A 72,089-nucleotide genomic window follows, 5' to 3' on the forward strand; every position below is an offset into this window, starting at 1 on the left:
AGTGTTTCGCACGGTGGCCACTGCAGGTGTTGTTGCTGAGGCTTTGACAGTTGAATCAGCTGGGGCGCCACCAGCTGGAGAGTTAAAGAGCTGTCATTCGACTGCTACAGTGGTGGCGCTGCAAAATGCATCTTCAATTACAACGGTTTTTCCAGACATCGATTCAGTGAAGATGATTAAAGAGATTTGGCTTAAAGATAACCCTGATCTTCAGTCTCCTGGCATTGCTGGGGGGACTTTGAGAGGGATTTTTATACAAAGTCAAACTGCTAGAAAAGATACTAAATTAAGGGAAGGGACAGAAGATCCCGTGGTCTCTAAGGAACAGCAAGACCCCATTATGCCTGAATCTACTTCTGTTGAAATGTCTGTTAAGGATCTTGAAGATAAGATATATTCTGTATCGAGTCACTTAGCTAATTTTGTGAACCTGTTTATTTCCAAGATTAATGCGATGGCGGAAGTCATTAATGGAACTTTTAAGCTTGAAACCATTGAAAGATTTGAAATGTGTGATCAAGGTTTAGTCGATGCACAGGATCAACTGCAAGATGAAAATAGAATAATTGAAACATTGCAGATCCAAAATAAAAATTTAGCAAAAAAGGTTGATTATTTGGAGAATCAATCTAGACGGAACAATGTGAAAATTGTTGGTTTGCCAGAAGGCATAGAAGGACCAGATCCAAGAAAATTTTTTACTGAATAGATTCCACAAGTGTTAGGACAGGATAAATTCCCTGAAGGTTTAATACTGGAACGTGCTTATAGAGTTTTAAGAAGAAAATCTTTTTCAGGACAGAATCCAAGATCTGTTTTGATCCGTTGTTTAAACTATTGTGACAGAGAGACAATTTTACGTACGGCTATTAGAAATGCCCAGCAAAATAGATCTCCTTTGATGGTTCAGAATAATCCTGTTTTATTCTATCAAGATTTGAGTCAAGAAATTATGTTTCAACGACGCGAATTTAATTCTGTGAAAGAACAGTTGTGGAAAAAAAGACATAAGGGAACATTCAGGTATTCTGCAGTACTGAAGATTTTTTAGGATGGAAATTAGCCAAAGTTCTTTGACAATCCTAAAGAGGTTATGGACTTTGCTCAGTCTCTACCGATCATGCAGTTTCAGGAACGATGTAGTCCTTCAAGGTCTCCAAAGAGAGTAGAGATGTAAGGTGGGATCCAGTTTTTTAAAAGAAATGGAAGCAATGGTGACCGAAGTGGTAACGTTGATTTAAAAAAAATAAATCTTTTATCTTTTTTTTGAGAAGCGTTTAAATAGTTTAAATAATGATGATAGTTTAATGAAATGGGAGTTGGGAGAGGGAACTGGGTGGCCACTAGTTTCCAGAGTTCATCAGCTACCTGCGAGTTATCTCACACCCAATATTTTGGGGGAGTTACCGCTTTGGGCGGTGTCATGATAATGAATATGTATGAGATGTACCGGAAGTCACGTGGTATGAGAGAGAGAGGTAAGAGCACAAGCAAGAGAACAAAGGAAACCGGAGAATAAAAAGACACTAAGAAGTTTACCTGACAAAACTTGTGTTTAATGTTTTATTAATTTCACATTTCGGGCCACAAATGTGACATTGGCGATGAGGATGAAAGAAGCTTGAAGAAAATTAAAGACTAAACAAGATTACAGAGGATTGCAGACAACTTCAAGGTGATAAGAATTTTCTCTGTGACTCAGTACTTTTGGGGCTGGAATATTTCCTCATGGCTGGGGCAGACGGTGACTTTCTAACACATAGTGGAATTGCTCATTTTGACCCAACGGGTGATGCAAGTACTGTAAGTGTGAAGTGGAAGGCATGGCTGGAAGAATTTGAATCCTACGCTGACAGTCGTGGCCTATTTCTACATACCGGTACAGTTGAACAAAAAGCACAGAGAAGGGCGTTACTTCTTTTGACTGCTGGACCTGCAGTTCGGGAAACATTTAAGACACTTTTGAATACCGGAAGAAAGGATGAGTACCAGAAAGCGGTAGATGCATTAAATGCACACTATGTAGTGACACCGAATGCTACATTTCAACGCCATTTGTTTCGGAGAACGAGACAAGAAGATGGCCAGACAATTGCTCAGTATGTGACGAGACTACGCCAGCTAGCTGTTGGATGCAATTACATGCCAGCTGATTTGGACAACCAATTACTGGATCAAGTCGTACAGCACTGCAGATCAGATAAACTCAGAAGACGTCTACTGGAAAGAGGGAGTGAGTTGGAACTCACCGATGCTTTAACCATTGCTGCTGCATTAGAGGCTGTTGAAGGGCAATTTCATACCATGACCCTGAAAGACAACTCAAGCCAGCAAATTAAGAGGCTCTCACATCGCCATAATCAGCCAAGATATACATCGACACAGGACGTGGAGTGTTATCAATGTGGAAACCGAGGTCACTTTGCAAAAGACCCATATTGCCCGGCCAAAGGCAAAGTTTGCAGAAAGTGTGGAGGTAAGGACCACTTTGCAAAGAAGTGCAAAAGCAAGTCCAATGCAGACCAGAAGAGGAAGAGTACAACTTCCAAAGGCAAAGCCTGGGGGAAAGGAAAGTATCCCGGAAAGAAAGATACTATTCGCCAGATAGACGGTGACGATGATGATACCCAGGAGGAACAGAGTTGTTACCAATTTACGTTGAATGAAGGACATCATGAGAAGGTCCCAGTGATCATTGGTGGAGTGACAGTTCAGGTCATCGTAGACTCAGGCAGTGACAGTAATGTGATTGATCGACATTTATGGGAGAAGTTGAAAAGGAAAAAGATCATCTGTACCTCAAAGAAGTGTTCCAAGAAACTGTATCCATACACAGCAACCAAGCCATTGCAGACCATTGGATGTTTTACTGCAACTGTTGAAGCTGGAGATAAGTACACCGAAGCAGAGTTTATGGTCATAGAAGAGAGGAGAGAACCATTGCTGAGTAGAAGCACAGCGCAAGACTTGGCAATACTTCATATTGGAGCTTGTGTCAATTCAATTCAGTCATACGAGGATATGAAGCAAGAATTCCCCGCAGTCTTCCAAGGAGTAGGAAAGCTGAAAGGTCGACAATTGAAGCTAGCGGTAGACGAAATGGTCAAACCCAAGGCACAACCAATGTGCCGAACTCTGTTTGGACTTCGTGGGAAAGTCGAAGCCAAAATTAAAGAATTGATTGAGCAAGACATTATTGAACCGGTGGAACATTCGACACAATGGGTCAGCCCAGTAGTGATTGTGCCCAAACCAAAGGGTGACATAAGACTATGTGTTGACATGAGAATGGCCAATGAAGCTATAATTAGAGAACGACACCCTATACCAACAGTGGAGGAAATACTTCAAGAACTAACTACCAGTAAGGTATTCTCAAAAATTGATCTGAAATGGGGCTATCATCAATTAGAGCTGGATCCAGGTTCCCGAGATGTAACGACATTTGTGACTCACTGTGGATTGTATCGTTACAAGAGACTATCATTTGGAATTAATGCAGCTTCGGAGATCTACCAGTATGAAATCCATCGAGTGATTCAAGGCATTCCTGGAGTTGCCAACATTTCTGACGACATCATAGTCCATGCACCAACGAAGGAAGAGCATGACAAACAGTTGAGGCGTGTACTATCTTGACTACAGGAGGCAGGCCTTACCGTGAATGGAAACAAGTGCCAGTTCGGTGTGTCAGAAATGGACTTCATGGGACACAGACTTACACGGGAAGGACTAAACCCTGCAGAGGCCAAGGTGAAAGCTATTGCAGAGGCACGTGCACCTCAGAACGCAACAGAGGTGAGGAGTTTCCTAGGATTGGTCAATTTTTGTGCAAAGTTCATTCCTAATCTCGCTACAGTGGCAGAACCGCTAAGGAAACTAACCAGGAAAGGTGTACCATTTCATGTTGGATCTGAGCAGAAGAAAGCATTCAAAGCGCTGAAGCAAAGCCTGACAGATGCAAAAACTCTTGGATATTACGATCCGGCGGCATCAACCAAAGTCATAGCGGATGCCAGCCCAGTTGGTTTAGGAGCCGTGTTGGTCCAGATGCATGATGGAGGACCAAGAATCATTGCCTATGCCAGCAGATCGTTATCAGATGTGGAGAGAAGATACTCTCAGACAGAGAAAGAAGCACTCGGACTTGTATGGGCCTGTGAGAGGTTCCATGCATATTTATACGGCATTGAATTTGAACTCATCACAGATCATAAGCCATTAGAGGTGATCTATGCACCTAGATCCAAACCATGTGCCAGAATAGAAAGATGGGTACTCAGACTACAACCCTACAAATATAAAGTAATCCACATTGCAGGGAAAACAAACATTGCAGATCTGCTGTCCAGATTGGTGAAAGTTGGTGGTCCACAATCCAAGTCAGAATTGGGAACTGAAACAGAGAGCTTTGTACGCTTCGTAGCTATTCAGTCGACACTGAATGCTGTGACTACGAAGGAGGTCGAGAGAGAATCTGAACGTGATCCAGAACTCATGGAAGTAAGAGAATGCATACAGAGTGGACAATGGGACAAGTGTACTCACAAGGCTTACATTCCCATTAGAGACAAACTTTGTTGCATCGGACAGTGTGTATTGAGAGGTTGCAGATTGGTGATTCCACAAAGATTGAGACCGAAGATCGTATCCTTAGCGCATGAAGGACACCTAGGTATTGTTGGTACCAAGCAAAACCTCAGGACCAAGGTATGGTGGCCAAGTTGTGAAAAAGATGCAGAGAAATTTGTTAAAACGTGTCACGGATGTCAAATCACAAGTAGGAGTAATCCGCCAGAACTGATCCGGAGTACGCAACTTCCAACAGGACCATGGATCGATGTAGCTGTTGATTTTCTTGGACCTTTACCGATGGGTGAATCAATTATGGTAGTGATAGATTACTACAGCAGATACTATGAGTACGTGGTGTTGAAGTCCACAACCACTGAAAAAACAATACAAGCATTAGCAGAGATATTCGCAAGATATGGATTACCTGTTACATTATACTCTGACAATGGTCCACAATTCATTTCAGAGACATTTACGGAGTACATGAGGACCACAGGTATCCACCATCATAAAGTAACTCCGAAATGGCCGCAAGCTAACGGAGAAGTAGAGAGACAAAATCAGTCCATTGAAAAACGATTGAGGATTACACACGCAGAAGGACAAAATTGGCGAGAAGCATTGTTATCTTATGTGGCTGTCTATCGAGCAATGCCTCATGCAACCACTGGAAAAAGTCCTGCAGAAGCATTTTTTGGGAGAAAAATCTGCACCAAAATGCCAGAAATAAAGGAAATCCGTGACGACCAGGAGATGAGGGACCACGATGCTGAAAAGAAAGGTGCAGCAAAGCTGTACACAGATTCGAAACGTGGAGCCAAGTACTCAGACATCATGCCAGGAGATAATGTTCTAGTGAGGCATGAAACTGGTGGTAAGCTAGATACACCTTATTACCATCAACCCTATACTGTCGTATCCAGAAGTGGCAGTATGGTGACAGTCAAGTCTCTGACTGGAGTCCTGTATAAGAGAAATGTATCAGGTTTTAAAAAGGTACCAGTCCAGAGATACATCGAGCGAAGAGGTTGAAAGGCCAATACGAGATGCTGAAACTGAGAGACCTGATGATGTTCCAGAGGCAGTTACCAGCACTCCTGATGAAGTGACTAGAGCGCCAGAAACACCCGAAGCCGTGGCGAGCAGTATTGCCGACGCCGAGAGTGAACAACCGAGAAGCGACGACAATATCGCAGGCAGGCCGAAACGAAACCGGAAAGTGCCCAAACGATACGAAGACTTTGTGCCATAGTTTTAATAAGAACTTTGGGACATTATTTAATCTTATATCATAAAGTGCATGTATGAGTGCTGTAGGAAGTAAATTTTATGTAGTTGAGTTATAGTATTACCATTAGTTACGATGTTTGTATGTTTCCGAGGGATATTGATAAGTGAAGGTAAAGTTTATTTCTGATTAAAGGAGGGATGTCATGATAATGAATATGTATGAGATGTACCGGAAGTCACGTGGTATGAGAGAGAGAGATAAGAGCACAAGCAAGAGAACAAAGGAAACCGGAGAATAAAAAGACACTAAGAAGTTTACCTGATAAAACTTGTGTTTAATGTTTTATTAATTTCACATTTCGGGCCACAAATGTGACAGGCGGTTTAAACAGGAGGAGGTAGTTGTGACCTCCAACCTGTTTTTTTTTTCTTTTTAATTTTTGGGTTAAGAAGTGAAGGTTTTTTATTATTATTATTTTTTAAATAAATAATTTTTTTTTAAACTCTTTTTGTTTTCTGATTGTAATTGAGAGGGAATTAGGAGGTTTTTTTCTCTCCTTTTTTTTCTCTTTTTTTGGGGTTTTTTTTCTCTTTTTTCTTTCTTTTTTAAGAGGATGATGTCACAGAAGATAATAAGTCAAAAATGATGAAGAGGAAGATGAGGGGAAAGGTGATAAGAAGAAAAAGAAGAAAATTAAGTACAAATACATTGAGGGAGAAGAGTTTAATAAAATTAAGTTAATTTCGATAGAGAATTTTGAAGATGTTATAAATGAAGAATATGGAGAATTTTATAAGAGTTTGAACTTTTTCTTTTATTTTCTTTTTTTATATAAGGGGAGGGGAAGGGAATAAAAAGTTTATCTGATTGTTTTTCTAAGGGATGTTTTTGTTCTCTCGATGAATTATAAAGGAAACTTGGTATTAATGGAAATTCTGTATTTATGTATTATTAATTATGATTTTTTGAATAACAGATATGTGGTTGATATATGATTTTAATATTTGAACTTAGTTTTAAAGTGGATTTCATTTGTTAAATACATGTATTATGTTTGATTTAAATATATGTTTAAGGGTATTAGTTTAGTTTTGATTTTTTTTGTTGTTAGTAATTTTTTTGTTGTTAAGTTTTATCCTTTTTTTGTAAGTGGGGTTTTTTCTATTTTATTTACAATATTGTTAATTAATTCTTCACTCTTTATTTTTGGGGGGGGAGGGTTGGACTAATTTTAAATTAGATGATTAATGTTGTGTTATAATTATTGGGGGGGTTAATTTGTGTAGTTTAATGATGTAGTATTCTAATTTTTATTATCTTATTTTTTATTATTTCTTTAAATGTAATTTTTATTTTATTCATGTCATAAAATTTTAAATAAAGTTTAAAAAAATGTTTTAAGAAAATACAGAATATAGGGGTCATTAATATAACAAATAATACATTGAATATAAAATCATAAAAAAACGTTCATAAGGTCCAAGAAAATAAAAAAAAGGAGAGTCCCTTTTCTCGCAGTGTCCCCTCCCCAGATTTGAAAGAAAAGGGGACAGGCAGTTTTAATCATACCTAATTGACTCGTTATGTGCATGGTTTCATAACCTCAAAGGAAATGGGCCAATGACAACTATTCTCAAGCAAAATATTTCAGTATCAATTGGGTCTAGAGCAGTGGTTCTCAACTTTCCTTTCCCATTCACATTCCACTTTAAGCTTATGGCATAGGGATTACTTAAAGTGGTATGTGAGTGGAAAGAAAAAAAGTTGAGAACCACTGATCTACATGGAACGCTGCCATCAGAGAGCAGCAGCAATCATCAAGGATCCACACCACTCAGGACATGTTCTGTTCTCACTTCTGCCATCAGGAAAGAGGAGTCAGTTCCACAAGACTCATACCAGCAGATTCAGGAACAGCTGCACCCCCCCCCCTCCACCATCAGATTCCTCAACAACCAACTCAATCAGAGATGCATTGAAGGACTCTTCATTTGTATTTTTTTTATTTCTGAATATTTATTTTCTTCAGTAATTGCACAGTTTGTTTACCTTGTCTCAAGTACAGTTTACACTACCAATAAGTAAAAGTCTGCCTGGCCTGCAGGAACAAGAAAAATCTCAGGGTTGATCGTGATGTCATGTGTGTACGCTGGTAAGTAAATTTGAAATTTCAGCATGAACTTTACAATGTCGTAAACAAGATTGCACAGACACCTCCAACTATCAGCAATATGAAACTGAATGAATACTCGGTACTTTAGCAATGCTCAAAGGATAAATTGGCACCAACATCTGCAAGTTCTCTCCTTTGCAAAACTGATATAAGATCTTTTATGTTGACATCACCATTGGGCATGAGCATATTTTGGTTGATATTTTTTCTGAAAGACTGTATTTCCAATAGTACAACATTCCCTCTATACTATACAGGGCTATTACATTAGTTATTTCATTCATTGTGACATTACAGCCAATCTCTGCATGTGCTCTCTCCGTCCACCATCTTTCTTACCTCAAAGCAAGAGTGCTACGTCTGAACCACAGCTCATCCCTTGCGTGAAGATTTAATGCAAGGTCAATGTTTCAAACAGAGATGACTCCAATTTAATAGTCATCTTTGAAACACTCTTTGGGAGTGGAGGAAGATATATTTTTATTTTCATCATTCCCTGCTTTCCTGTTATAAATCTTTTTTTAAAATTTCTGCCTCACGATTGTCTTCTCTCTCTCGCTTGTACACTTATGCACTACTACATATATAAGTTGATTTAACCAAATTTGTGCTGCCTCCAAAATATTTGTTTTCTGGAAGTGAGTGCACAAAACATGATGCATTGGGTGAGGGGCAGGGGCATTTAATGGAGATGTTCAGGGCAAGGTGAAGTGTGGTAAAGTGTCTGGAATGGGCTGGCAGAGGTAGTGGTGGAAGCAGACAGGATATTCACAATTACTAGATAGTTACATAAATGCAGGAAATAAAGGGCTATGTATCATGTGTAAGCTGCAGAGATCATTGGGACCATGTTTGATGCAAATACATGGGCCAAAGGGCCTGCTCCTGTCTGTCCTGTTCAATATTCTCTGTAAGCAAACTAGACAGCTCAAATGCATTACAAATGTGTGGTTGATTTAAAATTCTGTTACCAATCCAACTGATCTAAAAATAAATGTCTGAATACCATTACACGTCACAAATTTGAGCATTGTTAAGAGCTGATGTAAGCTTTCATGAGGTACAATATTTTACAAAAATGTAATATCAAAACCCTGCAAATCCTGGGAAGTCTGAGGCAAAGCAGAAACTGCAGAAATGGAGTTAATTTTTCAAATTGATGAATTTGTTTGTAATTTGCTGAAGCATTAAAATTAAATTTTATCCTTTTCTCTCTTTCAAGATGTTGTCTGAACAATTAGCTATTTTCTGCGCTGCTTTGATGACTGTGCTGCAATGTACATTTATCCCAAAATATCTACTTTATTTTAAGTTTATTTGAATTCAATATTTTGTTGGTTTCTTTTTTCCCTAATGTTTCATTATAGCATTTTGTATCTCTGGAAACAGATGTGAAAAAGAATATACTCATTGACATGACATTTCTCATATGGTGACCACTTATGCAACAGAAATTTAAAATTTGAAAGGTGTTAAGACTCATTGAAGAGATTACAGTTCTGTAATTAAATTATTCAAAAATTAAATTTAGAGATACAACACGGTAATGCCTCTTTGTTATTGTGTGCTTAATAGCGAGTCGAGTAGGTGGGTGAGGTAAACCAAATAAAAGACTTTACTGAACACAACCAAACATGATAAACAGGGTCGAGAGAGAGAGCCCACAACGTGGACTCTGCTCCCTGCTAGTTCTCGATTCAACTATCACGCCCTTGTGGTGCTCATGCATGCAGGGTGCGTTGTTGCAAGTATGGTGGCTGGAATATGATTGCAGCGGGTGCAGAGAAGCTGATGGCAGTGGCTGTCTACATCCCCTTTCTTGAGCCCCCCCACATGACACATGACATAGGTTTCACAAGTACAACAATATATACATTCAACCCAGTTCAGTCCCGGTAGTTTGGTTTGGCTTACAGACACGCCCAACGCACATTTTGTAATAGCCCTCTGCTAATGTGGAGGCTTGATTGTCTCCACTGTCTATTGTCTCAGAAGCATTGTCCATCGCCTCTCTTGTGGTTACCAGGGGCCTCATGTCGAGGCTGGACTCATGTTCTAAATGTCTGGGTTGGTTTGAGATGGGGGTGGCTCTCTTTCTGGGAGCATGTGTTGTTTGTTCCTCCTGTATATTTTCCCCCTTGAATGAACCAGGTATGACCTGGGTTCCTGGCAGCTCATTTCCACTATACCTGGATGGCCATAACTTTGAGGAATCTGAATCCTTACAGTTTGCCCTTCGGCCAATGGGATGAGCGGCTGGCTAGTTTTGTTGTAACTTTTCTTTTGAGTCAGCCTTCTGTTTTTCAGCTAAGCCTTGACATATTTTGGATCCTTTTGTTGGGGTTGCAGAAGTTTCCTTGCCATTGGTAGGGTAGTCCTGGTCTGTCATCTGTACTGCAACCTCCTCTACCGTGCGCATGGGGTGATGTGGTCTTTTTAGGGCTGCATTGAGTCTCACAGATTTATACAAATTTGGATTTCCTGTTCATCTTTTTTCTTAGCAGGCACCATGGAGGACACCCATTTGGTTGGTTCTGAGACTGGAGTGATGATGCTCAAGCCCTGCATTCTGTCCAGCTTGGCCTTGACTTTATCCTTCATTGCTACTAGAATACGGTGCACCTGATGGACTATGAGTATTAACTCCAGGTCACGTTGCATGGAATATGTCTTCGGCAGGTACCCCAGCTCATCTTTGAAAATTTCAATGTACACAGAAAAGATTTTCTGTGAGAAATTATCCTTGGCTTATCTGATGGACCTCTGTCCATCAGCTGAATGAGACAAGCCCCATGTCCATGCACATACTGAGGCCTACCAGAAGCATAACATCCTCACGGAACACGGAGAAGGTTAACACATGGAGCCATCCTTGTATGAAACACTGCAATTGTGCCACTGGTCTGGATTCTGGTGCCTCAGTAAGCCACTAGGCTTGTAGCCTTGCTGTATGGTTTTACATGTTCTGTCTTTTTCAGCCGGTTGAATGTCCCCAATGACATGACATTGCATTTGGCCCCAGTGTCAACTTACATCTCAGCCATCTTGCCATTGACTTCCATGGATATGAACTGATCCAGGTTTCTGCTTGGTTACCTTCCATCCTTGTGGTGAGCCTGTCAACATAGTACTCATTGTTGGTCACTCCCTCTCTGCTCTGGTTCCAAATGGTCAATGGACCTCCTGGGTCTGCTGCCTGGATCTGCAGCATCTGCTGAAGTAGTTCCAATTGTCACAGTTCCTGCACTGTTGGCTGAACATTGGACACATCTCCCATCTCCTCCACAGTAATTGCATTCTGTCCTGGGTGTGGGGTGGTCTGGCTGGCTTGGTTAGCTCTTCCTTCTAACCTCCAACCACTGTCTGCTCGCCAGTCCCGCCTGTATCGGGTTGATGCGTGTGACCTGCTGTTGTGGAGAGGCCAACCTTTTACTGTTTTTCTCGGTTGTTTCACACACCCAGCACGTTGCGATGGCCTTTGCTAGTGTCAGCTGAATATCATCATCACAAATGCCATAGACCATTCTCTTCTTAATTAGTTCCTCGCAGAGTGTGCCAAAACTGCAGGTTTTTGCCCTGATTTTTATATCGCTGATGTATGAGTGTATCGACTCGCCAGGCTTTTGGTTTTTCATGTTGAATTTGTGCCTTTCCATTGTCACATTTCTCTGAGGTTTCCACATTTCGCTGAATTTACACTTTAAACATTCAAGGTCCTCTCTTGACACAGGCAGGCTGGTAATGATGTTCTCGTCACGCCCTTCATCTGCATACATAAATAACCTCTCCCTTTCAATGGCTTCCAGGCTCACCAAATTTAACAGAATGTACACCCTGGTATGGGCAGGCTTGTCGCTGCTACTATAAGCATGTCGTATTCCTGTTCGAAGATACACCAGTTTTCTGTCACATTTCCATCAAACACGAGTGGGTCGGGCCGCCTGAATCTGTCCACCATTATGGCGACTGTACAAAATGTGGTTGTGATTACTCACTGCAATCAATTTGTGATTGGAAGACTTCAAGCTTGGGGCACTCTTGATCCCACTCCTGTCTCCATGGTCGTTTTTGTAGCATAACAACGAGTCAAGTCGATGGGTGAGGTAAACCAAATAAAAGACTTTACTGAACACAACCAAACATGTTAAACAGGGAGGGAAAGAGAGCCCACAACTAATGTGGTCTCGAAGTGCTTGTGCATGCGGGGTGTGCTGTTGTGAGTACAGTGGCTGCCATGTGATTGCAGTGGCAGGAGCTGTGTACACTGCGCTTTCGACCCATGAGCCCTCACCAACGTATTACTCCCACATGACAAATCAAATTACTAACGCATAGGTCTGAGGGAATGTGAGAGGAGATCGGAGCGCCTGGATGAATCCCATGCAATCACAGGGAGAACGTACAAACTCCATGCAGACAGTAGAGGGCTTGAACCCAGATGGATGGCACTATTATAACATTGTGTTAACCGCTACACTAACCATGGTGCCCTCATTGTGCCGGTAAAATTATATTATTCAATGTTTATTAATGCTTATATCGTGTGATATTATTAAGTAATGTTTTTTATCATTGCAGAATCCAGGCATTTTCACTTCACAAGTAATTTGGGTAGATTTCAAGCTTAATTTTTTTTTGACCAAGATGAATAATTTATTTTTTCAAATTCTTATTTAAGCAATATTGATATCATTATTGACAATGCCAAGTGTGGCCCGTTGCGAAGTCCAACCTCAGTCAGCAAGTTGTAGGTTCAAGTTCCTCACTGGAAACAGGAGGAGCAGTAAAGATTTGATGATGTTTTTGTGAGAAGAGATGTCTATCATGTGAAAGGGTAAACCAAAATCTGTCTGCTCCCCTTTGTTGATTTAAAAGATTCAAAACATTCACAGAGGAATTAGCCAATTGTTTCAGAGAATAGTCTCCATTGATCTCCATCAGTAAAATAGATTTGCTTGAAAGTTTCATGTGATGTCATCAGATTTTAGTGAAAAAAATCAAATGTAATTGAATATCAGAATTCATGTAACTGACCCCAAACTGGTTTGGCTGTCTCTTCCGGAGTGGTGAAGTCCACTGAGGAATGTTTGAGAGCCAATTTAGCCTTGGGCCTCCTGACCGAAACATCAAAACATTAATTGTCTGGATGTGAACCAACGGCTCAATCTCCACTTCCAGGTACTGGCTCAATTCCTTGAAACATTCTCAACAACACCATTTGATCTCTATGAGCACTTATTCTGCTCAACATAGGTTGCTGAGTTTCCTTCATGACAATTGTGAATTCACAAAATCATATTTTGTCACCATAAAAAATTAGGAGACCTTGGGAAAAGCACAATGTGAATGCTTTATTTTTTAATAATCTCAGCTCAGGAATAGAAATAATTTGTACTCCTACACAATTCATGGTATTTAATCCTTTAATGTGCTATCTTCTTCAATTAAAATTGTAACTGACATACATACTGTTGTATTGGATGATCCGCAAAACCTAAAAATTTCACCTTAAAAATCAGGATCGTTCTACACAAAGGGTCGAAAATTTTCACCTTGATGATGATGTTGCTATACCACCGCCATCTTCCCACCGGCTCTGACATAATCTTACGCATGCCCCGCTAGTTATTTGTGAAGTCTCGCGCTTCTCCTTCTCACTAATGTCAGCCCTATGAAGGCTTTAAACAGCTTGTTACAATGGGTTTTTTTTAAATATTAATGTTTCAACAAAAATTTGTGAATAAAATGTTGTGATTTCCTTTCAATAGCATCCACTGATCAATGGTAAGTGCCAGATTTGGGGTTTCTTTTACAAAGGGAATTGCTCAAAGCCACCATTTCAGGTGGAAATTCCAGGGTCATCCTCTACAGTCGTCCCATACAATGGAATAGGCAGCATATTTATTGAATGTTTTTCATTGAACATGACATTTTAATGTCTCTGAAAGAGAAATGACTCCTGCCTAAACATTTTGGATTTTCTTGTGGACTTTGCCACTCCAGAAAGTCCGGAAAATGAAGTTTAAATATTTCATAAATACTTTAAAGAATGGTTTGATATCACCTATGGACTCCAGCTCTTCAGTAGATTTTTCTTTTATCTCTATCTCGCATGGTGTTATGAATGGTACAAAATGGCTTGACACCACTAACTAATAAGTCTCAATGTTACCTGGAGAAATCTTACAACACCTGCTGATATAATTGTATATTAGTCATCTCACCTAATAATCCTTCTCTTGGAATTCAAATTATGTGTTGCATTCTGATACAAAATTGTCACAGCCTGATGAGGAGAGAGATTTAGAAAGGACAACTTTTTCACTCAAAGGGAGGTCTATATCTGGAACAAGCTGACAAAGGAAATTGTTGGTCGTTTCCAAGACAACCAGGTCTTCGTGCAGCATAAAATTTGGACCCTGCTATGATAAGTCCCATAGATCCCATGTTATCAACTCTCTCCAATATGTAATAATTGCCTGAGCTCTCCATTGGCCTTCCTCAGCTGCTCCCAGCCCTTCAATTGGATGAGTGACATGCCTGGTTCTTTGGCAATGCAGCATTCACACAAAGCCTCTAATGGAAGCTTTAAGCTTCACTTCTGGCCATTGGACAGATTGGGAACTATGGGTTCCCTATCCAACATCTACCCTTCCTATTGACCTTACTCGATGACCCAAGCCCTTTCTGGGCTAACAACCATCAGGACTCTCTCTCTCTCTCTCTCTCTCTCTCTCTCTCTCTCTCTCTCTCTCTCTCTCTCTCTCTTAGCCTGCACAATTTTGACTCATGCCTTTTGGGACCTTGGGCTTTGCAAGCCTCAAGGTTACAATGGAATTTGCCTGAACTGGCCATCAGTGTGGCAAGGCCATAATCATCTGGAATTTTTGTTGGGGTGTATTTAAATACTTCCGTCTAAATCAAGCACAAGTCAATGAGACTGGGCAGAATAATAGTTCAGTGAAACACAAAAGCCTGCAGATGCTGTGATTGTAGTCAAAACACAGAAATACTGTAGGATCTCAGCTGGTCTTACAACATCCATAGGAAGTAAAGATATAAGAGGGATTTGTCTACCCTGAAGAAGGGCACAGGCCCAAAATAGCAATAATATATCTTTACCTCCTATGGATGCTGTGACACTGCCTGAGATCCTCCAGCATTTCTGTAGTTTGAGCCCAGACTAGATGGGCTGAAAGGTCTGCTTTTGTGCTGTAGTGTGTTATGTTCTAAATAGATCCTCATTATTTAATTTTAATATGAGAAAGCCCTGGACATTCAATGAATTATTTTGGGGGCACTCTCATGGAGCTTGCAGAATCAATATAGAGCTTTTATGTAAGTGGTTTGTGCTCAGAAATGAAGGTCGATTTTGTGTTCAGCATTACTCTCTGCTGATCTTAGTTACAAAAATCCCTTCCAGTCATAAATTGTAGAAACTGGATAATTGTTCACTATAAGATCCAGAACCAGGAACACAAGAGGGGAGGGAGAAGTGATAGCATATCCAAGTAACTGTGGGCTGCCTATTGGATTTTGGGGGCCAGAGATCTCTCGAAACAGCTACAAAGCATCCTGAGGGGAAGGATGAAAGAGATTGTGATACAATGTTCCTTTTGAATCTCTGCATTTAAGAAATGAAATGCTTGCTGTTGTTGTTGTGAGCGCTGCTGTGCGACTATTTCAAACACTAAGCCCACAGACTGTACAACAGGCTTCAATTAGCTTAAACTTGTACACACCAGGTCTCAGTACACTCCTAGCTCCACGGGTCTGACTATTCCCAAAGGGGGCCGGCTCGAATCTTTATACAGTCCGGTGATTAACAGCAGGCAGGTGAGTCTGGGCTCCCAGGTTGCCTACCTGAAGGTACAGTGGTTGCCCCCTGCAGTAGGCTGGTAGGAGTGTGGCCAGTGTAGTGGTTGTATCACTACAGAGGTGATGAAGAGCAAGTTCACAATACTAACTTTTTAGATAAAGAGATAGATGTCTAACAAAAGGTTGGGTGTTTAGAAGAATGAGAAATGATAGTTTGATACATATATATTGGGGGGAGGGGTTAACAGAGTGGATGTTGATAGGATCTTTTACTACAATCGTAGCAGAATTTCATGCTTTATCCATTAAGAGGAGTTGGATGTACTTTGGAAGTTTCTTACCAAATGCATACATAAAAAGTACAGATGCCCCTAAATTAATTTGCTGATAAATTGCTAATTTTACTGTAAATGAGTTGTATAGAATCAGTTTTAAAGAGGTGCTTCTGGTTGGATTCCTGAATGGTTTGCTCAACACATACAGGTACACAATCCTTTGTCTGGAACCCTTGGGGGACAGTGTGGTCCAAATTTTGGATTTTTCCAGATTTTGAAAAGCCAGATTTAAGCCCACCTGAATTGTGCTGCCGTATCCATCCCCACCCCTTTCAGTTGCGCTGCCATCTTCCACCACCCCCTCACTCACCTGACTTGTGCTGCTGGTCTCCTCCCTCACCTGCCTGACTCACACTGCCGGTCTCTCCCCCTCGCCTGCCCGACTTGTGCTGCCGTCTCTCTCCCCATTTGCCGGATTTTGGAGCTTTCTGGAATTTAGATGTCCAGGTAACGGATTGTGTACCTCAACCATAAACCAGAATGGCCCTGTGGAAGTGGCAATGAATTGACAGAATTTACACAAATCATCATACAAGATTCAACCAGTGAGCATAGAAGTAATAAAGATATGGTCTTAATGCAGGCAAAAGGGATTCGTACTGGTCTGCAAAAAAAGGTCAGCATGGTGTAGCGGGCTGAAGAACCTGTTTGCCTGCTGTAAATCTCCATAACACTAAACATAGAAACATAGAAAATAGGTGCAAGAGTCGGCTATTTGGCCCTTCAAGCCTACATTGCCATTCATTACGATCAGGGCTGATCATCTACTCTGTACCCAGTACCTGCCTTCTCCCTATACCCACTGATCCCCTTAGCCACAAGGGCCAAATCTAACTCCCTCTTAAATATAGATAAGGAACCGGCTTCAACTACTTCCTGTGGCAAAGAATTCCACAGATTCACCACTCTCTGAGAGAATTTTTTTTCTCATCCCAGTCCTAAAAGACTTCCCCTTATATCCTTAAACTGTGACCCCTGGTTCTGGTTTTTCCTAACAACAGGAACAACCTTCCTGCATCTAACCTGTCCAATCTCTTAAGAATTTTATACATTTCTGTAAGATCACCCCTCAATGTTATAAATCCCAGCGAGTATAAGCCTAGTCAATCTTCTTCATATGTAAATCCTGTCATCCTTGCTATCAATCTAGTGAACATTTTTTGCAAAGATGTCTTTCCTTAGATAAGGAGACCAGAACTGTACACAATACTCCAGGTGTGGTCTCACCAGGGCCTTGTACAGCTGCAGTAGAACCTCCCTGCTCCTGTACTCGAATCCTCTTGCTATGAATATTAGTTGTCAATTTTAAATTAATAAAATTGTTAGTCTTATTTAAAGTCTCTTTCATAGCCAGATAGAATACATAGTAAAGTAACACCAAGTTTGCTCATAAATTTGCACAAGAATCATCTTCAGAAAATTATTAATCTAACAGTTGTGTCAAACTCCTTCTGGACAATCTGCAAGAAATGGATATTCTGACATGAGTCATTCTGCTTACTAGAAATGTCAATCTTTTTCATAACTATAATGCAAATGTCAGCCTTCCAGTAATATTTCTATTAAATATTATCAATTTAGACTGGCACATCATTAAACCTTGTTAACCAGGGTTCAAAATGTTTAAAAACATTATTAAAAATTGTCTGGAATATTTCCATTCTTTCCAGTTAAATTCAATGCTGATTTCACTGAATTATCTGTTTAAATTACTTATCATAATGACTTAATAGCAGATATTTAAATCCACATAACTACTGTGGTATTTTATATTTACTTAACTCCTTTTAAAACAAAATTCTTTTTCCAAGGAGGACCTTTACTAATGTGCATGTTCGGAAAAATTAAATTGAAATATTCTCTTTTCTATGAAATAACTTTGATTGTGTTTTTAATTTTTAAAAATTTAGGCATACAGTACAATAATAGAGCCTTCTGGCCCAAGAGCCCTTGCCACCCAAATTTCCCAATTAATCTGTGTAGTGCACTACCAATAACCACCAAGACCAAGCTGAGGGAACGATAGACTTTAATATACAGAAGAACCTTGCTGGCCCAGATCTAGGTATAGGAATGGAGGAAAGGGTGAGGTGACTCAACCTTTATGGCCCAAGACCACAGGGGAGGAGTCATAGGGTATGAGTCATCAGTGGGCAGGCCAGCTCCATGTACACAGTAGCCAACAATAACTATATGCAATGGAGGAAACTTATCACCACAATCTGCAACCTCTACATTTTTTTGAAGGGTGGGAGGAAATGGGAGCACCCAGAGGAAGCCCATGCAGACATGGGGAGAGCATATAAACTGCTTACAGACAGGCCTGTATTCGAGCCCATGTAGCTGGTGGAATAACATTGTGTTAAATTTTAAATTCAGGCATACTGTAGAAGAATGATTTATATCTCACTTATATTTTAATGCTTTTGACTTATATCTCAATGCTAAAGATTTTGCTTTTAACACAAGATGGCTGACAAACCTATAGTGTGACATAAGATGGCTGAAAACAGTTAGACATCTACAAAATGACCTTGCAAGCATTTTTTTGAGAATAGTCACTAATTATACAGACTCTGCAAGGACAGATACAACAAAAAGCAAAGATAAAGTTAGCATAACATCATTCTATTTTATGAAAATTAAACACCACAAAGCCAGGTGCCAGGGCTGGGAAACAATTTTTTTAATATATAGAATGATATAACATTAAGAGTGAGGGTCGTTCTGCCTCTTACTCATTTGAAATTATATAAATATAGAAGCAACCATCTCTTCTTTGGCTTGGCTTCGCGGACGAAGATTTATGGAGGGGGTAAAAAGTCCACGTCAGCTGCAGGCTCGTTTGTGGCTGACAAGTCCGATGCGGGACAGGCAGACATGATTGCAGCGGTTGCAAGGGAAAATTGGTTGGTTGGGGTTGGGTGTTGGGTTTTTCCTCCTTTGCCTTTTGTCAGTGAGGTGGGCTCTGCAGTCTTCTTCAAAGGAGGTTGCTGCCCGCCAAACTGTGAGGCGCCAAGATGCACGGTTTGAGGCGTTATCAGCCCACTGGCGGTGGTCAATGTGGCAGGCACCAAGAGATTTCTTTAGGCAGTCCTTGTACCTTTTCTTTGGTGCACCTCTGTCACGGTGGCCAGTGGAGAGCTCGCCATATAACACGATCTTGGGAAGGCGATGGTCCTCCATTCTGGAGACGTGACCCATCCAGCGCAGCTGGATCTTCAGCAGCGTGGACTCGATGCTGTCGACCTCTGCCATCTCGAGTACTTCGACGTTAGGGGTGTAAGCGCTCCAATGGATGTTGAGGATGGAGCGGAGACAACGCTGGTGGAAGCGTTTTAGGAGCCGTAGGTGATGCCGGTAGAGGACCCATGATTCGGAGCCGAACAGGAGTGTGGGTATGACAACGGCTCTGTATACGCTTATCTTTGTGAGGTTTTTCAGTTGGTTGTTTTTCCAGACTCTTTTGTGTAGTCTTCCAAAGGCGCTATTTGCCTTGGCGAGTCTGTTGTCTATCTCATTGTCGATCCTTGCATCTGATGAAATGGTGCAGCCGAGATAGGTAAACTGGTTGACCGTTTTGAGTTTTGTGTGCCCGATGGAGATGTGGGGGGGCTGGTAGTCATGGTGGGGAGCTGGCTGATGGAGGACCTCAGTTTTCTTCAGGCTGACTTCCAGGCCAAACATTTTGGCAGTTTCCGCAAAGCAGGACGTCAAGCGCTGAAGAGCTGGCTCTGAATGGGCAACTAAAGCGGCATCATCTGCAAAGAGTAGTTCACGGACAAGTTTCTCTTGTGTCTTGGTGTGAGCTTGCAGGCGCCTCAGATTGAAGAGACTGCCATCCGTGCGGTACCGGATGTAAACAGCGTCTTCATTGTTGGGGTCTTTCATGACTTGGTTCAGCATCATGCTGAAGAAGATTGAAAAGAGGGTTGGTGCGAGAACACAGCCTTGCTTCACGCCATTGTTAATGGAGAAGGGTTCAGAGAGCTCATTGCTGTATCTGACCCAACCTTGTTGGTTTTCGTGCAGTTGGATAATCATGTTGAGGAACTTTGGGGGACATCCGATGCGCTCTAGTATTTGCCAAAGCCCTTTCCTGCTCACGGTGTCGAAGGCTTTGGTGAGGTCAACAAAGGTGATGTAGAGTCCTTTGTTTTGTTCTCTGCACTTTTCTTGGAGCTGTCTGAGGGCAAAGACCATGTCAGTGGTTCCTCTGTTTGCGCGAAAGCCGCACTGTGATTCTGGGAGAATATTCTTGGCGACACTAGGTATTATTCTATTTAGTAGAATCCTAGCGAAGATTTTGCCTGCAATGGAGAGCAACGTGATTCCCCTGTAGTTTGAGCAGTCTGATTTCTCGCCTTTGTTTTTGTACAGGGTGATGATGGTGGCATCACGAAGATCCTGAGGCAGTTTACCTTGGTCCCAAAAAAGCTTGAAAAACTCATGCAGTTTGGCATGCAGAGTTTTGCCGCCAGCCTTCCAGACTTCTGGGGGGATTCCATCCATACCTGCTGCTTTGCCACTTTTCAGTTGTTCGATTGCCTTATATGTCTCATCCAGGGTGGGAACCTCATCCAGCTCTAGCCTTAGGGGCTGTTGAGGGAGCTGGAGCAGGGCGGAATCTTGGACTGAGCGGTTGGCACTGAAAAGAGATTGGAAGTGTTCTGACCATCGGTTGAGGATGGAGATCTTGTCGCTGAGGAGGACTTTGCCGTCTGAGCTGCGCAGCGGGCTTTGGACTTGGGGTGAGGGGCCGTACACAGCATTTAGAGCCTCGTAGAAACCCCTGAAGTCGCCAATGTCCGCGCTGAGCTGTGTTCGTTTGGCGAGGCTAGTCCACCACTCATTTTGGATCTCCCGGAGTTTGCGCTGAAGATGGCTGCATGCGCGACGGAAGGCTTGTTTCTTCTCTGGACAGGACGGCTTTGTAAGGTGAGCCTGGTGGGCAGCTCGCTTCTTTGCCAGCAGCTCCTGGATTTCCTGGCTGTTTTCGTCAAACCAGTCCTTGTTTTTCCTGGAGGAGAAGCCCAGTACCTCTTCAGTGGATTGCAGTATGGTAGTCTTCAACTGATCCCAGAGGGTTTCAGGGGACGGGTCCGTGAGGCGGGTTGCAACGTCGAGCTTTGCTTTGAGGTTTGCCTGGAAGTTTCCTCTCGCTTCGTCTGACTGCAGGTTTCCAACATTGAACCTCTTTCTGGGGGCTTTATTGTTCCTGGGCTTTGGCTTGAAGTGAAGGTTGAGCTTGCAGCGAACCAGCCGGTGGTCAGTGTGGCATTCCGCGCTAGGCATGACCCTGGTGTGGAGCACATCTTGTTTGTCACTTTCTCGCACCAGGATGTAGTCCAGGAGGTGCCAGTGTTTGGATCGGGGATGCATCCAGGTGGTCTTAAGGCTGTCCCTCTGCTGAAAAAGGGTGTTTGTAATGACAAGTCGCTGTTCTGCGCAGAGCTCCAACAGGAGGCGCCCATTGTCGTTGCACTTGCTGACGCCATGCTTGCCCAGGATTCCTGGCCAGGTTTCTGAGCAACCATCTATAAAACACACAAATGCTGGAGAAACTCTGCAGGTCAAAGAGTGCCTTTATGTAGCAAAGGTGAAGATACATCACCAACATTTCAGGCTTGAGCCCTTCATCAAGATTTGGGGAAACATGAGAGATGTCCAAACAAAGGGGGGAGGGGGGTTGTGACAGTGGGAGATGATAGGTGGAGGGGGGGGAGAAGGACCGCAGGTGGGGGGGAGGAGTCTAGGCTAGGTGGAGAGAGAAAGGAAGTAGGAACTGGAATAACTAGTTAAGAGGGGGGGAAGGGGGGGGGGGTAAGGGACAAGCTGATTAGTGAAGTGCAGTGAAATCAGTGTTTATGCCCAGACAAAAAATAAGGTAATGTTCCTCCAATCTGTGGGTGGTCAGGTTGGGGGGTAGGGGTCACTTTTGTGGAGGATGGAGAGGAGGTGCTGGGCGAAGCGATCTCCTAATCTGTGACTGGTCCCTCTGATGTAGTATCGGGAACTCGGGATGTCACGGCTGGAAGATAGGCACCTCTTTGCACTGAGATGCTGGGAAGGCAGTGTGAAAGAGTGCACAGAATCCTTTTTCCTTGGCCCAGAGTGAACAGTGCTACCAATTTTTCTAAACGGTTTGTTCACCTGTCAATTTAGCGGTTTGTCAATGTGAAAGGGGCTTCTGACTGTGTGGCCAGGCACATTTCTAATGCCATCTATAAATTTGCTGATGGCACCACGGTTGTCAACAGAATCGCAGATGGCAATGAAGAAGCGTACAGGAGTGAGATAGATCAGTTAGTCATATTGAGTTCTGTCACAACAACGACCTTACACTCAAAGCTTGTGAAATTAAGAAATTGATTGTGGACTTCAGGAAGGGGGGGACACAAACCAGTCCTCATTGAGGGGTCAGCGGTGGAGAGGGTAGGAAGTTCAAATTCAACATCTCTGAAGATCTACCATGGGGCCATCACGTCGATGTAATCATGAAGGCTCTATTTTGTTAGGAGTTTGTGGAGATTTGGTACATCGCCAAAGACTCTTGTAAATTTCTACAGGTGCATCGCAGAGACAGTTCTGACTGGTTGTATCAATGGCTGGTATGGAGGTGCCAATACACAGGACAGGAAAAGGCTACAGAGGGTTGTAAACTAGGCCAGTGCCATCATGGGCATTAATCTTCACTCCATTCAGGGCATCTTTAAGAGGAGGTGTGTCATGAACAACTTCTGCCATCAAGAATCTTCACCACTCAGGGCATGCCCTTTTCTCACTGCTCCTGTCAAGAAGGAGGTAAAGGAGCCTTAAGGTACACAATTAACATTACAGAAACAGCTTCTTTCCCTCTGCCCTCAGATTTCTAAGTGGACAATGAACCTCTGGACCCTACTCATTTTTTCTCTTTTATGCACTAACATTTATTTTTTTGAAAAATCTTGTATTTGGTAATTGGTAGCAATTTTTCACCTGTAACACAAAATGCAGCTGCTGCAAAACAACAAATTCCATGACACATGTCCATGACAAGAAACCTGATCCGGAAGCCAGCTAGGTGATATTGTTTGCTCATGGTATTATCGACACGAGCATGTTTGTAATGAAACCCACTGCAAAGTTACCAAGGATCTCTGTTGCTAAAGTAACTGGTGTGCTGCAGTGTGAAGAAACAAATTCGAAGTACGAAGGCTGTATGACTGGCTTTAATTAGCTTAAAACTTGCACACAAGGTTCTGTATCCCTTCTGGCTCCATGTGCTCACACAAGGGGTCGGCGGGAGCCTTTATATGGGGCCAGTGATTGGCAGAGAGTAGGTGGAGCCAGTCTCCCAGGTTATCTCCCTGCAGATAAAGTGGGTAGCCCCCTGCAGTAGGCAGGCCGGAATGCGGACAGGCGCAGGCAGTCACAGACAGTCATCTGGTTGTATCACTACAATAACTTATAGTCCTTCTGTGTATTTTGTGATTGTGAACTCAGGAGGATGAAGGTTGAGTACTCTCCACTGCACATCAATGACTCCATCTTGGAGAGAGTAGACAGCACAAAGTTCCTTAGAGTGCATATTACGGACAACACCTACATGGACCTACAACACCTCATTGTGGTCAACCACAGTATGTATAGGTTTGTCTGTTTGGACACACCCATTGGCTGACTGTACCTGTGGCCCCTCCCACAGGCTCCTGACTAAAGATGACTGTTCCACAGCCCTCTTGCCAGTGCAGGACAGTCAAGCAGCATGAACCTGCTTTTAATCTGTAGCTAATAAAAGCCGATCATTTTCCACAACTTCAGTCTTTTGGAGTCTTTGATGGTGCATCACTCATTATTTGGGTTGGTGACCAGCATTGCCTAAAGAGGTTGAGGGGAGCAAGGCGACTGGACCCTATCTTATTTCATCTGTGTAAATTGATAAGGTCCTGTTTAGCTGCATCTTTGTGTGGCACGGTAGCTGCAAGCCACCAGATGGAATCAATACAGAGGATCATCAAAACAATTGAGAATACCATTGGGGACACCCTTTCCTCTACTAATGTCATTAACCAGGAGTACTGCTTAAATAGGGCTTAAGTAAAGCTCCACCACACGAGACCTTTGACTTACTACGATCAGGAAGGAAACACAGGCCGGCCAGCAGGGAAACAACTTCTTCCCACAGGTTGTGGTCGTGATGAATAGTGTGTATTGTGTGTGCGTGTAAGGGTGTGCATTGTGGTCTGGGAGAATCACAGTTTCATCAGGTTGAACAGGCACAGTCAGGTGATAATGAACTGGAAGTTGAAAAGTATTTGTCCGGGACCCCATGCGTTTTTATTGTAAATTGGTGAATTGATTTGTACCATTCTGAAATGCTATGCTCATATATTCACATTGCAATGAATCACCAAAGAGGCTTGGTGAATAGTCAGAAGAATGACCAGGAAGGTACATTCAATAGCATGAGCAGGCAAGTGGAGGATATGGTTTAACATGTACAAGGATTAGTAGCAGTCACTTTTTGATAGTTTCTTAAAGTTGTGAATAAATAGAGATTCAAGTACACAATATCACAAAAATGTAAATAAGAATCAGCAAAAGGCACAGCTCAAAAGAGATTTTGTATTTGGCTATAATTTAAAAAAAAATGAACTGAATATCAAATTTTGTTAAGCTGCATTTGTTCTCCAGTGTCTGTTAAGCTGCATTTGTTCTCCAGTGTCTGATTATCGGCAGCGCGCGGCAGAGAGGAATTCAAAAATGGGGAGAAACGTTAAAAGCAAAAATTATAATTGGTTGATTGAGGCATTCTCTTTCCTTTGGTTCAGGAAACACTGTCAAAAACTTCATATTGCCGCCAAGAGGGCAAGGAATATTCTGATCGCATAGGATTCCTTGTCACACAGCACATGGAAGCAGAGACTCTTGCATCACTTTAAATAGGTAATGCTAGGATCAATAGCATTAACTCTGGATTTCTCTTGCAAAGTCCAATGGTTTCCTGCTAAACTGTGCACCATTTTTTGGAAATTTTTATTTTTCATTTGCATCAATACAATCATATAATTCTTCATCATACAATGTAATAAAAATTATATATATATATATATATATATTTTTTTTTTTCTTTTTACCCCCTCCCCCAAAAGAAAAGGAGAGAAAAAAGAAAAAAAAACACCTGAATTTATTTATCATTCACTATTCATATATTCCTAACATATTATTTTATTCTGTACATATTAATTGGGAGGAGCGGGTGTTGTGGACGATGTGGATGGACTCTTACTGATGAAATCCATATCTGGTTTCAAAATCATATAAAAATTCTCAGGTTGATTCCTTAAATTATAAGTAATCTTTTCCTGTGGTCTAAAATTTTGAATTCCCATATGCCATCTATCCAACCTTATAAAATTATCTGACTTCCAGGTTACTGCCACATATTTCCATGCCAATGCTATTGCTACACTCAAAAATTTTCATTGATATTTGTCTAACTTCAATTTAATATCAGTGTTATATAAATCATCAAGCAAAAATATTCTGGGATCTTTTGGTATCTGTATCTTCATAATTTGTTCCAATAATATATTAAAGTCTTCCCAAAATTTTCCCACTTTTTCACAAAACCACACTGCATGGAATAAGGTTCTTGTGTCTTTGTTACATCTGAAATATTTGTCAGACAATTCCATGTAATTTATACAGAGTGTAGTTTAATTGGTGTAAAAAATTATATTGTACCATTTGATACCTATCGTTAATTGTATTGGTTACACTCTCCTGGAACAATCTTGACCAGGCCTCATCATAAATTTGTATATTTAAATCTTTTTCCCAATTTTTTTTTACTTACATAGATCCTTTTACCACTGCATACATTTTAAATATGAATGCGGTATTGTCAAAGCAACCAGAAACTTGGGCCAATGCATTGAATTGTTTTCATTCATTGATCAGAATTCAATGCAAGTAGTGTAGATGACCGTCTTCTGCGTGCAATCTTTGGAGAATTTAAGGAGAGGAAGAAGGGCAGCGTTAATAACAGCAGCCGTACTCTCTGGAATTCCAGCCATAGCCATTAAGATTCAGTTCACATCTTCTGCCTCCACAGTCCAATTAACTTTTGGTCGCTGTTGATTTCTTTACAATCTTCTTTCCCTTTACATGTTTATAAAACATCTTGAAGGTTTCCGACCAGCATGTTTTCCATTTCTTCAATGTCATGCTGCCTTCTCCATTTCCTTTTGGGCAGAAGTCAACAGGGAGAGAAGGGTAGGGAAAAAAGCAGGGACAAAGACCCAGGTACTCTGCTCCCACATCACCATTTAGCAGATTGTAAGAACAGGTGCATGTCAGTGCTTAATAGGCTGTAATGGAGGATTAAAACCATGTACTCAGATGCTTTTTGCTTATGTGGAACTGACGACACTGGGTCCACACGCAGGTCACCTTACTTTCAGAACTAGCAGATGTAATTAAACTCAGCCATGGGGACTTATCTGAAGATACACTTTGAAATGGAATTCCACCGTGAGGCCCAGGGAAAGCAGTTGTCAAATACGACACTCTGAAATTGACGTATTGGTCACAACCTGTCTTGCTCAAGAAGTTTTAATGAGTCCTTGTATCTACGAGATAAACCAGGATATCATAGCATCCTGCTCCATAATAATTAATCTTCTAAATTGTAGAATAGTATGCTCAGCTTTGATTTTGACTGACAAATGTTAGAGGGAGTGGGTGCATGATTAATTGTTTTTGGGGTATATAAGCCTGTGGTCCTGCTGCTGAAGTTTAGACTCTCCGAGGGGTGGGAACACCCCTTGTCAAGAAGGAAGAACAGCCAGAGTCCGAGCAACGTCCCGGTCGGGGGAGGTGGAGAAGCTGCTACCAGCGCCCTGACAACCTACTACAAGTGTGCAGTTGTTGCCTCGCTTCGGCAGTTGGGACCAGTCCAAGCGTTGATAAGTATAGTTGGGAAGGGCTTGCATATTGTAGTGTGAAATCAGCTTTTGAATTAGTAATAAACATTTGTATAAACTGAACTGCTCTCGGTGTGTGTGTCTATTTTCTTTCGGTAGCTAAAACACTGTGACCAATCTAAAATGAACAAAATGAGAGGTATAAGTTTACCCAAGACAATTGGCGCTGCGAGCAGGATTGGTCTCAAGATGTTTCGCCGAAAGAAAGAGGTGAGCCCTGAGCAGTTCTTGATTCCTGGATGGACTTCCAAAGACGATGGGTTTGGCATGTTGGCCAATACCCTGTCTTTGTTGGGACCACCTATTAGTTGGGATGAGAAGTTAGACTCATCAAGTGCACCTCTGGGAGAGCGGGTTGCCACTCTCCTTCGAGAAAGTAAATTTCCTGATAAAAAGGGAATGCTGACGAATGGTTTTTGGTTGCTGGCCACAGCATTACGCCACTCCGTTCAGCGTGAAGCAGAATTAATTCAAAGAGAAGTAGAATCTCAGTGCAAAAGAAAGCAATTAGAGGAGGAGCTAGAAGTCCTGTGACAATGCTGTTCCATGATGAGCGTGATTGTTCGTACCAGTCAGGACAGAGCCAAAGAATGGGAAGATAAGCATGTCCAAATGATTTGCCATAATATTAAACTCCGGCAGCAGCTCTGTGCAGATAAGGAAAGGCATGGAGTAGAACCTGATCCATATCGTATTCATGCCATGATAAGGAATGGTGACGATCCTGATGTAATTGAGGATTGGGATGGGAATATCTGGAATGACAATGGTAATAATGCAGATACTCCTCAGCATGTGTCTAACATACTACCCTCTCCATCTGCTGTTCATGCCCGCCCGAAAAGGCAGCAGATTTCCCAAACAGACAGAAGGGGGGATGATGTAAGGGTAGAGATGGAAGGGATAGATACCCCGGTTTCCCATGTGGACCCAGGCGAAAATACCCAAACCCCTGCTTATGCTCTATGGCCTACTCCCTCTGTTGGATGGCCTCCACCTCCTCCCCTAGACTGGGTGGAGGACCCTGTGAGCCAAAGTGGGAACAGGGGTCGGAAGGAGTCAATGATCCGTGATTTCTCTGTAAAAGAGCTGGCTGCCATTGGAGATCGATTTAGGCAAAAAACAGGGGAACATCATCCCCAGCTGCTGAGTCCTCCTGGCCCAGCTGTGCTTTCTGCTCCCACTGCTGCTTCTATCGAGCTGGCTTCTCCTGCTCCAGTTACTCATGATGAGGTAAAACAATGGGTTAAACAGGCTCTTAAAGATAACAATAGCATGTGGTCCTGGAAGCCCCCGAACCCTTCTGAAGCCTGAAGATGTGGGCAGGATTCACGTGTCTACTCCATCGAGACACGGCGCACACACGGGGATCCGCGGCCCTACATACCGTTAACAATCCACTGGGGTGGGGGTAATGATCGCCAATACTTGGCTTTGGTCGACACCGGTGCAGAGCACTCGGTGATTCCTGGTAATCCAGACCTCTGGACTGGACCGGCCTTTCGAATAGAGGGGTTGGGAGGAGCGGTCACCCTGGCAAAGGAAATAAAAGTCTGTGCCATGGTGGGTGATAGCCCTTCCCCTGTCTGGTTACATGCCCTGGTTGCTGCTACTGACGAGTGTATCCTGGGTATTAATATGTTGGCCGGTATGGCCCTTAATACTAGCCAAGGGGGATTTGAATTTGGAATTCGAACTATTACAAAAAAACTAGTAGTGGGTCAGGCTAAGTGGGATCCTGTGATGGTGCCAGCCCCCATGAAACCAGTGTGCATTCCACAATATCATCTCCCTGGGGGGCAGGAAGAGATTACTGCCACCATCGATGCTCTGCAAGAAGAAGGGGTAGTGAGGCCCGCAACGTCGCCCTTTAATAGCCCTGTTTGGCCGGTCCAGAAGCCGGACGGCTCCTGGAGAATGACAGTTGATTATCGTTTTTTGAACAAACATGCCCCACCACTTGCTTCAGCAGTTCCGGACATTGTCACCCTTATTGAAAACATTGCTACTGGGAACTCAGGAACATGGTATGCTGTCATTGATCTCGCTAATGCCTTCTTCAGTATTCTTATAGCTGAGGACTCACAGGATCAGTTCGCCTTTACCTGGAAGGGGCGCCAGTATACCTTCACCCACCTTCCAGTATCGCCTTCCCTCTCAATTCACCATTATATTGATGATGTGGCCTCCTGGAGCCTCTGGCAGAAACAAGAGGGTCGCCGAGTCCCACTAGGATTCTGGTCACGTACCATGCCTGAGGCTGCCACTCGTTATTCTGTTTTTGAACAACAGTTACTAGCCTGTTACTGGGCCCTGCTAGAGACTGAAAGAATGACAGGTGATGCAGATGTTCAATTGCGACCTGCACTTCCTATAATGAATTGGGTCCTGGCTAATGATGCTAATCTAAAGATCCGGCGGGCTCAGCAGTCTTCTATTGTTAAATGGAAGTGGTATATTCAGAGTCGTGCGACCAGAGGGCCTGAAGGGGTGGGCCGCATACACGAACAGGTGGCTTACCATCCTAGGTCAGGAACTCAGTTATCGGAGGAGGGGGATGGTGGCTCCAGTCAGTATGCTGAGTTGAAGGCAGTCACTTTACCACTAGATCCCCATGATCACCCTCTTCGCCTGTTTACTGATTCCTGGGCTTTGGCTAATGGACTTGTGGTATGGATGCCTGATTTGCAAAAGAACAACTGGATGATACATGACCGCCCAGTATGGGGCAAAGAGTTGTGGCAGCTGTTGTGGGATGCTTCCCACCATCGTGAGATAACCGTTTATCACGTTGATGCCCATACCAATATGGCGACTAACATGGCTCAACATAATGCAGTAGCAGATCAGCTTGCCACTATCAGCTGTGCTGATACCGTCCCCCTGGCTCGATGGGCACATGAACAGAGTGGTCATTTGGGGGAGAAGGGATCAGCTATGTGGTCCCGTACACATGCTTTATCCATCCATAAGGATGATGTCCGCATGGTCATATGTACATGCCCAGAATGTCAGCTTGTGAAGTTCCATACCGTTCCACCTGGTCCGCATGGCCGAATAAAACGGGGTGCTCACTCAGCTGCGGTCTGGCAAATTGATCACATAGGCCCCATGCTAGAATGCATGGGTAAATATTACGTCCTAGTAATGGTTGACACCTTTTCGGGCCTGGTTTTTACTTTTCCCACCAAGACGGCTGACCAAGCTAGCACTATCCAAGAACAAAACCATTTGATTTATCGTTATGATGTTCCAGAGGAGATTCACTCTGATAATGGCTCGCACTTCTCCGGGAAAGCAATCTGTGATTGGGCAAATGACAACGGTATTTTATGGGTCTACCATATTCCTTATTACCCGCAGACTGCCGGGTTAGTTGAACAAATGAACGGCTTACTGAAGGAACAAATTCATTTGTTAACATCACTGGGGACCCAGAAGGGATGGTGCCATGTGCTGCAGCAGGCAGTCGACAATTTGAATCATCGCCCTTTAAAAGGAGGTACACCTTTCCACCGACTTCTTCACGCTCCTGAATTACAGCCTATTCCAGAGGAATAACAGTCAATGCCCCCCATCCCCGAACTAGAGAATGTTGGACAAAAGGTATGGGTGGCACCACCAGGTAGTGGCCCTCCTGTAAAAGGGGAAATAGTGACACCTGCCCAGGGTAACACTCGGTGGGTAGCTATTGAGGGACAGGATGATTTAGTCTGTTTAAACACTGAACGCTTATGGTATCGTGAGTGACATGTGTCAGGCTTCTTTGTTCCAGGTTCTCCATTTTACACTCCTGGTGATCTGGCTTAACAGCTGCTTTGATGCCAGCAATTGGATTTGTAATGTCGAGGACATTCCAAGGGAGTTCCCTGTGGGAAACACGGTCCGATGCATTACACCAAGGAAGTCCTCGGTCACCAGCCTCAAGTGTTGCTTATATAAATATGTTATTGTTCATCATGTTTCAAAATCTGTTCGTGAGCTCCAGTATCTGGGTATTGTGGCCAACAAGGATAATTTGAGCCTTGGTTGGAATCCTTTCTCATGGCTAACTGCTACATTTGGGGGAGTGGGCCACACTATCCTCCGTTGGTTGCTCGCGTCATTGCTTATCTTTGTAATTGTTGTTTTGATTTCTCTTTTTTCGCTCCCTCTGTACTCAAATACTGGTTAGGCCTCGCAAATGACAGATTGTGACCAAGGGGTGGAATGTAATGGAGGATTAAAACCATGTACTCAGATGCTTTTTGCTTATGTGGAACTGACGACACTGGGTCCTCACGCAGGTCACCTTACTTTCAGAACTAGCAGATGTAATTAAACTCAGCCATGGGGACTTATCTGAAGATACACTTTGAAATGGAATTCCACCGTGAGGCCCAGGGAAAGCAGTTGTCAAATACGACACTCTGAAATTGACGTATTGGTCACAACCTGTCTTGCTCAAGAAGTTTTAATGAGTCCTTGTATCTACGAGATAAACCAGGATATCATAGCATCCTGCTCCATAATAATTAATCTTCTAAATTGTAGAATAGTATGCTCAGCTTTGATTTTGACTGACAAATGTTAGAGGGAGTGGGTGCATGATTAATTGTTTTTGGGGTATATAAGCCTGTGGTCCTGCTGCTGAAGTTTAGACTCTCCGAGGGGTGGGAACACCCCTTGTCAAGAAGGAAGAACAGCCAGAGTCCGAGCAACGTCCCGGTCGGGGGAGGTGGAGAAGCTGCTACCAGCGCCCTGACAACCTACTACAAGTGTGCAGTTGTTGCCTCGCTTCGGCAGTTGGGACCAGTCCAAGCGTTGATAAGTATAGTTGGGAAGGGCTTGCATATTGTAGTGTGAAATCAGCTTTTGAATTAGTAATAAACATTTGTATAAACTGAACTGCTCTCGGTGTGTGTGTCTATTTTCTTTCGGTAGCTAAAACACTGTGACCAATCTAAAATGAACAAAATGAGAGGTATAAGTTTACCCAAGACATAGGCACTAAACTATCTCTCCTAAACTGGTCAAATGTAATTTCTGTTTACAGTGTACCTCAAGGTATTTCACAGTTTAGTGCTTTTTTTATCTGTAATGAACTTATCTTTTTTTTCCATGCCTTCTTGCCTGTTTTTTGACCTTCATTTAGCTGTAGATTTTGGGTTTGATGCTCTATCAATTATTTCAAAAGACTGGAATTTGTATAGAAACTGAGAGGATTTTATTCACATCAGGATGGAGACAAATCCATGTTGGTCGACTGTCCTGGACTGAGGAGGGGGCTGTGGCACAGTTGCCTTTATTCAGGGGTCTGTGGGTGGAGCCACAGACATAGTTAGCAAGGGATATGTCCAGACGAACTATAACAAGTACTAACATGGCCAAAGTATATATGCAGTGGTTTACCATGTTCACCCCTCATTTTAGAAAGAGTCCGGCAAGTGAAGAGAATTAAATGTTCTTACAAACTGAGACTTTATGGTGGTCTGGTCTGTCACTGTAACTGTCGTACTACCAGCTGCAGTACAGCTGTTGAATTCTGAATGGTCTGGAACACCTGTTTGTTGCCATTGCCATTGACTTGGTGGATTGTGGCGATGGATCTGGCATGCCATCCACTTGGCCCAACCATGCTATGGCCCTGGTGCATTGTGGGTAGTGGTAGGTGAAGGTGGGGAGGGGTGGACGGGGACTCCTCAGGGTGCCAGGTCCCGAATGGAGACTGTGTCCTCGTGCCCATTAGGGGCTTGGCGTGGAGTAGATGGACCATTAGATCAGACTTATAGCTCTTTACATGCTTCCAGAGTAGAACCAGACCTGGGGACATCAGGCAGAATGGCAGCGTGGTCACTGAAGTGGACTTTCTGGGGAAGGAAAACATTGTTTTATGTGCAGTGGCATTGGTTGCTGTACATAGGAGAGATCTGATGGAGTGGAGCACATCGGGGAGGTCATCCTCCATCAGGGCTAGGAGGATGGCCTTCCAGACAATAGCATTATTCCTTTCCACCTGCCTGTTCCCTCAAGGATTGTAACTCATGGTCACTCATAAAGGATATAGCAGGGGTACCTGATCAGGATGAAGAGATTGCGCAGGGCCTTGATAACTGTGGCAGTGGTCATATCCGGGCAGTGGATGACGAATGGGAAACGTGAGTACTTGTCAATTATGTTGAGGAAGTACATGTTGTGGTCAGAGGAGGGGAGGAGCCACTTGAAATCAATGCTCAGGTGTTCAAAGGGGTGAATGCCCTTTATCAGATGTGCTCTGTCTGGCCCATAAAAGTGCGGTTTGCACTCCAAACAGACCTGGCATTTTCTGGTCATGATCTTGATCTCCTTGATGGAGTAAGGTAAATTGGGGGCTTTGATAAAGTGGTAGAACCTGGTGATCCCAGGGTGGCAGAGGTCATGTGGAGGGTCTATAACCAGTCTACTAGTGTGCTGGTACTTATTCTGCAGGATAGGGCATCTGGAGGGACATTGAGTTTCCCGGACCAGTACAATATATCATAATTGTAGGTGGAAAGTTCAATTCTCCACCTCAATATTTTGTCATTTTTGATTTTACCTCGCTGCTGGATGTTGATCATGAAAACAACTGCACATTGGTCAGTCAGCAGGGTAAATTATTTGCCGGTGAGGTAGTATCTCCAGTGCCATACTGGCTCAACAATGGCTTAGACTTCCTTCTCAACAGAGGAGTGTTGAATTTCGGGCCTCTGGAGGGTGTGGAAAAAGAAGGCTATAGGTCTGCCCACCTGGCTAAGGGTGGTGACCAGGGCGAAGTCAGACGCATTGCTTTCCACCTGAAACAAAGTGGATTCGTCCACAGCATGCATTGAAGGCTTGGCAATGTCTGCGTTGATGTGGCTGAAGGCTGCACAGGTCTCTGACGTCAGGGGAAAGGAGGTAGATTTGATGAAGGCATGGGCCTTGTCCGCATAATTGGGTACCGACTGGGCATAATAGGAAAAGAAGTCCAGACACCTTTTCAGAGCCTTGAGGCTATGGTGAAGGGGAAATTCCAAAAGACGGCACATGCAGTTGAGATCAGAGCCAATGGCTTCATCCTCTACAACTCAGCCAAGGCAGGTTGCCCAAAACACACACTTATCTTTAATATATGTAAGATTAAGGAGTTTGGTGGCCTAGAAATTTTTTTAGAGATTGGCGTCATGATCCTAAATGTCATGGCCACAAATGGTGACATTGTCCAGATACGTGAAGGTGGTATGCAGCTCATACTGGTCTACCTTGCGATCCTTCTCCTGCTGGAAAGCGGAGACCCCATGGGTGATGCCAAAGGGAACCCTAAGGAAATGATAGAGGCTGCCATCCGCCTCAAAGGCAGTCCTCTGGGTGGATAGAGAGCTGGTGGTATGCTGACTTTAAATCAATAGTGGAGAATACTTGATATTGAGCGATTCAATTTACCATGTCAGATATGTGGGTAAGAGGGGACCCATCCAGCTGAGTGTGTCTGTTAATGGTCTGACTTTAGTCAATGACCATTCTGTCTTTCTCCCCATTCTTTACTACCACTATTTGGGCATGCCAGGGGCTGGTGCTGGCTTCAATGATCCCCTCATTGGGTAGCCGCAGCCCCTCTAACCTAATAAAGACCCTTTTTCCGGCACAGCATCACCTTCTTTTGGTGGAAACAGGTTTATAGTCAGTGGTGAGGTTACAAACAATGGTGGAGGGGAGATCCTGAGTGTTGAAAGGCGGCAGGTCATATGTGGTGGGCGATCTGTGGGGTGCTGGCTAGAAATAATGGGAGGAGAGGTTGAGGGGTTTTTGCTGGTGAAGGGTAGTGGGTGGTTTAAAACTGCTGGTTACAGACAGTGGGGGGGGGGGGAGATAGGTTCCATCGTACTCCATCATCACACTTTTAAGCTGGCATTGAAATTCCAGCCACATCAACATGGCAGTGCAGAACTGTGGCATCAGAAGGAGTTTAAAGTCTTTGTGCTCCACACAGTCAGAGTCACTACAGCGTAGCTGTGAACATCCTTGTATAGAACTTCGAGGCCATAGAGACCTTTTGGCTTACTGACCTTACTACGAGGGAGTAGCACTGCACTGTGTCGGGGTGGATGAAGGTCTCCATGCTCCCACTATCGGAGAGGCAGGTTGTCTCCTGACTGTTTACCTCAATGTCCATCATTGATCTGGTGAGTTGGTGAGGGCTAGCTTGATCCAGCATGATGGAGGCCAATGCTGAATCACTGCCAGACTCCGTAGATGTGGTGGAATGTTCAGGTGTTCGATTCCAAAGTGGCGCTGTTCAAGATCATGGCCCCCATGGCCCGCGTGCGGCATTATTGGGTTAAGAAGATAGCGACATTCAAGATGGCAGCCCCCATGGCCCGAACATAGTGCTGCTGGGTTGAGAGTGCGACTTGGATTTACTCAGCTTTGCAAGATGCCCTTTCTATCCACAGCTAGAGGAAACCATTTCTTTCACTGGCCAGCACTTTCTAAGGTGTTTTTGCAGTCCACAGAAATAGCACTTTGGGTGCTCGCAGATTACAGCGGCTATGGTTGGGTCACTGGTGGTGTTCCGCATGCTTACGGCCCTCCCATGTCCAAGATGGTGGTGCCCGCAGTAACTACAAGGTGGACGCATTTTCAGCTGGGTAGGCATCCATATTTTGGAGGACCACCCTGCTCTAACAGTCTCTTCCAGGTCCAGCTGAATCTGATGCCCATGAAATAAGCATCTCTGATCAAGTCCTCCATATTCACTGTGTCCATCATGGCATTACAGGTCTGTCCAAGAGCTCACAGGGGCCAAAGGTACTTGGCGCTTGATTCCCCGGGTCACTCTTTTCAGGTAGCCAGGAGGTGCCTTGTATAGACCTCGTTTATCTCCCGCAGGTACTGGCTTTTCAATATTTCCATTGCCTCTGGGTATGACTTTGCATCCCTGATCATCGAATATACCAGGGGCCAGGAATCTTGCACTTGCAGTCTATCATTCTCTGAATGAACGATAGCAGAGGAGGCTGGCAGAAATGTTTCAAAACAACTGTTATGGAATGTTAATAAAATTATGGAATAAAATGAGATGGGGAGAGAGAGAGAGTCAGAGTTTACTGCTGAAATTGGTGTTGAAGACTGCAAGTTTTGCAGACCTGCTGCAAGACCTCATTTAAAGATAGGTTTTGAGAATCCTTGTGGTAACCTGGAAGAAGAGGTTATCTTTTGGAAAAACCCGTGAGGGGGCAAGTTTCTTCAGCAAGGCATTGAAGTGACTGATTGAAGAAGATCAGTTTGTGTGTGTCCTACAAACAACGAATATCTCTCTCTGAAACCAACACAGACCTTTCTTTATGGCAACAATTTAATTTAAAGCACCAGAGCCTGGTGAAGATAATTACATTCTGTACACAGTATGGAAATTGCCTGATATGAGTGAACTTGGAGAAATGAAGAGTGAATGGCTGGACAGTGAAAGAAAGAACTTTCCTCAACACATACACATGTACTTAGGATCAGAAGGGGGTTAAGTTAATAGTAATAAGTTAAATATTGATCTTATTATTATGTATGAAAAAATTAAAAACATTTTTGTTTAATTAACTATTGTCTTGATGAATTTCTATTGCTGCAGGTGTTTGGAGTCCTCTGGGCTCGTAACACAATGAAGCTTGAGTTCGAAGCTGTTATGTGTGTCAGGCGATTGTGGGTCGAAGTCCAGATTTTCTGGTTTCAAAATCTTCTCCATTATATTAAAAAACTACTGTTAATAAAATTGATGCACCATCAATTACTTCAAATGACCAGAAAATATGTAGAAACTGGGAGGCTTTTATTAATAACAGGATGGAGGTATGTCCATGCTGGTTGACTGTCCTGGACTGAGGAGAGAGCTGTGGCCTATTCACCCTTATTCAGGGGTCTGTGGGAAGAGCCACAGGCACAGTCAGCAAGGGGCATGTCTATAGGAACTATAACAAGTACTAACACAGCCAAAACATGTACACAGTGGTTTACTGCAGAGTGGCCCAATCATTTGTTCTTGTTATTTTTCAAATGACTGATTAAGACTTAGCCTCAGGTAGCTAAACTACTAGTAAAATTGGCCTTCTCTAAATTAGAGCAAGTGAACCCAGATCTAATCCAACCGCATCTGAATTAAGATGATTTGCCCCCGCAGGGTTATTCCTTGAAACTAAGATGAGAATCATTCCCTTCATCTTGGGATTTTGTGACATGATTTGAAACTGGGTTCTTTAATGCTTTTTAAGAAGTTTACACTCTATTTGTTTTTTACACTCAGTCAATGAAAGGTTAATTGAAACTCCCTATTTTTGCTGCCCCGATTATATTTCCAGAAACTATTTCTTCTGACTGTTTGGGACCTTTCAGCATATTCTCAACAATTTGATTGCAAATATTTTATTCTTTTGTTCAATCCACAGGGCAACATTTGTTGATTTTTGCATCCCTACTCATAGGTATGTTTGTTTTTTAAATTCAATTACAACCCATCCTCATTGCTCCATCTCATTTGAAACTACTGAAACGAGAAATTTCCTGCTGCCATTTTACTGCTCATAAGTAATCCAAATCAATAATAGCTATAAATGGGAAACTAACACTCAGTACACAAACTTTATTTGCCAGTGTTCTTGCATTCAAGTGTATGTCATTTGTCACTCACAAAATTTTCCATTTTCCGTTCCACTGTCTTCCCATCTTACCTTCTGCACTTCCCGATCTGACTTTCCCCCTTTCCATTTTGAACATGCCCTTGCTCATTTTGTCTTAACTCTCTCCAAAAGCACTGGCAACTGTCCAAGTATGACTGTTTTCCCATGCTTGCTTGGAACATAAAATCCCGATTCATAAACAATTATGCAATATTTATTTGGCTAGCTGAGTTCTTATGATGCTTTTGCAGTTTTCCTAACCCTAACCTTTGCAATGGAGTCACCCACTGTTTGGCTCTGTGAGATAAACTTCCCAGTCCTGCTGCATTGAAGTAAAAATAGAAGAATAAAAATTTGAATGGGCATGGAATGGTAGTGGTTAGACCAGTGGTTCTCAACCTTTTTCTTTCCACTCACATATCACTTTAAGTATTCCCTATGCCATTGGTGCTCTGTGATTAGTAAGGGATTGCTTAAGGTGGTATGTGGGTGGAAAGAAAAAGTCTGAAAACTATTATTTTAATTGTCCCTAATTGATTTGTTATGTGCATGGTTTCAGAACTCCAAAGGAAAAGGACCAATGACCATTTTTCTCAAGCAAAATATTCCAGTAACAATTGGGTCAAGACCAGTGATTCTCAAACTTCCCTTCCCACTCACATCCCACCTTAAGCAATCCCTTATTAATTACAGAGTACCGATGGCATAAAGTGGGATGTGAGTGGAAAGAAAAGGGCTGAGAACCACTGGGTTAGACTGAGGGTTTTGTTGCAGAGAGTGACAAGCAACTGTAATTGAGGGAATATTTTCAGTATTCAACCGAGCAGCTAACAGTTTTTGGGAAAGAAAAAACCACAAAGATATAAGAATTGCTGCTTTTGTAAAAACACAAAAAGACTGGAGGAACTCAGCAGGCCATGTGGTGTGCATAGGAGGTAAAGATATACAACTGAAGTTTCTTGTGTGTTCTGGCACAGCTGTTTTGTCTATTTGCAAAATAAACTAAATTCAAATCCCCTTATGTACATATTTAAATAAGGCGGCAGTATCAACGGTGCAATTGACTCCTGACTGAAAAGAATCAGTCTTTGAAACCAAAAGTGACAGAAGTTCCACACACATCTAAAATCACAGTGTATAGATCCAATAGTATGGAACACCATCACCATCTAGCTCCCATGCACATTACATGGGCCCACCATCTTGTTTCCTTGATTTTAGAGATTGTGTGAGCTTCACTATTTCTTTCACTTTTGTTTTGCTGTCCGTCACCACTTTTGTTTGCATTTTAGCTCAGCTATTTGTATTCTTGCTGTTGAACTAAAAGTTTTGCCTCTAAGTCTCACTTCAGAAATTGATGACATATTCCTAATGGTACTTCAGTGTAGTGTGGAGTGAGCAGTGCATTGCTGTAACCACCATCTGTTGGAATTGATGTTCAGCCGTTTCAAGTGACAGCTCTTTCCGTCTTGGTCCTTATCAACATTCTTCCCTACTCCTGCTTAGCACCAACAGCTGGTTAACTGGCCAGTTAAATCATTTACTCTTTGGGGACCCTTGCTGTATCAGTGTAGTGAGAATGGATAACATGTTGGCTGCTTTCCAAGCTTCACTCAACTTAATTGTACAGTTACAGTCTGAAACTGCTTAGCTCAACAACACATTCCACGTAAGTGGAGTTAAACGAATTCTTCTACACCGTATATAATCTAAATTGTATAAAGCTAATAGTGTGGCAGAAGCTGGAATTTTTTTTAAAAAGTCACGAGGCAGCAGCTAAAAGCTGATTGGAGGAAGAAGCTGATTGGTGCAAGAGAGGTCAGGTGACCCAAGGAGCAGCAGCAGTCAGGGTCAACTAATTATGGAGTGCAAGCACATTAACAATTAAAGAATAACTTTGTAACATTACATTCTTCCCTCCTTATCAAACATGAGCAGTATCAAGCAACACTTTTTGGGACTGCTCCCATCCATATCGATTGGGAGGTTTTGGTACACGACCGGATCTCTTTAGTTCTTGTGGAGCTCCTGTTTCTTCATCCTCCACACTATGGCAGGTCATATCTTCCTCCTCCTCCTCCAGTATTGGTTCCACCAGATTTCTTTTATCTTGTTCTATAATAGGAGATGTGGGGATTGCCTGGGCTTCTGGACAAGGCGCCAAGTCACAAACAGACACAGTAGACTCCCATCCATCTGGTTACCTGATGTTTGCATATGTTGGATTACTGTCAAGGAGTTCAAGTTGATTCACAAGTGGTTTGTCCTTGTTACTCCTCACAAACCTTAGTAGAATTGGTCCAGGGGTCGTTAGCCAGGAAGGCAATGAATTTCCATGGGATGAGCAGCATTGGAATGAAAGTATGTTCATGGGATGTAGCATTTGTTACTGTACACAATAGTGATCCTTGGGAGTGTGGTACCTCAGGAAGCACCAGTTCCCAATGCTTCTCGGGCAGGTTACATGATCTATGCCTTCCATGTGATGACATTGAGCCTCTTTACCTGTCCGTTCCCAACTGGGTGGTATGGGGTAGTATGACTTGTGGCAACCCCATTCTGAGTGACATAATCTTTCAGATTCCTAGACATGAAGGTGGTGCCTCAATCAGAGTGTATGTAATTTGGCATTCCGCATAGGCTAAATAGCAGATCCAGGCATCTCATCACTGTTTTAGTATGCATATTGGGGCGTGGATAGGCAAAGGGAAAACATGAGTATTCTTCACTACTGTAAAGTGATATGGGTTATGCGAAGCTGTAGGCAAAGGTCCCTTGAAATCAATACTAAGCCATTCCATAGGGTTTGTTGCTTTGATGAGTTCCTCCTGGTGGGTGATAGAACTGAGGTTTCAGCTCAGCACAAACCCTCCTTGAAGCATAAATCTTCTTGACATCCTCTGTAGAAAAGGGGAGATTCTTTGCTCTAACAAAATGCAGCAGCCGAGTTATTCCTGCATGACAAAGTCCGTTGTGAATGTCAGTGAGTGTAGAAGTAGTAAAGGCTGAACAAGTGTATGCCCGACTAACTGCGTCAGACCCCACGTTCTCTTTCCCAGGATGGTACTTCATTGTGCAACTAATTGCTGCAAGTTCCAGCCTCCATTCTTGAATCTTTGTGTTCTTTATATTTGGATGCCTTTTACTGTCAAACATAACGGCCACTGACCTGCTGATCAGTAACCAAGCTAAAGTGATGCCGTGCCAGGTAGTGGCTCCATTTGTACACTGCCTCAATGATAGCAGTCACTTCTTTCTCTACATGAATGCAACAGGCCATTCCCCCTTGGTTAGGGACAGCAGAAATAGTCACATCAGATGGCGTCACACTCTACCTCATCCACCGAGCGCAGGGTGGCTTCCTCCAACTCTCTCTTTAGTAAGTTAAAGGAGTTCAGGGCCTTTTCCTCCATTGGGAAGTTCTCTGCATTTACCATCGGTTGAGTCTTGTTAGAAAACCCATGAGTCCATTTGACGTAATAAGCAAACATTCCAAGTACCCTTTTTAAGGGTCACAAATTTTCAGGTGGAGGCAGATCCTGTAGAGGGTGAAGTCTCTCAGGATCTGACTTAATGATTCCATTCCCCACATAGTATCCAAGGACATGGATGGAATTCTCTTTAGGAATTTCTTTACATTTTGATCATGTCCCTCTTGTGTATGTCCAGCAATAGTGATTTTATCAAGGTAAGGGAAGGAACTTTGCAGTTTTTCTTCTCTAACTAACTTATCCAGAGCTTGCTAGAAGGCAGCCACCCCATTCGTGACTCCAAATGAAATCCTACAAAATATGTAGAAACATCCATTAGCTTCAAAAGCCGTATACTGACTCCTTCAGTGACACTTGGTGGAAGGCACTTTTCAGGTCAAAGGTAGAGAACACATTATATTTCACCATTTTGTCAATTCTTGGCAAGGGGTAACTGGCCAATTCCATACATTGATTGATTATGAATAATCCACACACTTTCGGTTCTTGGGTCAGTGGGTAGGATCCTTAACCACTACCACTTAGGCTCGCCATGGTGATATGCACATCTCAGCTATGCCTTTAGAAAGTAATTGGTGAATTTTCTCTCGAATGAAGTCGTGATCATCTTTGCTAAAGCATCTTGATTTGGCAGCAATTGGTTTACAGCTTGGTGATAGGTTTGGAAGAAGGGATAACTCTTCTATTGTTTCTGCTGTCAGTTTACAGTAACGGTTAGCACCATTCACAGTTAACTCAGACAAGGGTCCTCCGTATTCAAATTTCACACTCAGATGCTGATGCTGGCCAAGTATTAAGTCAGAACATGGGTCCTTCAATACACCAATGCAACTGGCTATTAAGACTAAGAGTTAGGTCAACAACATATCCTATGGAACTAGTGTTTAAAGTTTTCTGAGCCATACTAATGTCTTTACTGAATGGGTGAACCTTTAGTTTTAGTCCCCATGTGACTTTCTCGCTAATGTAACAATCAGTGCTGCATGAATCCAGCAGAGCACTTAACCTTCTACCATTCACAGTCACACAGGTTGCAGCTTGAGTGAGTCCTTGTGGTACATTAGAAAGTGTAGCCAGTACCTGAGAATTGAGCTTGGTGAGGCCTTGGATTTGCACACCCGGGCATACTGGTCCCTCCTTGGCACATTTATAACAAGCAGCCTTGCATGGTGGACAGTTATCTCGTGAATGGAAAGAGAAACTACAGCTGGTTTCTCAAGAGCAACTGGAAGGTTATCAGGCGGCCCTGCTAAAGAATCCTTCTCACATACCTGCAGTACCTGTGATGGTTCAGGGTTCACTACTGCAGCTGTATAGGCCGCCGGGGTAGCGTACGCATCATTATTATGTTGAGCTACATCTAACACAGTCGCTTGGTTATAAGCAGACTGTAAGTCCAGTGTTTAGTTTACTAAGAGATGCTGGTGTATTGCGGGTGAGGCAATGCCAGCAATGAACATGTCATGCATTGCCTTGTTTCCACACTGCTCCACATTGTGATCTTGAAAATTACAGTTTCTCTTTAAATTTTCCAACTCCCTGAAGAAATCATCTAATGATTCTCCTGCCTTCTGCCACCTGGTAGCCAAAAATCTCGTTAGGAGTCTTCACATAAAAACTATCTAACTTAGAGATAGCTGAGTCAAAATTTTCACATCCTTCATGTGTTCAAAAATGTTGTAACTCATGCAGCCTAATAGTGTTCTGTACTTGTTCAGTACCTTGTCTCCATAGTCGTCGATGTAGTTCTTGAAAATCTTACCCCAGTGTCGCCTCTTCTTGGCAGCTGTCGGTGAGCTGAGGTCGATGTCTAAGTACTTGGGCCTCTACGCCATCTCCATGCCTGACAATTAAGTTGAGTAAATTACTGTGAGAATGGAAAACTTGGTGTCTACTTTCCAAAATTTACTTAGAGTTACAGTGTAAAAATTAGAAATAAACACTGCCTAGCTCATACAACACATTGCACATAATGGATTTAAATAAATTATTCTGCACTGTATACAATCTAAATTGTATGAAGGTAAACCTAACAGTACGGCCACAGTTAGAATTTAAAAAAAGACACGAGGCAGCAGCTAAAAGCTGATTGGAGGAAGAAGCTGATTGGAGCCAGAGAGGTCAGGTGACCCGAGGAGCGGCGGCAACCTGGGTCAACTAAACACGCAATACAAGCTCATTAACAATTAAAGAATAAATATTACAATCAGTTTAGAAAACAACTGTGACTCTGCCCTGAAAGTATTCTTTCTGCCGGAGGGGCTGGAGCAACTGATGAGTATTAAGATGTGATATTGGTCCTTTTTTATGGCACCTTTCAGGATTTTATTTAGAATATTTTCCACTGAAATGTAAAAAAAAAATTGATATGCTTTTCACTTCCAGATTTGGCTCCCTGGTTGTCATAATTATTCAGTTAATATTGTAATCTTTCACATAATCATTATTTTTCTCATATGAACAGGAAAGCACTCTTTCATTATTGTTATGGAGTTTGACCCCATCGTCTAGAAATGTTCAATGTTTGAAAGTTCTTACTCCCTCAGTTTTCTTTTGTTTTCATTTTTACAGCAAAAATAACTGCATCAACTTATATATTTCACACAAGGAAATAACTGATAATTGGGCTGAATCATGAGCCCCTTTCACACTTGCAAGTGATCCCAGGAATTAATGGCAAATTGGCCATTAAAGGGTCTGGTGAGAAAGCAAAATCAGCTCCACGGTGGCGTCAGATGACGTCATCTCACGTCGGGGATTTCTCTAGTACAATCCCCGGTGTTTGCAGATGCCGACGCTGCAATCAGGCAAGTGTGAAGCGGGTAATTTCATTGTGGGATTGAAATGACCCAAGTTTTTGCATGACTGCAGGAACATGAAAGGAAGAAAAGATTAAAATGAAGGTATAAACTTTGCCGTGGGAAAGTCACAACAGAGGAGAAAGAGGAAATAAATAGCAATAATGGACAATTTTTAAACAGTGTGGGAAATTTGGTAGTGTTATAGCACACAAGTTATAAAGACCGTAGGAAAAAGCAATGGCGGACCTGACTTACCAGAACGCCATGTGACAGTGAAACCTATCCATGAATGCTCCATGCATACAGCTGGGCATACAGCCCTTTCTCTACCGCATAGCATTCTGGGAGGACAGTTTCACCATCGCTTTTTCCCATGGTATTTATAAATTGCACGTGATAGGGCTGGCAACTTTCCTCTGCTGTATAAATTGCACACGATTATGCTACAAACCTTCCCACACTGTATAAATTGTGTGTTATAGTGCTACCAACTTTCCCACCCTGTTCAATATTGTCCGCTATTGCTGTTTACTGCTAGCACTTTCCCACGGTCCCTTATAAAGGTTGGCACAACAACAACAGGGGCTGCTGTACATAAAGCTTAATTATGTTATAATTAGACAAGATCATATTACATTGATCGGGATTTAGGGTAGGTCCACCATCACTCAATACATCATGACATCATCGATAGAAAGTAGAACAGTCATAATCTCGAGGATGGCTCCTTGCAAGTGTGAAAGTGTTAAGTGTCCCATTCCTATTCCAGGACACTGAATGGCCAAATTAGTGGGATGGAAGTGTGAAAGGGGCTAGGAATTCCTAACTTCTGTACACTGTTCCCTGCCCATTGAAGGAAGGCCAGCATTCCAAAAAATCTTCTTCACCAATATATTTATATCTGAACATCTGTCTCAATATTCATTAAATTAAGGTTCCTTTGGACCGTCCCTTCATCCTTCTCAGAATTCAGAATTTCCCTCAGTTTAGTGTAATAGTAAATGTTGAAATATTTTATTTTGTTCCATTCAAAACTCTTGATTAATATTTTGAAAAGCTGAGTCCCACAGTGCCACCTCCACTTAACTCCAACTGCCCCAGAAAAGAGATGAATGAAATATTGCTGACACTGGAATCTTGAGCAGACATCCTTTAGAATGGCCATTTTCACCCAGGGCCATACAGCGCCACAGGGGAACACAGAGTATTTAAGGGTTTGACAAAGTCCCACATGGGAGGTTTGTTCAGAAGGTTCAGACACTGGGTATCCATGTAGAGACTGTAAATTGGATTCAAATTTGGTTGTATGGGAGAAGTCAGAGAGGTAGTGGATGGTTGCTTCTCAGACTGGATCTGTGCTGAGACCATTGTTGTTTGTTGACTATATCAATGATCTGGATGATAATGTGGTCAATTAGATCAGTAGGTTTGAAGATGACACTAAGATTGGAGGTGTCGTGGACAGCGAGGAAGGCTTTCAAAGGGATCTGGACCAACTGGAAAAATGGGCCAGAAAATGGCAGATAGAATTTAATACAGACAAGTGTGAGGTGTCGCGTTTTTGAAGGACAAACCAAGGTAGGACATACATAACAAATGGAAGAGCACTGAGGAGTGAGGAGGAAAAAAGGGATCTGGGAATACAGATATACCATTCCCTGAAAGTGGTGCACAGGTCGACAGGGTTGTGAAGAAAGCTTTTTGGCATTTTAGCGTTCATAAATCAAAGAATTGAGTACAGGAGTTGGGATGAGTTGGGTGAGGTTACATAAGGCATTGGTGAGGCTAAATTTGGAGTATTGTGTGTAATTCTGGTCATTTAACTACAGGAAAGATATCAATAAGATTGAAAGAGTGAAGAGAAAAATTACTAGGATGTTGCTGGGTCTTCAGGAGTTGAGCTACAGGGAAACATTAAACAGGTTAGGATTTTATTCCTTGGAGCATAGAAGAATGAGGGGAGATTTGATGGAGGTTTACAAAATTATGACGGTTTAGACAGAGTAAATGTGAGTAGGTTCTTTTCACTTAGATTAAAAGAGATAAATGGCTTTAGGGTGAAAGGTGAAGGTTTAGGGCAAACATTAAGGGGAACTTCACTCAGAGAGTGGTGGGAGTGTGGAATGAGCTGCCAACTGACATGGTAAATGAGGGCTCAAATTTTAAGAATAAATGGATGGGAGATGTCTGGAGTGCTTGTCAATGGGTCTAGAGGAATGATGATTCAACACAGACTAGAAGGGCTGAATGGCCTGATTTCTGTGCTGTAGTGTTCTATGAGATGCAGGACAGACTCAGCCAGTCAGGCAGCATTTATGAACAGAAATAGTCATTCAAAGTTTTCTGTTTGAAGCATATATTGTGTCTAATGTAAGAAGGGTGATACACTTAATGAATGGGGAAAGAAGATGGGGAAGGGCAAAGTGGGAGAATGGAAAGGCAGGTAGAGGGAGAGTCCATTTGGAGGGTGAGGTTGAGAGAAAATTAAAAAGATGAGTAGGTAAAGAAGAGATGGAACCAGGTAAAGGTGGGGGAGGGGGTTTACCTAAAATTAGAACAATTGATATTTGTGCTGTTTGTTTTAAGGCTGTCCAGTAGCAATATGGTATGTTAGTCCTTAAATGTGCATCTGGCCTCACTGTGGTCATGGAAGAAGCAAAGAGCAGTGTGGGAATGCTCTGAGGAATTAAAATGGTTAGCTATTGGGAGGTCAGAATGTCAATATAGAATAGATGTGGCCACACTGAGTGCAGTGAATGCAGTAGTTCAGGTTGGACCATGTCCATGTAAAGCCCTGCCTCACCTAGAATGGGTGGAGGTGAGGTGGGAGATGTAGGGAAGCCATAAGTCCTGAGATTACAGTGGGAAGTGCCTAAACAGCGTGAAAGCGGGTGCAGAGGAAGAGCAGACCAGGGAGTGTCAGAGACACAGGTGCAAAAAACAGGTAGGGGTGGGAAGGGAACTGCGGCTGGTGGTGGGATAGCGCTGAAGTTAGCAGGAGAGTCTCATACCTTTGTTGTGTGTCTTCAATATCGTATGTAACTGGGGTTAGTTAAGTGTTAAATGCTGAGGGTGGGAGACAGAAAGTTTTCTGCAGAAAACATTGCAAATCATAAACTGAAGTCATTGACTGATAATGTTGATAACTCTAAGTTTGGAAAATCATAAATAAAATATTCAACAAAAAAGAGTCAAAGGATAATGTGTCAGAGGTGGAGACTGGTAGGTGCAAAGTGAGGGCCAAAGGGCCTCTGTCAATGTTCTTCTTGAGGGCAGATGGGGTTCCTACATCTCAGGGGGTGTTTCATGGGGTTCTTCCCCTGTCTCTTGTACCTTTCCCACAATTCCTCTGCCTCCAACACATCTGTTCCCAGGATGAGGCCTTCCTGGACATCTTTCCGTAATAAATATTGATTTATATCCCGCCCAGAATCTCCTCTATTTCCCATAGTTATGTCCTCATCCCACCTTCCCCTTGTGGTACCTTAGCATTTTTCAATTGTGGTTTGTGATAGGTGCTTAAATTATGTAACAAAAGGGCAGGACAATAAAAAGCACTCGATGATATTCTCCATTAATAATTCGTATGTTATATGGTGGGATTATTAAGAATCAGTTCAACTGAGATTTTAACATTTTATAAATTATAGAAGTGGTGAATAAATAAATCACGCTGCCAGATGTAAAAACATACTTTTTTAAAATCTTGTGAATCATTTAGGAGATCATCAAGCAAAGGCTGAGAAAGATAAAATGCTACTGCAAATGATGAATTATATATGTTTACTCCAGTGAAATTGTATTCAGGCCATGCAGAAAATATTTCTGAAAGCCAAAGCAGGATTTTCAAACCTTATTTTCAGAATTTTTAAAATTCAATTTTCAGACAGAACACAACTAACGGTCACTGGGGTTGTTATTCAAGTTAATTTATTGAGATTATTGAACACTTGGTGGTTAAGTTTCACAGCCCACTCAGTGTACTTTAGTTGAAATATGCATGATGGTCAGGGCTTAGTTACCAGCAGTGTGATTTTGGAGCCTTGAATAGGTTGTACAACATAATGCAATTTGCCTATCATCACAATGGCTACACAGCAGATGCAATATCGCTGTCTTTCCAATCAGCTCTGGATTACCTCGAAAACAGCAACTCATACATACAGGTGCTCTTTGTTGACTATAGCTCAGCCTTTAATACCATTATTTCCTCAGTGCTGGTCAACAAGCACCAAACCCTAGGCCTCTGTACTCCACTCTGCTAGTGGATCCTTGACTTCCTCATTGGAAGATCACAGTCAGTGCAAATGGAGGCTCCAGAACAGATCCTCAGAGATATTAACAGCCATGAATTTGAAGTTCTTGACCCTCTCCATTACTGAGCCCTCAATGAGAACTGGGTCCTGTTCCCCTGACTTCCTTCTGAAGTCCACAATAATCTCCATGGTTTTGCTAACATTGAGCGCAAGGTGTTGATGTGACACCACTGAAAGAGTTGGTCTATCTCCCTCCTGTACGCTTCCTCATTGCCGTTTGCGAATCTGCCAACAACCATGGCGTCATTGGCAAATTTGTAGATAGCATTGGAATTGGGCCTGGCCACACAATTATGTGTGTATTGTGAGTAGAGCAGTGGGATAAGCATGTACCCTTGAGGTGAGCCTGTGCTGATGATCGATGAGGAGGAGATGTTTCCAATTTGCACTGACTGTGGTCTTCCAATGAGGAAGTCAAGGATCCAGTAGCAGAGTGGGGTACAGAGGCCTAGGGTTTGGTGCTTGTTGACCAGCACTGAGGGAATAATGGTATTGAAGTCTGAGCTATAGTCAACAAAGAGCATCTGTATGTATGAGTTGCTGTTTTCGAGGTAATCCAAAGCTGATTGGAAAGACAGCGATATTGCATCTGCTGAGTAGCCATTGTGATGGTAGGCGAATTGCATTATGTTGTACAACCTATTCAACCTTGGTATAGATCTCTGAAAGTGGTAACACAATTATACAGGCTTGTGAAGAAGTCTTTGGGTACACTTGCCGGTACAGTGAGTTGATCAGGACATTGAGTAGAGGAGCAGGGAGATCATGTTATGACTGCACAGGATGTTGGTGAGACCGAATCTGGAGTATTGTGCACAGTTTTTGTCATCTGCTTTTAGGAAGGAGATCCTTAGCTGGAAAAGGCATAGAAAATATCCACGAGAATGTTGCAGGGACTGTTATGAGGATAGACTGTTCTCCCAGGAGGTGAGAGTCTCAGGGTGGACCTTATGAAGGTTTATAAAAACATGAGGCAGCTAGATAGTATTTTCCCCAGGGTAGGGGAATTTAAAACAAGAAGACATGGATGTGAGGAGAGAGGGAAAGATTTAAAAAGAACCAAGTGGCAGCTTCTTCACACAGAGGGTGGTGGGTCAATGGAAACCAGAGAAAGTAGTAGAAGTGGTAACAACTGTGTTCAAAAAAACATTTAAGTGGATATACAAAAAGGAAATGTGGTGGGTTATAAGCTACACACATGGAAATAGGAAATATACCAGCTTGACCATCATGGACAAGTTGGCTGACAGACTTTTCTCCATGTTTTATAACTCTGACACTGTCAATCTCAGGCGATCAGAACTATGGTCTCTTCACCAACCTGTAATCTACCATGGACTTCTCCAGTCTCTGTTAGCTCAACCTCCCCTTCTCCACTCCCCCACCATCTATCCCTGATTCTCCTTTCCTCTAACTCTCCCTTTCCCTCTGTCTCCTTTGCGTCACCTCTGCATTCACACACAGCCACCCTTCCCCCTTTCAAGCTTCCTTTCCCGTCCTCCTATCCTTGTCCAATTATTACTTTTGACTGTTGGTCTGTGTTCCCCCACCAACACCCCCTGCCCTTTCTTTCTTTCTCCCTTGCCTTTTAATTCAGTCGCTTGCCTGCCTTTCACTCAGATCTGAAAGAAGGGGTCAGGACCCAAACATCGGTTATATACCTTTACCTCCTAGGGACACTCTGACATCTGCTGAGCTCCTCCAGCATCTGTGTTTTCAAAATTGTGTTGTATAGTGTTGTTCCTTATTGTTACTAGTTATCCACCTTCCAATGAAGGTCAATATTGCATTAGCCAATACCTTCCTACTTGATACACCTACATGCTAAGTGATACTTACTTCTTGTGCAAAATACTTAGAGGACGATGGTTCCAGCCCAAGGGACCACGCTGCCTAAGTCCACCCATGTGACCAATTAACCTTTCAACCCCGTATGTGTTTGAAATGTGGGAGGAAACCGGAGCACCCGGAGGAAATCCATGTGGTCCCAGGGAGAAGGTACAAATTCCTTACAGGCAGCACTGGATTTGAACCCGGTTTGCTGGTGCTTAACAGTGTTACACTAACCACGCTGTTCCTCCGTCATCTGAAGGAAATTTCTTTCCCCCAGAGGGTGGTTGGAATCTGGAGGGAGTGGCCTGAGAGAGCGGTGGAGACAAGAGTGCAGGAATTATTAAGATGAGCACTTGAATCACTAAGACATAGAAAAGGTAGTAGGACAGTCCATACAATGGTGTGTGTGTGGGTGTGTGTATGTGTGCTCCAGTGTACTACTGGGAAGTAATTACAATCTTAATTACATCATGACAACTGAATGGTAATGTTTTAAAATAAGTATTTCCCTTGGTACCTTGACTGATACTGCTTTTATAAAATGACGGCATCTCAAATATGGGTCAGACATTATGTTATGGCCATTTCTGGGCATGAGTGATACAGAATGACTACCATCTCCATGAGATATGACTTATTTTAAAAGTATCCATCCCCAAAATGCAATCGAATCTGATTTTCAGACAGGCCTCAAAATATTCTTGTTTGGTACAACAGGAATAAAAAAAAACATTTAATTTCTTGATAGCATGATTGACATCACATACTGAAAGGTTAGTTCGTGCTTACTTCCTACGGATTGGTTACCTTTACTTCCTGTGAAGACAGTGTGACCTGCTGAGTTTTTATAGCAATATGTATCCAGCATCACAACACAATGAGCAAATACCAATAGGCAGCATGTATGATATTACAATTGGACAGAGAGCGACTTGGCCAGCAATACAATGGACTGCTTTGGAAACATTGCATGCATTTTCTAAATGATTCTTATGGGACTTGTTTATTCAATAAACCATTCCCATGAATGACATTTACCTTTATATTTGTGGATAAAGCTGTGGAATTATTCCACAGTGGCCAACTTTTGCTGATGGAAGCCAGCCTTTGACATATTTTAGGCCTCTATTTGGTGCTAGAACTAAGAATAAATTTTAAAAAAATCAAAGAAAACCTTGCACTTTTAGTCAGCCAATCCAAATCAATTCTTACATGGAGGTCAACACTCTCATGGACTATGATTGGATGGTATTAATTTGGTTAAAATGAATATTGCACCAAAATTTTATACTTCTTTCAATCACTGCCAATATTTATTCCCAAGTCCTTTTTTGACAATTTCGAATCAATTATTAGGTCATATATATGCAAAACAAGAAACCTAGATTGAATAAAAGGCATCTTCAGAACTTTAGAAATAATGGGAGATTAGCTCTTTCTAATTTTTGTTTTTACCATTGGGTTATAACATAAAAAATATGTTACTTTTGTTGCAAACCTAACTGGATTGAGATGGAGTTAAAGCCCTGTGGGCCGTATTGAGGTCATCTTTACCTATCTCTGTTCAAAAATTCACCAAGAATTTAATAATGACACATAGATTGAAGATCTGGAATCAATTCAGAAAATGTTTCACACTTATGAGATTTATAGTTACAAGTCCTATAATATCTAATTATTTATTTCAACCAGCTATTTTTGATGCCACTTTTCAAGATGGAATGTGTGGTGGTGAACCACCGACCTACTGCAAGGGGCAACCTCTGTACCTGCGGGAGTGTAAGGGGACAGGACAATACCTGGCCGGCTGCCAATCAGTCAGCCTGAATGGATCAAGCCCCACCGGTCAGGTGTTAATCACCCTCCGGGATTTTAGCCTGTGCTGGCCTCCTGAGGACTCACACTGTGTTGCTGCAGCCACAGCCAGCCTGGCTCTGTGGAAGTTTTTGTGGATCAAAGCCTGTTATACAGTGTTTACCTTGTGTGTGTCTGATTCTGTCCAACAGTGCACCACAATTTAATCCACAAAATTTTCTACCGGCTGCCATGGAAAAACTCCTGAGTGCAGGGAACCTTGGGGTTGACCCACGCCACCCGGAAGCCCAGTCTTGCTTCGAGATATGGCAGCATGCGGTCGAGGCAATCATCGAGGCACATAAGGGTGACATCCTGGACTCCGATCGGAAGAGGTTGGACCTACTCTGGTCAAAGCTGGGTCCCCGTGCCTTCCAGGTAACCAAAGGCTGCTCCACGTACAAGAGTGCAATGGACACTCTCGAGAACTTGTACAAGCCCCCCATGAATGTGGTCTGTGCAAGGTACCTCCTCAACACCTGAGCCCTGCAACCCGGAAGACGGCTGAGACTTACCTGGGACACTTGCGAGAGTTGGCTCGACCATGTCTGGTTGAACCCGGGGTAGGTGTAGAGGAGGTCGAGAGGCTAATCCGGGATGCCTTCATCTGAGGGCTACGCTCGAGGGCCATCCGGCAGAAGCTGCTGGAAGACAATATCTATGCTCTCACCAGGAAGTTGTCCAAACCCTGGAAGCAGCAACCCTGCACATCGAACCCTTTGATTCCAGGTTCCCCCAGGCTCCTTCATGGCTGAGCTGGGGAGGAGAACGTTCCTGGCACCCCTGTAAGTGTTGTAGGTCCTGGTGTGGGTCAGATCGACGATCGTGCCAAAACCGCCCAGCTAGGAACCAATATTGATAGCGATGTGGCAGGAAAGGCCACTTTACAAAAGCCTCTCTAAACCTGCCAACAGCTCAGCGGCCCTCTATGACCTCCCTACCTCCCCTGCGGACCCCCTCACTTGTACGTGCTGGGTGGCGCCATTGTCCCCACGATGACATCCCCCTTCCCCGACTTTGACCATGTAACATCTGTCCCTGCCAGCGACCGTCATAGCGTGTTCCATGAGCATCTGCACCAGCCCCCACCCTCACCGGCGCCGCTCAATGAGAAGTACAGTGACGTCACTTGCAGCTCACGGTGTGACGTAACTTCCAGCTGATGTAATGACATCACTGCCACCGGCCATGATGAACTCACTTCCCTCAATGCAGCAGACATGGCTGGGGAAGGAGGCCAGCCATGCAGCAGCTCCCCATGTGCCAACACCATCTTGGGCTAAGCAACGCCGGACACGGAGGGCCCCCGACAATGTTGAGAACAATGTGGTCAACACAGGCAATGACCAGGCTGCCCTACCGATGCTCCCCACGCCTCCGGGTGCCATCAGCTGCCGCATGCCGCACCTCATGACTGATGTTGACATGGTCAACATGAGCGATGACCAGGCTGCTCTATCGACGCTCCCCATCCCTCCGGATAGGAACAACTCTGACTCCGAGATGGTCCAGGCTGCCACCATGCTGACCAGGGAGATCCACCACGATCTCAGGCGCTTATTGATGGACATGTGAGTCAACGGGCAGGTAACAAAGTGGCAGTTTGACAATGGCAGCACTGAGAGCTTCATTCACCCGAGTGTGGCCCACTCCCTAAGGTTAAAGATCCACCGCACCACCTGATCAATCACCCACACCACCAAGGATAAGACTTTTGATACCCTTGGGTGTTGCTCGGTCGATATAACGGTGGGAGGAGAGACTTACACAGGATTCAGGCTCCTGGTCATCCCCAAACTCTGCGCACCACTCCTCCTGAGCCTGGATTTCCAGTGCCACCTGCAGAGGGCCACCCTTGCATTCGAGGAGCACCAACCTCCACTCACATTGCACAGCACACCAACCTACCAGCCCCGGCTAACCTGCGACCTCTCCACATTGTGCATCACCTCACCGGTGCTATTTCCACATCTTATGCTAGGCTGTAAGCTGATCGCCACTGCAGACAAGGACTTCATCAAGGCGGAGGTGCGGCAACTCCTGGCAGAAGGCGTTATGGAGCCCAGTAACAGCCCTTGGAGAGCCCAAGTCCTGGTGGTCAAAGGGGGAAGTAAGCCGAGAATGGTCATGTATTACAGCCAGAACATTAATCGGTACACCCAGCTGGATGACTACCCCCTGCCGAGGATCACCAAATGGTCAATGAGATAGCCCGCTACCGGGTTTTCTCCACGATTGACCTGAAGTCGGCGTATCACCAAATCCCTATCCATCCAAAGGACAAGCCCTACACAGCCTTTGAGGTGGACGGATGCCTGTACCAGTTCCGCTGGGTTCCTTTTAGGGTTATAAACGGGGTCTCCGTCTTCCAGCGGGAGATGGATCGCATGGTAGATCAGCACAAGCTGAAGACGACGTTCCCTTATCTGCATAACATCACTATCTGTGGCTGTGACCAACTGGACCACGATGCTAACCTGGAAAAATTCCTCCAGATGGCCGTGGGGCTGAACTTCACTTACAACAAGTGTGTTTTTTTTTAAACTTTATTTAAAATTTTATGACATGAATAAAATAAAAATTACATTTAAAGAAATAATAAAAAATAAGATAATAAAAATTAGAATACTACATCATTAAACTACACAAATTAACCCCCCCAATAATTATAACACAACATTAATCATCTAATTTAAAATTAGTCCAACCCTCCCCCCCAAAATAAAGAGTGAAGAATTAATTAACAATGTTGTAAATAAAATAGAAAAAACCCCACTTACAAAAAAAGGATAAAACTTAACAACAAAAAAAATTACTAACAAAAAAAATATCAATACTAAAATAATACCCTTAAACATATATTTAAATCAAACATAATACATGTATTTAACAAATGAAATCCACTTTAAAACTAAGTTCAAATATTAAAGTCATATATCAACCACATATCTGTTATAAAAAAATCATAATTAATAATACATAAATACAGAATTTCCATTAATACCGTTTCCTTTATAATTCATCAAGAGAACAAAAACATCCCTTAGAAAAACAATCAGATAAACTTTTTATTCCCTTCCCCTCCCCTTATATATAAAAAAAGAAAAAAAAGTTCAAACTCTTATAAAATTCTCCATATTCTTCATTTATAACATCTTCAAAATTCTCTATCGAAATTAACTTAATTTTATTAAACTGTTCTCCCTCAATGTATTTGTACTTAATTTTCTTCTATTTCTTCTTATCACCTTTCCCCTCATCTTCCTCTTCATCTAATTCAACATCCTCAATTTTTGACTTATTATCTTCTGTGACATCATCCTCTTAAAAAAAGAAAGAAAAAAGAGAACCCCCCCAAAAAAAGAGAGAAAAAAAAGGAGAGAAAAAAACCTCCTAATTCCCTCTCAATTACAATCAGAAAACAAAAAGAGTTTAAAAAAAATCATTTATTTAAAAAAAAATAATAAAAAAAAACCTTCACTTCTCAACCCAAAAATTAAAAAGAAAAAAAACAGGTCGGAGGTCACAACTACCTACTCCTGTTTAAACCGCCCAAAGCGGTAACTCCCCCAAAATATTGGGTGAGAGATAACTCACAGGTAGCTGATGACTTCTTGAAACTAGTGCCCACCCAGTTCCCTCTCCCAACTCCCATTTCATTAAACTATCATCATTATTTAAACTATTTAAACTCTTCTCAAAAAAAAAAGATAAAAGATTTATTTTTTTAAATCAACGTTACCACTTCGGTCACCATTGCTTCCATTTCTTTTAAAAATCTGGATCCCACCTTACATCTCTACTCTCTTTGGAGACCTTAAAGGACTACATCGTTCCTGAAACTGCATGATTGGTCGAGACTGAGCAAAGTCCATAACCTCTTTGGCTAATTTCCATCCTAAAAAATCCGCAGAATACCTGAATGTTGCCTTATATCATTTTTTCCACAACCGTTCTTTCACAGAATTAAATTTGCGTCGTTGAAACATAATTTCTTGACTCAAATCTTGATAGAAGAAAACAGGATTATTCTGAACCATCAAAGGAGATCTATTTTGCTGGGCATTTCTAGTAACCGTACGTAAAATTGTCTCTCTGTCACAATAGTTTAAACAACAGATCAAAACAGATCTTGGATTCTGTCCTGAAAAAGATTTTCTTCTTAAAACTCTATAAGCACGTTCCAGTATTAAACCTTCAGGGAATTTATCCTGTCCTAACACTCGTGGAATCCATTCAGTAAAAAATTTTCTTGGATCTGGTCCTTCTGTGCCTTCTGGCAAACCAACAATTTTCACGTTGTTCCGTCTAAATTGATTCTTCAAATAATCAAACTTTTTTGCTAAATTTTTATTTTGGATCTGCAATGTTTCAATTATTCTATTTTCATCTTGCAGTTGATCCTGTGCATCGACTAAACCTTGATCACACATTTCAAATCTTTCAATGGTTTCAACCTTAAAAGCTCCATTAATGACTTTCGCCATCGCATTAATCTTGGAAATAAACAGGTTCACAAAATTAGCTAAGTGACTCGATACAGAATATATCTTATCTTCAAGATCCTTAACAGACATTTCAACAGAAGTAGATTCAGGCATAATGGGGTCTTGCTGTTCCTTAGAGACCACGGGATCTTCTGTCCCTTCCCTTAATTTAGTATCTTTTCCAGCAGTTTGACTTCATATAAAAATCCCTCTCAAAGTCCCCCCAGCAATACCAGGAGACTGAAGATCAGAGTTATCTTTAAGCCAAATCTCTTTAATCATCTTCACTGAATCGATGTCTGGAAAAACCGTTGTAATTGAAGATGCATTTTGCAGCGCCACCACTGTAGCAGTCGAATGACAGCTCTTTAACTCTCCAGCTGGTGGCGCCCCAGCTAATTCAACTGTCAAAGACTGAGTAACAGCACTCACAGTGGCCGTTGTGTGAAATACTGGCACCCGTCCAGCTCCTTGGTCCGAAAGCTGTTGAATGCGACCTTCAAAGAGCCTCACCGGCTTAAAACGGAGCTTCAATGCCGAACTCTGCACGTCCTCCTCTGGATCCATTCTACGCTGAGTCCTGGCTTCTTGTAAACAAGTAGGCTCAGACAATTTCGGAAAATGTAGTTTTTTAACAGTCTGTTGATGTTTTCTTTCACCTCTTTTTTTTGCATATAAACCATTAGGCACTAATCCAACACCACTTATTATTTATAAACTTTTAAAAGAATTTTAACGGACACTTAAAGACAAAACAAGAAATCAGAGTCAGGAGATCTCTGGAAGGCACGTCTGTTCCCTACGCCATCTTGCCACGCCCCCCACTTACAATAAGTGTGTGTTCAGCACCACCCGCCTTGCCATCCTGGGGTACAGTGAAGCCCATGGAGTCATCGGCCAAGATCCAGTAAGGATGTGCCCATTAATGGACCTACCCCTTCCCCCTACGCTAAAGGCCCTCCGCATGTGCCTGGGCCTGTTCTCTTATTACTCGCAGTGGGTCCCTCGCTTCTCTGACAAGATCCACCCACTGGCCCAAGCCACAACTTTTCCCCTCCCACCTGAGGTGCAGGCAGCCTTCACCCACATCAGGCAAGACATCGTGGATGCCATGATGCAGGCTGTGGATGAGGACTCCCCCTTCCAGGTGGAGAGTGATGCCTCGCTGCTATTCTCAACCAACGTGGTCACCCCATCGCTTTCTTCTCCATGACTCTCCACAGTTCCAAGCTAGGGCACTCCACCATTGAAAAGGATGCCCAGGCGATTGTGGTAATGATCCGCCACTACCTGGTTGGCAGGAGATTCATGCTCCTCATAGACCAGTGGGATGTGGCGTTCATGTTTAACACTTCTCACAAGAGCAAGATCAAGAACAACAAGATCCTGCACTGGAGAGTCAAGCTGGAAACCTACAGCTACGACATCCAGTACCGCCTCGGGAAGTTTAACAACTCCCCTGATGCCCTCTCTCGCACCTGCGCATCTATGCATGATGACAGGTTGCAGGCATTGCATGAGTCCCTCTGCCATCTGGGTGTCACATGGTTGTACCATTTTGTTAAGTCCCAAAATCTGCCGTACACAATCAGGGACGTCAGGGACATGACTGAGGCATGTCGGGTCTGTGCGGAGTGTAAACCATGCTTTTTCCACCCCCTCCAGGCCCATGTTGTAAAGGCTATTCAGTGTCTCAGCGTGGACTTCAAAGGGCCCCTGCCTTCCATGAACTGAAATGTCTACTTCCTCACGGTAGTGGACGAGTACTCACACTTCTTTTCGCCATCCCTTGCCCGGACACCTCTACGGCATTGGGACAGATTTTCACCATGTTTGGCTACTCCTCCTTCATCCACAGCGACCTGGGTTCTAGTTTCATGAGCGACGAGCTGCGCCAGTACCTGATGGCGAGGGGTATCGCAACAAGTCACACGACAAGCTATAACCTGAGAGGCAACGGGAAGTGGAACACAAGAATGGGGTGGTCTGGAAGGCAGTCCTCCTGGCTCTCAGGTCAAAAGGGTGGGCCGTTGAGTACTGGCAGGATGCCCTGCCCGAGGCGCTCCATGCCATTCGGTCACTGCTGTGTACGGCTACCACCGAGACCCCTCATAAATGCCTGTTCTCATTCCCCGGGAGGTCAGCGACTGGAATGTCACTCCCAGCATGGCTCACGTCCCCAGGACCGTTGCTCCTGCGTAAGCATGTAAGGACACACAAGGCGGGAGCCCTGGTGGAGCAAGTTTTGGTCCTTCATGCAAACCATAACTACACTTACATTAGGTTCGGCAGTGGCAGGGAGGATACCGTCTCAACCAGGGACCTGGCATCAGCAGGAGCACCCACCACACCATGCCACCCTCCAACCCAGGACGATGCTGATCGGGCATACATGCCTGTCCCCGGGCAGCTATGGGGCACGCAGGGCCTCCTTGACCACCAGGGGCCCGCTTCAGCCTTAGAAGACGAATCCGCCCCCCAACCATCCAATACGACCCACATACGTCAACCCCGGCCCCACCGGCCACTCCTCCGCACGCACCACACCAGCCACACACACCCGTGCCACCAGCCCCCCCCCCCCCCCCACACACTTTCCCTCTGACCAGTGACCAGGAGCCAGTCCTGGCTCAACCTGTAAATATTGTATGTACATAGTGGGTGCGATTCTTTGTTACTGCCCCCGGGACAATTTTAAAGAAGGGGATGAATGTGGTGGTACACTACTGGCCTACTGCAGGGGCCAACCTCTGTACCTGCAGGGGTGTAAGGAGACAGGACAACTGCCAATCAGTCAGCCTGAATGGATCAAGCCCCACCCGGTTGGGTGTCAATCACCCTCCGGGATATAAGCCTGCGCTGGCCTCCCGGGGCCTCACTCAGAGTTGCTGCAGCCACAGCCAGCCTGGCTCTGTGGAAGTCTTTGTGGATTAAAGCCTGTTTTACAGTCTTTATCTTGTGTGTGTCTGATTCTGTCTAACAGCGCAGCACAGAATGTTTTAAGTATTAATAGTTATAAAAGATATTTTTATACAACATTTTGCATCTCTTCAACAATTGGGGATGATAATTAACTGATCAAATAGACATTATTTCAGATACTATCAAATTTGACATTTTGTTCACTTTGAGCTTTAAACATTTCCTACTCGTCCTGACCCAAATGTTATCTATGAACTCTTTGAGTTACAATTTACTCATAAAGGCATGATACCTGCTTTATATTATAAACTATTGAATATGAAACAATTTCTTGAAGTGGAATTATAACTGAATGGGGGAAATGATCTGAATATTTCTTTCTCAGAAGAATGGAGTTCAGTTCTGGGCCTGATTTACGATTCATCATTGAGCACTGGACATAGACTTATTCAATTCAAAGTGCTACAGCGTGGTCATTTCTCCAAAGTCAAACTTGCTCAAATTTATTCGAATATTAGTTCACTTTGTGACAAGTGTCAAATATTCGATGCCTCTGTTACATATGTTGTGAACTTGCCCTAATTTGCAAAAATATTGGACCAACATTTGTAGAACTTTTTCAACCCTATTTAAGATCACTTTAGATCCATGTCTGGTAATTGTACTATTTGTTTTTTCTAAAAATATAAATATTATTTTATCTTCTAATTAAAGACAGATTATAGCATTCTCCATTTTATTAGCAAGAAGAGTAATTCTGTTAAAATGGAAAGGTGAGTTCCCACTTACACATCATCAATGGCATTTACATATTACATCCTTTTTAAATCAGGAGAAAATTAGGCATAATGTCACAAAAATCAAGATTTCTTTTGATAAGACTCAGAGCTCATTTATAGCTCACTTCAATAATTTGATTAATTGGGTGCAATGATGAATGTGCTTGTTTGACAATAGACAGTAGACAATAGGTGCTGGAGTAGGCCATTCAGCCCATCAAGCCAGCACCACCATTCATTTAGATCATGACTTCCTCTATCAGTACCCTGTCCCTGCCTTCTACCCATAATCCTTAATTCCCCTGTCCTCTTGTACCTTATCTAACTCCCTCTTGAACCTATCCAGAGAACTTGCCTCTACCACCTTCTGTGGCAAAGCATCCCACTGATCAACAACTCTCTGGGTAAAAAAAAATTATCATCTCTGTCCTAATGGGCCTTCCCTGTATTCTTAAACTATGGCCTCTAGTTCTGGTCTTGCTGAACATCGGGAACATGTAATCAGTTTCTTTCGTGTCCATTCCCTTAATAATCTTATATACCTCACTCATATCTCCCCTCATCCTTCTAAATTCTAACAAATTCAACCCCAGTTTATCCAACATTTCAGCATATGTCAATCCCGCCATCCCGGGTACTAACCTTGTGAATCACTCCCTCAATAGCGAGAATGTCCTTCCTCAAATTAGGAGACCAGAACTGGACACATTACTCCAGGTGTGGTCTCACCAGGATCCTGTACAACTGCAGAAGGACATCTTTACTCCTAAACTCTATTCCCCTTTTTATGAAGGCCAACATGCCATTTGCCTTTTTCACAGCTTGTTGAACTTGCATACTAGTTTTTAGTGACTGATGTACAAGTACACCTAGATCACGTTGTACTTCCCCACTCCCTCCCTTTAAATAATAATCTGCCTTCCTGTTCCTGCCACCAAAGTAGATAACCTCACATTTATCCACATTAAACTGCATCTTCCGTGCATCTGCCCACTCTCCTAACCTCTCCAAGTCTCCCTTCATTTTTCCTAACATCCTCCCCACACTTCACACTGCCACCCAGTTTTGTATTATCTGCAAATTTCCTAATGTTATTCATAATCCCCTTATCTAAACCATTAATAGATATGATAAACAACTGAGGACCGAGCCCTGTGGGACCCCACTTGTCACATCCCGAAAGTGACCCGTTAACCCCAGCTCTTTGTTTCCTGTCTGTCAACCAATTTTCTGTCCCCTATTGGATCCCCTGATTCCGCTTGTTCGGATTTAACACTACATACAATACGAGTTTTATCCTTGATTGCTGTGGGTCTAGTAGTGGATGATGCAATCACTTCACACCTGACCCACCCAATCAATATTTTTCAGATTCCACAATTATTATCAAAGTATATTTATTTACATTCATTTTCTCATGCCTTGTGATGCAAATAAGAGTCTGAATGAGCCTGAAATGTCGATTATGCATTTTTAACCTTTGCTATATAAAGGACACCGTTTGACCTGCTGAGTTTCTCCAACTTTGCGCTTTTAAGATTCCTCCAGTACATGATTCTAAACTGCATCATGTAATTCCATTGCTGCCACTTTCCTTTTTAGTTCCTGTTCATGCATCTACCACTGTAGGAACTTCTGCAATACCTCATCAATTTCAGACTCATCACCTTCATAGGTATCATTCATTCTTCAAACTCTGCAGCACACTTAGAATAAATTCTAACTTCACCATAAGTCAAATATGACATCATGTCAATATGCCATCTGAACAGCAAAGTAGAAGAACAGAGGAATTTATTTCTTGTTGGATGATGATTATACTATGAAGAAAAACAGTTAATTCTATATTGATGAGCAATATCATTTCTCCCATAAAACTGACAGCAAACTTGGAATTTATGGGTATGTTTAAGATGAATAATTCTACATTTGGTATCAGCAATCTGAGAAGAAATCCACAATGCATTCTGATGTTGAATTCAACAAGATAATGAGAATTTAGCTAATTGCCCTGTACATGTACAGTTAACTCACCTGTTGATTGAGCTCAAGGCCTGAGGAGTGTTCTGTGTCAATCTTAATTGAAATAATCAGCTGTGGTAGATCTGGTTAGCATTCTTTCAACTTCCTCATCAATTTAAAATTTATCCCATAGACTAATAATTTGAACAGATCTCAATTCTCCAGAGGCTCTTACATCTAGATATTTAAAAATGTTCTGAAGCTTTTTTAATTTCAGCTTTTAAAAGTGGGCCATGAGGTCCCTGCTGCCTACTATCCAACTGGCCAACGTACAATTCTTAGAAAACAAACTTGATGAACTACTAGCCAGATGACAACATCAGAAAGACATCAGAGAGTTCCGTGTGATATACTTCACAAAAACATGGCTAAATGAGGACATTCCTTACCCGGCGTTACAGCCCATTTGCTACATCTTCCACTGCTCTGACTGCACACTGGAGTCTGGAAAAATTAAGGGAGATGGCATTTGTGTCATCATCAATTCATCGTGGTGCACAGACATGACAGTCATATCCCAGTCCTGTTTCCCCGACCTGGAACATCTGGCGATCAAGTGCTGCCCATTCTACCTGCCAAGGGACCTCACCACCATCATCCGGCTCACAGTGTACATTTCACTCCAGGCTAGTGTCAGGCTTGCACTGGAGGGACTTAGCGATGTAATTAGCAGCCATGAGACTGAACATCCTGATGCCTTCACGATCATTGTGATCAATCAGGTCAACCTAAGGACTTTAATGATCTAGCTTGAACATGTCACATGCAAGAACAGGGGGACCAACACATTTGATGAATGCTATACCACCATGAAGAACACCTACTGAGCCATATCATAACAGACTTCAGTAAATCTGGTCACCTGGCTGTACTTCTACTCCCGGCATACAAGCAGAGACTGAAGACCACAGCACCAGTGGTGAAGGCAGCAAAAGAATGGTCGAGGGAGGCGGAGGACTGCCTTGAATTGGTGGACTGGAACATATTCAAAAACTCATACTTAGACTTGAATGATTATGCAACAGGTATCACCGAATTCATTAAGACCTCCGTAGATAAGTATGTGCCCGTGGGCACATACTGGGATTTCCCCAAACTGAACCTTGGATATTCGCAACCTGCTGAGGGTGAGATCAAGGGAATTTAAAGCTGTGGATCCAGATCTCTACAAGAAGACCAGGTACGACCCATGGAAGGCCATCTCCAAAGCAAAGTGGCAATTCCGGAGAAAGCTATAGGCAGAGACAGATACACGCCAGCTATATCAGGGAGTGCAGGCCATTACAGCCTACAAAGCGAGGGTGAGCACCATAGATGGCTGCGATCCTTCATTATCTGATGAGCTGAACACCTTCTATGTCTGCTTTGAGAAGAGAAGCCAACAGTGCCAATGAGAATTTCTGCAAAGGCTGAGGATTCTGTGATACCTGTCTCTTAGTCTGATGTCAGAACATCATTCAAGAGGTTGAATCCTCGCAAGTTTTCAGGCCCTGACATTGTACCTGGCAGGATTCTAAAACTCTGCTCCAACCATCTAGCTGGAATGTTCATGGACATTTTCAACCTCTCATTGTTGCAGTCAGAGTTTCCCATCTGCTTCAAAAGGGCATCAATCAAGAAGAGTAGTGTGTGCTGCCTCAATGACTATCTCCCAGTGGCATTAAGAACTACACATTTGAGAGGACAGAATTAACACATACCTAAGTAATGATCTGGACCCTCTACAATTTTCCCATTATCACAATCGCTCCATAACAGATGCAATATTGCTGATTTTTCATTAAGCTGTAGATCACCTCGAAAATAGCTGGCACATACATATGGCTTTTCTTCATCGACTACAGCTCAGTCTTCAACACCATTGTTCCCTCAGTGCTGGTCAAGAAGCTACAAACTCTAGGTATCTGCACCCCCCTCTGCCAACTGGATCCTTAACTTCCCCATCGGAAGACCACAATCAGTATGAATTGGAAACAACATCTCCTCATCACTGAATATCAACACAGGAGCACCCCAAGGATGTATGTTTAGCCCACTGCTCTACTCGTTCTACACCCATGACTGTGTGGTCAGGCAGAATTCCAGTGTATCTACAAGTTTGCCAGTGACACCACAGCTATCGGCAGAATTACAAATGACAGGATGTGAACAGGAGGGAGATAGATCGGTTCGTTGAGTGGTGTCACCAACAACCTTGCGCTCAACCAAGGAGATGATTGTAGAAATCAGCACAACTTGAAACAGTTCTCACTGAGGGCTCAGTAGTGGAGATGGTCAAGAATTTCAAATTCCTGGATATTAACATCACCGAGAATCTGTCCTGGAGCCTCCATGTCGATGCAATCACAAAGAAGGCTCGCCAGTGGCTATACTTTGTGAGGTGTCTGAGGAGATTCAGTAGGTCACCAAAGGCTCTTGAAAACTTCTACAGGTGTACTGTGGAAAGCATTCTGCCTGATTGCATCACTCTCCAGTACAGAGTCGGCAATGCTCAGGGCAAGAAAAAGCTCCAGAGGGTTGTTAACTTGACCTGTGTCATCACAGGAACCAGCCTTCACTCCATCAAGGACATCCACATGAGGCAGAGTCTTAAAAAACCAGCCTCTATCTTCAAAGACCCCCATGACCTCTTCACTGCTACCATCAGGAAAAAGGATACAGAAGATGAGCACTTAGTAGCACAAGGACAGCTTATTACCCGCTGCAAACTCGTTACTGAAAAGTCTGTTCCAAAGTAGCATTGAGCTTTTCGCTGTTTATTTGCACTCTTAACACAGTGAACAATTCATAAAAATGGATAAATAAAATGTTAAGACATCCAAAAGTCTGCATTCAAAGCTCTTGAAATTGAACTTGGTCACCATCAAAAATAGGAATTTTTTTCTTAGGCAGAGAAGAGAGTGTCTGTAACTGAATTAACAATGCAGCCATTTCATCCTATCTTGTCATGCCTAAGTTTACATTACTTTGTTCTCCCTGGATTTTTCAATGGTTTTGTGGTGAACAGCTATACCCTCATTTATCTGGCTCCACCTCGTCCTGTGACTGTACCTTCCTACTTGACTTTGTATAAAGGCTCCAGCACCATAACCCAACCTTTTTCTTTCCACATAAACCACTTTAAGTAATCCCTATGCCATCGGTGCTCTGTGATTAGTAAGAGATTGCTTAAGGTGTTATGTGAGTGGGAAGGGAAGGTTGAGAATCACTGTTCTAGACACAATTGTTGCTGAAATATTTTACTTGAGAAAAATTGTCACTGGCCCATTTCCTTTGGAGTTATGAAACCGTGCACATAGCGAGTCAATTAGGTACAATTGAAGACTGATTTTCAAACTTTTTCTTCCACCCACATACCACCTTAAGCTATCCCTTACTAATCACAGAGCACTAATGGCATAGGGAATACTTAAATTGATATGTGAGTGGAAAGAAAAAGGTTGAGAACCACTGCCATAACCCCTCCCCTTAAAGCCTGGGTCACAGCACAGAATGACCTTCAAGTTTATCGTAAATAAAAGCCTATAGTTCCATAACTCTAGTATTTTGAATTATTGATAGAGCATCAATTTTATTAAATTTTTTTTCTCAATGATAGAACAACTTTTGAAACCCAATAAGCTGGAGATCGACCCACAATCGCCAAAAGCCTCAGACTGCTTTGAACTCTGGCTACGCTGCTTTGAGGTCTTTCTACAGAACTCCTCCAGAGTTGTGGCCATGGAGGTAAACAAGCTGCACCTACTCTTCCCCTGGGTCAGACAGCGAGTGTTCCCGATGATCAAGGAACATACACAGAGACAATAAACTTACTCAAGGTCCAGTACAAGAAGAAAGTCAATGAGGTATACACCAGGCACATGCTGGCCACCCGCATACAGCGACTGGGTGAGTCAAGCGAGGAGTTCACATGAGCATGCAATTTCCATTTGGTGTTGGCCTTCCAAAATGCAGAGGACATAATCTGGGATGCCTATGTCACAAGAGTCAGATCGGACTACATGTGCCAGAGGCTACTCAAGCAGAGTAAGTTGAAACTGAAAGGGGCGATTGACCTCGTGAAATTGCTGAAGCATACTCAGTGAATGGCGCAGGGTCCACACGGGGACTGCCATCTTGGGACACAGGTTTACAAACAAATAGCCCGCTACCGAGTTCAATAAATGAGCCCACTACAGCCATATTCTCCCAGGAGCACCCGAAGTGCTACTCTTGCAGCCAACCAAAGTATCCCTGAAAATGCTGCCTGGCGAAAGACGCAAAGAGCTCGAAGTGCAGGAAGGAGGGACAATATGTGAAGGTATGTCGATTACCACCATCTTCTAGCCCCAGCACTGCCTCACGCAGAGCATAGCAGCCGCCATATTGCCCACCATCATCTTCTGGGGACGACTACGCCATGACATGGTGGCCGCCATCTTCTGAGGATAGCCACGCTGCTGCATTGGCACCGCCATTATGCTCCAAGACTATGAGTCAACAAGAGCCAGACTACAAACTGACATTGGTCTCTGTGGTACAGGACAAAAGCAGTCCACATGTCTATGATGGACATCTCAATCAATGATCAGGTGACAAGATGCCTTTTCATTAACGGGAGCACTGAGAGTTTCATTCACCCAATACAGTGCTGCATTACTCCCTTAAAACAAGGCCAGTGAGCTATAAATTTGCCCTGGCCTCAAAATCCCACTCAGTTGAGATATGCAGCTACACCTCTGTGACACTAACCATGCGGAGCACAACTTACAGCGATTATAAACTCTTCGTCATGTCACAGCTCTGCATAAGAGTGCTGCTGGTGTTGGACTCTCAGTGCCACCTCAAGAGTGTGACAAAGCAATACAACGGTCCCCTTCCCTCCCACCATGGTTGGCAACTCACAGTTGGTAGCACACCGCTCCCCCACTGCACCCCTCCCCCCACCATCCCAACCAACACCACGTGGCCTCTCTACTCTTTGTATTAATCCCCCACCACCGTTCATGAACCTCACCCTCAACTGTAAGCCAGTCACTACAAAAAGCAGGCAATAATGGGTGTTTATTAAAAGGTCTGGCAACTCTGGAATGAGGGGATTATTGAGGTAAGTACCAGCCCAAGTGGTGGTGGTCAAGGGTGGGTGTAAACACAGGATGATGATTTATCATAGCCAGGCTATTAACTGATCTGCAGCCACGGCATGCAAGATCATGGCACCAACCTCCAGAAATTCCTCACTTCTGCCAAATGCCTAAACAAAAGGGATAAATGTATTTTCCGCACTACCCGACTGGTGATCCTTGGCTGTGTGGTGGAGAATGGAGTTATTGGCCCGGACCCCAAATGCATGCACCCACTGCCCCTTCTCCACAGCCTCAAGGTCTTGTAAAGATGCCTGGGGTTCTTTTCCTACTACGCCCAGAGGGTCCCTAATTATGCAGACAAAGCCCACCCCTTCTCAAGACCACATCCTTCCCCCTGACAAGAGAGGCCCGGGCAGTCTTCTGTCACATAAAAGAAGACATCGCTAAAGCTGCAACATGTATGGTGGATGAATCTGCTCCGTTTCAAGTGGAGAGTGATGCACTCAATTTCATCTTGGCTGCCACCCTGAACCAGGCAGATCAGCCCCATAGCCTTCTTCTCCCGTCCCCTCCAAGTCCCTGAAATCTGACACTCCCCCATCGAGAAGGAGGCTCAGGCAATAGTGGAGGCTGTACGGCGCTGGAGGCATTATCTGGACGGCAGACACTTACCTTGCTCACAGACCAATGGGGTGTGGCATTCATGTTTAACAACAAACAGTGGGATATAATAAAGAATGATAAAATATTGAGGTGGAGGATCAGACTCTCCACCTATAACTATGATGTCCTGTATCAGCTGGGGGAGCTCAACAAGCCCCCAGAGTGCACAGATAGACCACCTCAAAACCCTCCACAACGACTTCTGCCATCGTGGTGTCACAAGAATTTTCCACTTTATCAAATCTCATAATTTGCTGTTCTCCATCAGGGAGGTCAGAGACATGACCAGGGACTGCCGGGTCAGCATGGAGTGCAAACTGCACTTCTACCAACCAGATAGGGTGCACCTGGTGAAAGCCACACTCCTTTCAAAAGCCTGAATATGGACTTCAAGGGCCCTCTCCCCTCCATCAACCGCAGTGTGTATTTCCTCATGGTCATTGATGTGTATTCACATTTCCCCTTTGCCATCCCCTGGCCAGACAAGCCCACCACCACAGACATTAGGGCACTGCACAACTTGTTCACCTTGTTTGGGTACCTGTCATATGTCCACATCGACTGGGGGGGGGTCCTCATTAATGAGCGATGAGCTATTCTAAAACCTCACGGCCAGAGGTATCGCCACCAGCAGGACCATTAGTTATAGCCCCCGGGGAAACAGCTAGGTGGAGAGGGAGAACACCACCAAGTGGAAGGCCATCTTCCTTGTCCAGGGGGCTGCCTGTCTCTCACTGGCAGGATGTCCTTCACGAGGTACTCCATGCAATCAGGTCACTGCTATGTACTGCCACCAATGCTACCCCTCATGAACAAATTTTCTCCTTCCCCAGGAAGTCCACAACGGGACTACCCTCCCATCCTGGTTGACGTCCCCAGAGCCAGTCGTGCTATGGAAGCACAACAGGGGCCATAAAATGGACCAACTGGTTGAAAGGGTCCAGCTCCTCCATGCAAACCTCCAATATGTGTACATGGCCTACCCGGATGAGCATGCAGAAACTGTCTCCATTTGGGACCTTGCAAGTGCAGGGGCACCTGAAGAACATACCCACCAAACAGCACCCTCCCTTCCCATGGACACACACTACATTCCATGGCACCCTAGCCCCGCCCTCGCCCTAATCACTCCAGTTGAGCCGCCACGGCCCTAGCAGGTCGACACAGCGCTAGAGGTCCAGGATGAAACAACGGCCCCAGCTACAGCAGAGCAACCAAATCTCCACCAGTCTCAACGGAAAACCAGGCCACCGGACAGATTTAAGCAGTAAGACTTTTGTAAGACTTTGTGCCCCATGTCACCCCACTAGACAAAAATAAAACAGGGGTTAATGTGGTGAACTGCTGTACACTTATTTATCCTGCTCTGGCCCGTTTGGTCGCTGGACCCATGGCTCCTCCCTGCTGACCCTGTATAAAGGCTCCAACATCACAACCCCTCCCCAGAAAGCCTGGGTCACAACATATGTTTATTGAAAATAAAAGCCTGTTGTTCTGTAGCCCTAGTATCTTGAGTTATTGATAGTGCATCACCCTGATTGAGTTTGTTGTTGAGGAGTCTGATGGTGGAGGGGTAGCAGCTGACCCTGAACATGGTGGTGTAAGTCTTGTGGCACCTAGACCTCTCTCCTGATGGCAGCAGAGAGAACAGAGCATGTGCTGGGTGGCGTAGATCTTTGATGTTTGCAGCTGCTCTCCGATGGTAGCGTTCCCCATAGATGTTCCCAATGGTGGGAAGGTGTTTGCTGGTGATGTTCTGGGCTATGTCCACTACCTCTTGAAGAGTTTTACACTCACAGCTGTTGGTTCCCCCATACCAGACCGTGATGTGCCACATTTCTGTAGAAATCTGCCAGGGTTTCCAGTGTCATACCAAGCCTCCACAAACTCCTGAGGAAGTAGAGGCGCTGATGTGGTTTCTTCATGTGTGTTGGTTACAGGAAAGGTCCTCCAAGATCGTGACTGCCTGGAATTTTAATTTGCTCACCCTCTCCACCTCTAATCCCTCAGTGATCACCTCTAGTTTTCCCTTCCTGAACTCAACCATCAGCCCTTTGGTTTTGGTGACATTGAATGCGAGTTTATTGTTGGGTACCGATCAGCCACGTTTTCAATCTCCCTCCTGTCATGGAGAACTAATGGAAAGATAGGCAGGATTTGTAGCTCATTATATCAGGGTATGATGTGATAGTGGGGATGTAAATGTAGAAGTAGCATTGCTATATTTATCAAAGGGTGTTTAACTGCAGTAGGGTGGGAGAACATAGAAGGTACTTCAAATGAAGCCATATGCATAGAGCTTAGAAACAAAAAGTAGGAAATTTCTTTGCAGAGTTTACACTTCTGGCCTCCAAAGAGTCAGAGGTAGCCAGTCAAGCAGATATGTAGGCAACTCACAGAGAAGGTTAAAAATAACTGGTTAACAATAGTAGGGCACTTTAACACAGTGGGTTTTAAACTGTCCCCAAAACTCACATTCCACCTTAAGCAACCCCTTACTAATCACAGAGCACTGATGGCATAGGGATTAGTGGTATGTGAGTGGAAAAAAAATGTTTGAAAACCTCTGGGTTAGATCATAGAACATTACCACATATTACAGGGCCTTCGGCCTATGATGATGTGCCGACCTAAATATTTTTTTTAAAATTTAAACAAACAAAACCCTACCTGCCTCATAACCCTCTTTTTTTTCTTTCATCTATGTGTCTGTCTAAGTCTCTTAAATGCCCCCAATGTTTCAGCCTCCACCACAAGGCATTCCAGTCACCTACAACACTCTGTATAAAAAAATATCCCTGATGTCTTGCCTAAATATACCTCCCTTAACTTTGTGCAGATGTCCTCAGGTGTTTGCTGATCCTGCCTTGGGAAGCGTGTTGACTATCCACCCTATCTATGCCTCTCATAATCTTGTAGACCTTTATCAAGTCTCCTCTCATCCTTCTACGCTCCAAAGAGAAAAGTCCCTGCTCTGCTAACCTTGCCTCATAAGACTGGTTTCCCAATCCAGGCAACATCATGATAAGTCTCCTCTGCACCCTCTCCATAGCTTCCACATCCTTCCTATAATGAAGTGACCAAAAAAGAACACAATACTCTAAGTGTGGTCTTACCAGAGATTTGTAGCGTTGCAACATGACCTCTCTCCTCCTGAATTCAATCCCCCAATTAATGAAGCCCAGCATCCCATAGGCCTTAACTATCCTATCAACCTGTGTGGCGAACTTGAGGGATGTATGGATTTGAATCCCAAGGTCCCTCTGTTCATCCAAACTCTTAATTAATCGACCATTAACCTTGTACTCAGCTTTCTGGTTTGTCCTTCCAAAATGTCAGGAATCCTTCTTATACACACTTGATAAATTCAGCGCCATCTATCCCTCTTGCAATCAGAAGTTTTTCTGAGGGGTGGGGGTGTGGAATCCTGAGCATATGGCTCTGTGGTTGAAGCCATTGTTGGATAGGAAAGAGTGTCTAATTTGGAGAAGTGTTTGATACCTTAAATTGTGGCGGTTAAAATGGGGCCAAAAGCACAATTTGGGAAAGATGTGAAAAGTAGGATATGAAGATTAAAATCGAGAGATTGGAGAACTGAAGTTAAGTTGTTTAGAAGAAAATTACTGGTCAAAAATGAAAGCCTCATAAAAAATGGCATTTTTGTCAGGTATAGAGCTACTGCTGAGAGAGTTAAAAATGTTTATGTCTAGTCCTGAAAATAATTGATGACTTTCATTACATGTCATTCAATGTCCAGTGGAATAACATGATAGTTTGCTGAGTTAAATGAATTCCTGACATCTTAAACTAACTTGTTTAAACTTAAACTAAGTATTCAACATACATTGTTTCACAATCAGAGATATAATTTATCCAACATTAGAATAAAACCTTCTCTGATGTAAATTCCTTCCTGTAAAATAAAACTTCACACTTACATTAGCTATAGAACCAGATTTCATGTCAAATAGCTGTTTTCTGATAACTGTGAAATGCAGGCGTTCGAGTACTGATTGACATCGAAATGCATGCGTTCAATGCAACGTATCCTCTGGAGGGCAAGATAATTATTTATCACACATTAGTGACAGCTGAAGTATCTTTGAA

At 43.2% G+C, this 72,089-nt stretch overlaps 1 long non-coding RNA gene across 1 annotated transcript; it reads left to right on the forward strand.

Annotated features, from left to right (window-relative positions):
* Positions 1-26,500: 26,500 nt before the first annotated feature.
* Positions 26,501-31,989, forward strand: LOC138748540 (uncharacterized). The gene is made up of 2 exons (XR_011348135.1): positions 26,501-27,312; positions 30,878-31,989. It is a non-coding gene; the product is annotated as an uncharacterized lncRNA (long non-coding RNA).
* Positions 31,990-72,089: the final 40,100 nt, after the last annotated feature.

Source organism: Narcine bancroftii, chromosome 1 (genome assembly GCF_036971445.1).
Source record: "Narcine bancroftii isolate sNarBan1 chromosome 1, sNarBan1.hap1, whole genome shotgun sequence".
Taxonomy (NCBI): Eukaryota; Metazoa; Chordata; class Chondrichthyes; order Torpediniformes; family Narcinidae; genus Narcine; species Narcine bancroftii.